The sequence below is a fragment of the Haliotis rufescens genome, unplaced genomic scaffold (genome assembly GCF_023055435.1).
Source record: "Haliotis rufescens isolate VD_foot unplaced genomic scaffold, xgHalRufe1.0.p SCAF_4, whole genome shotgun sequence".
Taxonomy (NCBI): Eukaryota; Metazoa; Mollusca; class Gastropoda; order Lepetellida; family Haliotidae; genus Haliotis; species Haliotis rufescens.
Window position 1 is genome coordinate 32,287,297 of NW_025964112.1, and position 58,956 is coordinate 32,346,252.

Sequence of the window (58,956 nt, forward strand, 5' to 3'; positions counted from 1 at the left end):
TTGAGTGTCGTATATAAATACTATAACAATTGTGATCCGGAAGCCCTTCGGTGCATGATGTAAGTTTTTTGTTAAGTAGTATTGGGGACTAAGAGGTAAGCAATGAGATGTAGGGTACAAAATATGTCATTCGGTTATCAGGGGAGGGGTAGTTGGCAGCCTCATCTATACGATTTTTCGAGTTTGTGTACATATGCTAGTGCAGGGGTACGCATTTGAGTGGTAGTTTATGACAGAACTATTAAATTGTACTTCAGAAATTGAAGAAACGCCCATTTCCTTTTATCCTGCATTTACCCTCAAAGTTAGTGTTTGCTGGGATATGAGCTTGGCCGTTTCGCAAAGACTTTAGTGATATAACTGACATACTCTACCACAGACCCACAATAGTTATTGAAACAATGAATTCAAAACGTTGCCACAGGACAACCTGATTATCTGCAGAGTGGAAGGTCATACGTCAACTACTGAGAAGGCCAGGATGCCCCAGCGCAATTTGTTTGTTAGCCCCCCAAATAGATTTGTGCAAATGCATAGATGTGAATAAGGGTTGCCTTGAAAGTTAATTTACTACTCTTTGCATGCGTTTTCATCAACATAAGGTTTGCAATCATTTATATAAAATTATTTTGTCTTAAATCCTTTTAGTATATAGGATACACTGCTACTGAAAAGTGGAACTTGAATTTGTAATCGCATTCATAATAAAGTTATTGCTTTACCTAACCTGCGTTTGCAAAAATGTTTTTGTAGATTTATATTGTAGACTACACTTCTACATCATTTATAGCTCCCATACTTTATGTACCACAATACACCTAACAGGGCAGAGGAAGGCATGGCACTTGAAGCCCCCAGCTAGCAAACAAGTGGTAATTATTGCCCTATAAACTAAAATGTCCTCACAGCTTTTAGGTATACACAACACAACACACTTGCATTCACATACACAGGGCCTTTATGTGGCATCTTTACCAATCAACATAAATGACCTGACTTTGCCTTTTGAACACCAGATTGGTTTTTTATGCATTAATCAATATAATGCCTCTAGATTCACTAGTTATAGATATATACAAATGGAATGTGAAACTAAAAATTCTTTATTCATGTGACATCATGAGAAGATTAACAAATATAAACATGTAGCAACTACTATCACAGTGACACACAGTGTAGGAAGTGATAATCAATCAACTATATAAGGGATAAACACTGCTAATATGAACCAGCTATGCAATGTGGACAATGTTGGACACCATGTTATCAATTTCATTTTGAAAGCAACATTGAAGGAAAATGCCCTGGTAAAAGCACTCCTGCACATGTTCACATCTGGGACACCATGTGAGACAGTGTTGTTTTAGTAAGTGGCCTCAGCTGGGAGGGATGAAACTTGGTCTTTATTGTTTACATAAAGTTTCAGCTCACTGGGCCTTGTGGCCTGGTCGCTTCAAGGGAGTGTTTAAATATTTCTAAGAAACGTACTCTAAACTATTGATATTTCAGTTCAAGAAAATAATATATTTAGCTGTCTGGCTGTTTCTAAAAGAAGGGACAAATGCCAGACAACAACCGAAGGATAGACAAAATGCCATGCCACAGGCTTTCACAGACTTTTGGTACTGGCAAGCTACAAAATGTCTGGTGTCTTTTATTTACTTTCCAAACAATCTCCATTTCTTCATTTCTTCAAAAATCTTCCTATGAAACCAACAAACAGTGACAATGTTAATAATATACAGAATGTAGGTTGAAATCAGTAGCATACCCTTGTGTAAACAGTTCAGTACAGAAAGTATCAAACACAAATTCAAATATGACCATTCATTGTATTGCATCTGTAGCCCTATATATTTCTACATCAACATCACATAGCACTCAACAACTGCAACTGCAAAGATAAAATAATACTTACAAATTATTACACAAACATTTACATAAATCATCCATACAGTTACAAGTAGTGCTCACATCATTATCAGGCCTTGGCCATATCTTGCTGTTCTCTGATTATCAACAAAATGAACTTTTCACATGCCCTACTGTGGACCCAGCCTCAATGACATTGAAATCCTGAAGGTAAATAAGGGATATCCACAGGCAGGACCTCTTGTGTTGTTGTCATTGTAATTTTATCTATGTGAGGAAATCATCACATGGATTCATGATTGTTGAATCACATGTCCTCCCGTTAACATAATCTCTGCTTTACATGCTGTCTACTTGTTGGCAAACTGGGAGGAGACCCAGGCCAGCCCCCACTTGAGGTTGGTCAACATGAACTTGAGGGCCTTCGTCCACTGCTCCTCAGAGTTGAACTGTATCCTGAAAAACAGACATCATGCATATACAACTTATACTTGTAAACTGTACTAGAACTCATTTAGGATTGGTTCTCAACCCAGGATATGTATCGGCCATCATCATCACTTGTTGACAAAACATGCACCTCTGAATCACACATATACATAAGTACAAAGGGTACCAACTCTTTATTTGCAATGTTTGTTGCAGCAAACCAGTGGCTAATAGCATGATCCACAAACGACACTATCCGGGTTAATAATTGATTCACAAGTATCAAAATGTTTTGAGCCAAGCATACGCAGGAATGAAATATTGTGAACTTTAGTTATGTCAGCATAGCCTTCTCCAGTCCAGTTGTCCAAGTATTGTAGAAGGTCAAATCCTGGTCTGTCAAACAGCCCTTCACAGCAGCAACCATTTCCTGGTCCTAATTAAATTGTCTCTAGGTACCACATATGGTTGATAAGGAGGATGGGACAGAACCTGGTATCCCCATTCCTGTACAGCAGCCATTACAACATGACTGGTGTGAACTGAAGCATTGTCCTGATGGAGGACAACACCATGCTGAAGTTTAAGCAACACTTCTCTTTGACAAACTCTTGCAACCTTTTCAATAAGTAGGCATAATATTCACCATTCACACAGTTGGTTCCCTTGGTAACTACTCAATCTGTATTATGGCTTTACTTTCTTGTCCCCAAAGAAGGTGGCTATAAGTTGTTACCCCTCAGAATCGCAGTGATGGATCCAGGTATCATCATCTGTGGCTAGCTTCAATCAAAATCTTCTGTGTTGCGATTATATGGTTAACAGATCATAAAAGGTTGTGACATTCATTTCATCGAATAGCATTCTAGGAAGTCATCAGGCACCAACCCTGAACACATGTAGATGTTTCTGATGGATGGATTGCTTCTGTTGACCCAAGAGAAGCCTGTGGTCTCCTTTACCTGACAGTTTGTAATGTGCCTATTGCTCAGGACCAGGTTCTGGATGGTGTTTTCGTTTGTGGTGCTGGTGTTGGGTCAACCAATGTTTGATTGTGGCATATGATGCAGCAGCCTCCCCATAACCAGCAAGCAACCATACATGACTATGTTTGCGTGACTGACCCTCTAGGGTAAACATGGTAAAAGATTTGAAGACCACTGTATACTCTGTCTTCAATGCTACATAGTAAGGTACAATTATGAGCAACTAAACAAGACTGAAGCATGCCAAATTGTGAAAGATCTCTCCACAAACACATGTCATCACCAATAGATGTCACATGTAAGCAGGGATATGCCAAAAATTTCTTATATCCACTTGTTCATTCGAGGTACCTCATGTTAAAGAACGTGTGGCTGATACCAACTTGACTTTTCTGTGGCCAATTAGGAAAAAACATCTCAGAAAAAAGAGTCTAAGAAACACTACCCAGTAGCTTGAAGATGATCAACATTACTTTACCGGTATATGTCCTCATTAACCCTGTGCAACTGACAATGAACTCACTTGATGGAGTAAGAGTTGCCTGTGCTGGAGTCTTCAATCTTGCCGTTCTCCATCCTGTACGGTAGACAGAAGCCTGTGTCACCTCGCTCCACCTCCTCCTTGAACTACACCACACACAAAACATCATCACTAACCTAGGAAGATCCACGTATTGTCACATATGTGTCCCCACCCTCAAAACCTTCAGGAATAACAATTCCTCCTGGGAAAACATGACAGGATGAGTGGCTGTCATCATCAACATCCCAATGTATGGCTCTTAGAATTCTGAGCTGGAGTACTTGTGAGCATATTCACATACTTGATAACTAAATTTTATTTTTCTAAAATAAGCACACAAACCGGAGAACCACATTTATTGTCCTATGTGCTTCCCAGAGTGTTAATAAACGAAATGGAATATAGGTAGTTTCTAGGCATCTGTTACATACCATAAGCCCAGCCTTGAACACTTGTAATGCACCCTAGGCACTAAGCATGTCTGTAATACCACCTACCTGCTGTAAACAGTCTAGGAAGGCCACCATTGCTTGATCAAATCTGAAAATAGGGGACATATATACGTTAACAATTCTTGAACTATTGAGAAGTGTGCATGCTGCAACCCCTGCCAACAAATTAAACTTTGAAAGCCACGAATACATGGATTACCCAATGCTTTGTTACTAACCATGATCCCCAAGTGGCACAGAAACACTGAATACTGATCAGATAACCTACAAGCTACAAGGATTTACACATAATCTGTCCTGAGTGAATACATTTTGTAAGTTCCAAGGAATTTTCAAGTCATGAGTGAAAAATATCATTGTTTAGTTTGTTTGTTTGTTTGTTTAATGCCGCACTCAGTAATATTCCAGCTGTATTTGAGTCTGGGCCAAAGAATCCAGGGACTGATGTCATTAGCATCGATCTACACAATTGGGATACAAATGAGATGCAGCAACAAAATCATTGAATCTGACCAACCGATCCTTTTAGTTGCCTCTAAAGAAAAGGATGGGTTGCTGAAGACCAATTCTAACCCAGACCCCAGGATTTAATAAGATATTCCAGGCATATTTGCTATGTAATGTGTTATAATATAATATCTCAGGTTCATTAATCATTAATGCAGCTTCCGTTCAGATTGTAACATGTAATGAAATGTAAAATCAAATGACAAATGTTTTCTTTGTATTCCCGAGGAACACACAACCTTCGTATCTGTAGCCCAGTGAGTGTACCACAAGGCAACAGAGGAACTGATGCTTTTTATAATGTCTTTTTCAAGAATTGTACGCCAGCAACAGATATTTTACGCCCATTTCCTACAGTTCATGTAAAGTATGTTTGAAACATAAAATGTTGATAAATGTTGCTTTAAGTTTCTTTTATCAGTTTCTAAGTTATATAGAGGACACATGACACTTATGTCTCATGTATTGTGTATGTATACCACTGAAAAATGTGAAATATGGGTCAATAAGGATTTGTTTAAATGCATATAATCTATACATAATCATGTCCTGACAACAACTTTGAATGGCAAAGCTAAATGTATTATTAATATCTATTCATTATCCCAAACTATTTATTTACTGACAGTCAAAGTTCAGTTTCCACCCTTGCCAAAGTAGGCTGGAATTTCTGGGCTCAATCGTATCGCCACCAGTAGCTATTACAATTTATGTCCTTTCTAATGACCAATCAGATTCTATGTCTCATATTACTTGCATTTGCTTCAAACAAAATGGTCACACCCAGTCAAGATGATATGACCGATAATCAAAATCTTAATTGTGATAAAACGGGTCTTACTTCGTGAAGTGCATCAAATCACGTGTGCACCTTGATTAAATACATAAAAAGACTTGGAAAATATCTGTTGACACCAAGATGGCAGTACACATGCTTTGCAATTCCTGTAATAGACTGAAATCTGCATGGCAGTTTACGAACAGGATGTCAATTTCATTACATGATTTTGATTGGACTATGCATAGACTCGTTAGTCCAGCCAAAATAAAACTCCATACTTCCAGCCTAGTTCGGCAAGGATGGAAACTGGACTTTCATAGTCAGTTAACTCCCTTGCCTCGGGAAGATGTTTTACTATCAACACTGATCACGTTGATATGAATGAAGTTGAAGCAGAGTATTCATCTAACTTATTCATCTATTTCTGTTGTAGGGCAATCCAAAGTTGGAGGCATGTAGGGATCTTCATATGTCAATCCAGCAACCCATGCTTGCAACTATGCTTGTCGTGAGAGGCGACTAACGGGATCGGTTGGTCAGGCTTGGTTTGATGCATGTCATCGATCCCAATTGCATGGAACGATGCTCATAATATCAATCACTGGATTGTCTGGTCCAGACTCGATTATTTACAGATCGCCGTCATATAAATGGAATATTGCTGAGAGCGGCATAAAACAACAAACAAACAAATAAACAAAATCATATGTCAATCGACTGGTACAGCGTACGCTGTCATCCATCACCTGGTGGATATGTGTGTACATGGACTCTCCTCATGTGATCAGAGACACTGGAGTATGTACATAGACTGTTGATACTGGACTCCACTATATATGTACAGCCATATTTCCTATTTCTCATCCTGGTTAGGTACTATAACTGTTAAAATAGACACCTGTATTTACTCCATGTAGCTGTGCCACTTTGTGACTAGATGTTATTGCAGCAGTATGGTGCTGTGCTGTGCTGCGCAGCCTGTTTCACATAGTTAGCATCATGGAGCCTTAGTGATGCAAAGTTTAGTTACTTTAGTTAGTTTCAGTCAAGTCTACATGGTATAATTAAGTTTGTCTAGTCTAGTGAGTGAGTGAGTATGGTTTTACGCTGCTTTAAGAAACAGTATTATTTAAGTATGGATTAAGTTGTCAAGCAAAGACATTGGCAACTAACCCACCATACACATTAAAGTTTAACAAAAAGACCTTATTTAAACCCAGACCATAATTCAAGTAAACTGATGACTTCAATAAGTACATAAACACTAAATTCTGAGACCTTTAGTAATCATGGTAATCATAATTTCCATTTATGTGTCTTGTTTCTTCATGTGGGCCACGTAAATTACACACCTGTCACTTAGCTACATTAGCTTTCACCTTCATTTGTCATACATGTTGTGAAGGGCCATATTAGTTGTGGCATTACTCCCACTTATTACTCATTAATGTTTTCATTGTCTCAATTATGACTGAATGAGTTATCCTATTTCTTAAAGAAAGTTGGTGGTGGAACAATACACCAATGCATGCGTGGATTGCGATGTTTTCTTCTCGATACAGTGAGTGAGTGAGTATGGTTTTACGCCGCTTTTAGCAATATTCCAGCAATATCACGGCGGGGGACACCAGAAATAGGCTTCACACATTGTACCCATGTCGGAATTGAACCCGGGTCTTCGGCGTGACGAGCGAACACTTAAACCACCAGGCTACCCGACCGCCCCTCTTCTCGATACAAGTATCCATTACAGTCGCACAGTAAGTAAAGAACATCGATTCTTCCCTTCAGTGTTTGCTTCATAACTATTACACCAAACACTAATTAGTAGTGAAAACGTAAGTATTTTCATTCATTGTGCCATACTTGACACTACCAACAGTAAAAAGTCAGTGTGCCAGGTATTTGGTCATCCAGTCTATGAAAAACATGGCTTAGGGATCACAGATAAGAGCACATGCAACTATCATGATACATATTGGATCGTGAGCAACGTATCATGCTACGTATCGATTGGCACAGTTGGTGAATCATCCTAGCCCTACTGGAAGTCCAGTCTCAAGTCAAGGAATCAGGGCATTACACTGCTCCACCAACCCAGGGTTACCCAGTAGTCTCAGTTTCAATCAAGCACCTTGTTTTTCTTGACATTTCATATGACGTGTGGTACTATGAGGTTGAGAGGTTTGTTCACTATAAGATTCATCCAAAGGAAGAGACGTTGCAGGTGCTCAGGAGAACCCTAAGGGGTGAAGGCGCTCATGTCTAGATGAGGTTAGGCCACACTGCCTCACATCAGTTCTAAAGTGTATTGAGTCATGAGGCAAGAAGTCCTTACAACTCAGTTCTATGGTGAACACAACAGTGACAGGGCGGATGCTCCATACTGCATGAGTAGGGCTGGATGACATGTGAGACAGGCTTGTTTTAGGTAAGTCAACACCTGTGCTCCAGACAGTCATCTGGACCAGACTCAACAGGTTCATTTCGTTACAGATTAGACTCTTAATGGAAACGGCCAATCAAACTGAAAGGAGCTAACACCATTGTATATTAGACTGTGTACAGATATAAACATTGTTTTCAAATAGTTTCTGAAAGATATATTTGTTTAAGAAAAGAAGGTCCATGTAAAAACACTGACAATACTTGACGACGTGGAAGAGAGTCCCAACAACCACCTACTTTGTGTCCCAGAAGAAGCGGAATCCCCCCGAGCCATACAGAGGCAGCTCCTTGGACTTGTCCGACAGGGACTCCAGGTACGAGTGGTTTCCATACGGCACTAGTCGGAATCTGTCGGGGAAACATACCTTAGTATCACATACTTTTATGTGAGTTGATTAATTTATCATTAACATGCAAAAAGACTTTGTTGTAAGTAGGACATGGCCATAATGAATGTGGATATAGTGTTCCAATAGCAATACATATAGAAGCCATGACTGCTTTAGTATTCATTGTGTTGGTAATTGCTTATTTTACTATACAAACCTCAAGTGATGTCATACTATTGTTGCTAGAGTTTTTCTTTCCTTAATATAACTTAATCTCCAGGCTGACAAAGTAGATTCTAAAGAATAATCCAGGGTCTTTCTGAAGATCGTCCCTCCTCCCAGGGTCCTTCTATAGAAAGTTCCTCTATCCCAGTGATATCCTACAGAATGCCCCTCTGTCCCAGTGATGTTCAAACAGAAAGTCCCGCATTCCCTGTGATGATCAAACAGAAAGTCCCTCTGTCCCAGTGATATTCTATGGAAAGTCCCTCTGTCCAAGTGATATTCTACAGAATTTCCCTCTGTCCCAGTGATATTCTATGGAAAGTCCCTCTGTCCTAGTGATATTCTATGGAAAGTCCCTCTGTCCCAGTGATATTCTACAGAATGTCCCTCTGTCCCAGTGATATTCTATGGAAAGTCCCTCTGTCCAAGTGATATTCTACAGAATTTCCCTCTGTCCCAGTGATATTCTATGGAAAGTCCCTCTGTCCAAGTGATATTCTACAGAATTTCCCTCTGTCCCAGTGATATTCTATGGAAAGTCCCTCTGTCCCAGTGATATCCTACAGAAAGTCCCTCTGTCCTAGTGATATTCTATGGAAAGTCCCTCTGTCCCAGTGATGTTCAAACAGAAAGTCCCGCATTCCCTGTGATGATCAAACAGAAAGTCCCTCTGTCCCAGTGATATTCTATGGAAAGTCCCTCTGTCCCAGTGATATTCTACAGAATGTCCCTCTGTCCCAGTGATATTCTATGGAAAGTCCCTCTGTCCAAGTGATATTCTACAGAATTTCCCTCTGTCCCAGTGATATTCTATGGAAAATCCCTCTGTCCTAGTGATATTCTACAGAAAGTCCCTCTGTCCCAGTGATATCCTACAGAATGTCCCTGTCCCAGTGATATCCTACAGAAAGTCCCTCTGTCCCAGTGATATTCTACAGAATGTCCCTCTGTCCAAGTGATATTCTATGGAAAGTCCCTCTGTCCTAGTGATATTCTACAGAATGTCCCTGTCCCAGTGATATCCTACAGAAAGTCCCTCTGTCCCAGTGATATTCTACAGAATGTCCCTCTGTCCCAGTGATATTCTATGGAAAGTCCCTCTGTCCCAGTGATATCCTACAGAAAGTCCCTCTGGCCCAGTGATATTCTATGGAAAGTCCCTCTGTCCTAGTGATATTCTACAGAAAGTCCCTGTCCCAGTGATATCCTACAGAATTTCCCTCTGTCCCAGTGATATTCTATGGAAAGTCCCTCTGTCCAAGTGATATTCTACAGAATTTCCCTCTGTCCCAGTGATATTCTACAGAATGTCCCTCTGTCCCAGTGATATCCTACAGAATGTCCCTCTGTCCCAGTGATATCCTACAGAAAGTCCCTCTGTCCCAGTGATATTCTACAGAATGTCCCTCTGTCCCAGTGATATTCTATGGAAAGTCCCTCTGTCCTAGTGATATTCTACAGAATGTCCCTCTGTCCCAGTGATATCCTACAGAATGTCCCTCTGTCCCAGTGATATCCTACAGAAAGTCCCTCTGTCCCAGTGATATTCTACAGAAAGTCCCTCTGTCCCAGTGATATTCTACAGAAAGTCCCTCTGTCCTAGTGATATTCTACAGAAAGTCCCTCTGTCCCAGTGATATTCTACAGAATGTCCCTCTGTCCCAGTGATATTCTACAGAAAGTCCCTCTGTCCCAGTGATATTCTACAGAAAGTCCCTCTGTCCCAGTGATATTCTACAGAATGTCCCTCTGTCCCAGTGATATTCTACAGAAAGTCCCTCTGTCCCAGTGATATTCTATGGAAAGTCCCTCTGTCCCAGTGATATTCTATGGAAAGTCCCTCTGTCCCAGTGATATTCTACAGAAAGTCCCTCTGTCCCAGGGATATTCTATGGAAAGTCCCTCTGTCCCAGTGATATCCTACAGAAAGTCCCTCTGGCCCAGTGATATTCTATGGAAAGTCCCTCTGTCCTAGTGATATGCTACAGAAAGTCCCTGTCCCAGTGATATCCTACAGAAAGTCCCTGTCCCAGTGATATCCTACAGAATGTCCCTGTCCCAGTGATATCCTACAGAATTTCCCTCTGTCCCAGTGATATCCTACAGAAAGTCCCTCTGTCCCAGTGATATTCTATAGAATTTCCCTCTGGCCCAGGGATGTTCTATAGAAAGTCCCTCTGGCCCAGGGATATTCTACAGAAAGTCCCTCTGTCCCAGTGATATTCTATAGAAAGTCCCTGTCCCAGAGAAATATTTTGCATTTGAAGACAATCCATATAACACACATGTCAATGCAAACGTAAGGAAGTGTGCAGAATGATGTAAAATCAACCTGAAAAACAAATCTGTAGCCTGGTGAATGAACCACTAAACATAAACATAATATTGTTGATAAAATGTGTGTCACATACTGCTTTTGGCATATAAGACAGATAATACTTTAAACACTCATGGTCCTTCTCTGACTTATTGTCGTCAAATTTGTTTTATGTTGCTAGGCTATTGTTTCTCTACAAGGTATCCAAATGTTTTGGTTATTTTTACATATTTCATGGATTTAGACGGTTTATATGAGGGCTTTACATTTTCAACCAAACTCTCAGAGTCATGTTATATCCTTTACCAAGATACCCTATACCTCAAACAAGTGTAATTGCGTGGCAACCTACCCCAGTTAGGGCTCCCTCGACATTATTAAAATTATTCATATCTGCAGGCTTTCAGCTTGTAAATTCACAAAGCAGAATCAAGCAACTAGTCTGAAGCCAGCAATGTCTAGTAGTTTTCCAGTCTTGTAAGCTTTTTCTTGGTTCTCAGGCGCCGCCAGCATCATCATAAAGTCTGCCGCACATTTCATTTTTATGGTACATTTTAATTTTTTTTATAAAAATCCTAATACTTAAAAACTATGCAATCCAATATAGCACTCAGTTACTTCCCTTTACTGCGCATCTCGTGGTATGGTCATGGCGGCAATAGGAGTTTGTGTGCTTGTTTGTGTAGGGAAGCCCTTTCCAAGGTTCATGGCACACAACTGTTTTTTTTGGTTACATACTAGTTTGAACAAGCCCAAAAAAGAAAACCACCGCCGGCCCACACTATATTTTCAAAAGTCATTGCCTGAGAACCAATTCTTTTATTTTTTTAAGCCTAAGGAGTACACATTTGTGAAAAGATGCAGAGGGACAATTTTGAGATAGCGAATGAAACAAGTCCAGCACAGACTGCAGTCTGAAAATTGGATAAATAAACATTATATGTATGCATGTGATATGGCATCAATATGTCAAGTTTGCTGTACAAAGTGTGACGGACTAGGATTGATTGCTGGGATGACACTATTGTTGCAACTAGACTGGGGAACACTTAAGACATCAACTCAGGGGAGACAAGTACATGAAATGTAAATAAAGGCTATATGTAAAACTAAAGATTAGGTATATTACATCAACAAGTAACATCAAGTGTTCTGTTTGGGTTTCACTACTGCCATGATGCACATCCATAACCGTGAACCAGTCTCAATAACGACTTGGAGCTGATTATCATACATGTATTTGCATAAAACCTTTTGAACATTGAATATATTTTAGAAAATGTCATAGAAAAGAGATTACTCAAATATTCCTGAATTTGGATTATATATCTTGGTTTGATATGGATTGACTCAAGTATCTATGTAATGAGATGTTGAGTTACCTCTGGAATGTGAGGTTCATCTTCCTGGCCAGTGAGTGTAACAGTAGCACGGTCTGACCCCAGGCTGCATTGATCTCGTTCCAGTCAACCTGCATACGGCAAACACCAGCCAAATGTCACAAGATATGTACTGTCCACATATTTAGATCAACTATACTAGCTACATGAATTTGATATAACATTTATTTCAATAAATAAATTTGATCTATAGTTAGTATAATTTTGTTACAGTGAATCTTGAACAGTTTCCGATAAAGCCATTATGTATTAATGTTACAATTAGCAATAACAATTTTACATGTTCGATCACCAACCTGATTGTAAACAATAGCTACAATGACAGATTACTCCACAACATTGACATAACTGATACCAACACGTTCACCACGACATTGACATAACTGATACCAACATGTTCACCACGACATTGACATAACTGATACCAACACGTTCACCACAACATTGACGTGGCTGAAACCAACACATTCACCACGACATTGACATAACTGATACCAACACGTTCACCATGACATTGACATAACTGATCCCAACATTTTCACGATGACATTGACATAACTGATACCAACATGTTCACCACGACATTGACATAACTGATACCAACACATTCACCAAGACATTGACATAACTGATACCAACATTCACCATGACATTGACATAACTGATACCAACATTCACCATGACATTGACATAACTGATACCAACATTCACCACGACATTGACATAACTGATACCAACACATTCACCACGACATTGACATAACTGATACCAACACATTCACCACGACATTGACATAACTGATACCAACACATTCACCACGACACTGACATAACTGATACCAACACATTCACCATGACATTGACATAACTGATACCAACACATTCACCACGACATTGACATAACTGATTGCAACACATTCACCACGACATTGACATAACTGATACCAACATGTTCACCACGACATTGACATAACTGATACCAACACATTCACCAACACATTGACATAACTGATACCCACACATTCACCATGACATTGACATAACTGATAGCAACATGTACACAACTGAAAAACTGCATTCCAACTTACACCATATAAACCCACTTACTGGTACACTAGGAAGGCGGCCAAGACGAAAGTTGTTTATTGTGCCAAAATGTCCAGAGTGCCTGAAAAGGATGGATTCAGATCATTTTCTGTCAAACCATTAGCATTCACAACATGAATTGGGCAGACATTTGGATTATAAACCTGACTAAACAACATTCCCCAAAACTCAATACACTCACCAGATGTGAAATGTTGCATTGAACACATTGGTCTTCTTCAGTTTATCAAGTTGAGCTTGGGCATACCGAAGCTGGTTGTCGACACTGAAAGGTGAGGGAATCTGCTGATTCACGGTATAATATTGTCATTTGATCAACTTAACAGGATAGCAAGATTGTGGCTCACATTCTCTATGGCATATATTCCTAAACACTTAAGAGAAATCAGCAAAACATTCTTACATGCATTATTCCGCTTTGGCTTTAGACAAAAAATACAAATTCTGACACTTGGGTGGTATAGTTTCACAAACTCAAAACAAATGAAGCTTTAAGAATACTATCTAAAGCCATCTTAAAGTGTATACAGATGAAGTCAAAGCAATGAATGGCCTTAGTTTCCACTTTAGTGAACATGCATTCCTTTCCCTAAGAAACGGAACAAACTGTCACCTTCTTTGTTCATCTTCCAGCTCCAATGCCTGGCGCTTGTACTCATTGTAATCTTTCCGGTATCTGAGTGGGAAACATTTATTTACTCATTCAGTTTCTACAAAGAGATCCCCATAACATTATAACATAACTGAAAACTGGCATGTGTGCCAATCACAAGAAAAGACCAACAAATTATACAGATTTCAAGACTACTTTCCCATATGCTTAAACTGTTACTGTCTTCTATGACTTGTTTGCACCACACAATAACATGGACTTATCAATCCCTTACAATTCGCTTTACAGCTGTGGTTGTGTCGCCTAGTTCCCACACAGTTATCTCCCCATACTTTGCCTCCTGCTGCTCTAGTTCCTCAGTGTTCTTCCTCTCATTCTGCATCAGCTCCACAAGTTCCTCCCTCTCCTTCTCCACACTGGACAGCTGCTGCTTCAATGTTTCCTCCTCGGCCTGAAGCTGCCAACACCAGAAATACCATAGAGTAGCATAGAGAACATCAGAGGAAGGCCAATCCAATCTTTGTGAAACCTTTGTGTTTTAGAAACATGACAGTAATTTATATGTTAATTCGATTTAAGATTTATTGGTTCTTACAATTGTTCTGTTAAAACCTACTCCAGGTTAAGCTGAAGTTGCCATCCATATCACATGAGTTGTTAAGCAGTGTGACTACTGCACCAACCTGTTTGAGTTCATTGTCCAGGGCCTTTTCGTCCACCTCATCCCCAGATGTTCCCAGTTTCTCCAGGAAGTCTCTGTTCACACATCAAACATCAGTCTGGTCAGCAACACACAGCAGTTTAAATTGAAACTAAGCATGGCCTTGTGCATAATTTGTAACAATTTACATTGAGCCCGTTCCTACTGAAGACACTAATTAGGTTTCTATAGCTACAGTCACCTGTAATCTTTGCACTCGTCCTCCGTCACTTTCAACTGATGATCCAACTGATCCAGCAGATTGTCTGTGCATTCCTGTAACAAAGACAATACAAGGAAATTAACAAACTACAACAATAAGTACAAGTAAAGTGACAACACATCATCCAGTTTTGTTACTTGGATAACATTACTTTCAAATTGCTTGTAAAATACATAACTTATTATCAGTCTCATTAAAATCAGATATGTAAGTCTTAAAAAATAAAAGAATTGGTTCTCAGGCAATGACTTTTGAAAATATAGTGTGGGCCGGCGGTGGTTTTCTTTTTTGGGCTTGTTCAAACTAGTATGTAACCAAATAAACAGTTGTGTGCCATGAACCTTGGAAAGGGCTTCCCTACACAAACAAGCATACACCTGGAGCACGAGATGCGCAGCAAAGCAGTGCGCATGTAAAGGGAAGTAACTGAGTGCTGTATTGGATCGCATTGTTTTTAAGTATTAGGATTTTTTTTTTAAATCTAAAATGGAAATAAAAGCAAATTGTGCGGCAAACTCCATGATGATGGGGGCGGTGCCTGAGAACCAAGACTATTATTTTGTTTAGCCTAAGGATACCTCTTTGCATGAGATATGAAAACTTTCTGATCAGTCAATCAGCATCAAGGCTACTAAATTATCAGTACGATTAAGCTAAGCATCCAGACTTGCATACCTGATTTCAATATCACGAAAATAAAGTTAACCCCGCCATTATGTTGTGGACGCTTCTAATCCAAGAAGGGAGTACCTTCAAAGGAATATTCGTGTTCTCTGTGGGATTTCTATTGTTAAAAATAAATAATTCTGAATCAAGGTGTTGAAGAAATGAAGCCGAAACATTATATAAAGCTGCCATCTGATTGGCCCAAGAACCCTCTCTTCCTTCAGTTAGATTGTGCAGTCTAAGTTTGCCCAGGGTTCACCTAACACAACCTTCAATGGAGGTGTCCCCAAATTTTATGTCAAGAGGCATCGTATCAGAGTAAAAGTTCTGATTCTAATCAGATTGAATTTAGCATATGGAGTATAGAAGTAAAAAGCATCAGCCGGTGATACTGACCTCACAAAGTGGGTGGTCAACCTCAGACTGTCCGGACATGATGTCAAACAGGTAGCTCGTCACCTGCACATGGTAGGAAGTTTGCACATTAGGATTATTCAACACTGTGCAAAGAGTGGGAGTGTGTGTTGCAATCTGAGGGATTGAACTCACTGTTACATGGGACTGGATCCTTTATGAATATTAATCTTGATATGTATCTGTCTTTTCCTCAATTCCAAATTTCACAAAAACATACTATTCAGCTTGATAAAATGGTAACCACACTAATACAATATTAATTTTGATCAATATTTAACAACTTTGATGCAGTTGCTTTTGACAACATTGTGCTAAACAGGCAAGGGCAGTTGTCACAGAAACATGTGACGTCATCCATTGCATCAGGACGTAATCATGGTAATGGCATTTTAAACTGATGTCACATCACTCCAGAATGATATCCTGTCTGTTTCCTGTCTGTGAGGGTTCATGTAGGGAGAGAGTGCTACGGAAAATTACTGATAACTTTTATAACTTACAATGTCAATAAACATTCTGTGTTTTCTGATTTGCAGGTGTTACTGATTATTTGATGCAAAAAAATTGTAAATTATACAATAAATTGTATATTTATATACTTATCTTATTTCACACTATGTATTTCTCCTTTTTCTTTCAATTCTTAGTGGAAACCTGCCTAAACAAAGGTTTCCAGCTTCTAAACAAACAATCCACCTGGACACACCTAGCATCACCATGGTCACCTCCAAATAATCTGGGTCATGTCGGTTGACCTACACACGCTTATTTCCAAAGCCAACTTATTCTTTCTAGTGCTTAAAAGGCTAGAGGAATTGTGATGCGGGTATGGACGTTTGGGCATATAGCATGTGAGATAGGATAAGTATATAAATATACAATAAATTGTAAAATTTACAAATTTTTAAACTTATCCTATCTCACACTATGTATTTATCAGACAACAAGGCCGTAGTTAACTTTTTTTTACAGGGGGGTGGCAAATAAGATTATGCATTTCTAATTCAAGCTAACTTTCACAAGGAAAAATGTTTTCTATAAGAAATACAGGCTGGCTACAGCACTGGACAATATAATGTTTGACTTATAATCAATTCGGAAATGGAATCCAGCCAATCAACTCTACAATCGACTCCCATGGACAATAGGAGAACCACCTCTTTAACGCTTCGTCAAATCACACCTCAGGGATTGAATTGATAGGTTTAAGACAAGAAGAGGAATGATCGACCATATAGACAAAAGGATCGTCCACATGCCCAAAGCTGAGGTGAGTGGAACAGTGGATCAGGACACGGGGTCCGACTGCACCTGACAGCGACTTCCAGATGAAGACTGAAGTCTCTACAGACGAGTGAATGAATCCTCCAGTTGGATACTCAGTGTGGAAGAACACGAAAAATTACTATAAACTCAAAGAATCATGCAAAGGTTTAACTGTATATACAACAACAAACTGGATCAGGGATGTTAATGATTGCAGTTCAGCAACCATAGAGATCTTTGCACCCGTTGTAGTAGCGATGACAGAATTGATAACAGCAAGATACATAGCTAAGGTAAGAACCCTTAAGCCTACTTGACGACCGGAGATGATTAAGGTAATCAGCAATTTGTGGTGGATAAGCAGTAGTTGGTGTAGAAATATCACGATCATGACAATAGGCCTCAAATGCCTCCCACTTATGGTCCTATAAGGACTTGGTTAATGATCTCTGAGCCTCAGATATGGTCTTGGCTACCTTTCTGTAAATGCGAATAGATTGACGGTTTCAGGCGTGAGTGGAGCAGCTTGGAACGAGGCTGAAGAAGAAGGCTGTCCCTTGGAGTTGGCCAAAATGGCGCAACCAAAAGCATTGTAAGGTGACTGGTGGACGTCATCTTCTGCAGGACCTGAGGTAGGGGGAACATCGAGAATGCTAATGCGTTGTGGTCCCAAGCCTAAGGATTGGGGATGGGAGATACGAACCAGGATAGTTGAGTGTTGAAGTGAGTTGCGAAAGATCAACGTCTGGACACGGCAATAACTGGCCAATTCACTGGAAGATCACTGGATGTAGACGCCATTCCATTCGAGATGCCGGGGATGTGTCTCGCATGAACTTGAATGTTGAGTAAGTCGATCAGTTGAAAAAAGTCAACGCCAGAGACAGTAGTGACATCGACTTGGTTGAGCCTATCTTGTTTATGTACCAATCAACGTCTGTCCGTCTGGATCATCTGACTGGATTCACGAAGAATTGTCATCCAATGTGACACTGCCAAGATCACTACTATGAACACTAAGTTGTTGATGTGAGAGATGACTTCTTCAAGAGACCACAGAACTGCCACTTGTATTTCCTAAAATTGGGATTCCTGAACCCACGGTTGAGGCATCAACAAAGAGATAGTCAGGATAAACGCCCGCAAGGAGATTCCTTGGCAGACGTTTAATGGAACCAGTCACCATTGGAGATGTGGCTGTAGGTGATTTGGCAGGACAAAATAGAACCTGACAATTGTTGGTCTGGAAGTAGATCTTGAGAAAAACACTGAATTGGTGGCAGGTGAGGTTGTCCTCTCCAGTTGAGAGTCTGTGTTGACATGAGAAGACTGAGAAGTTGTTGCCATTGACATAGAGAGAGTGACTGTGAGTGACCATGGAACATAGTGTGAAATCTTCATCCATCGATCCTGGGAATGAACATCATGCCTAGGTGTGTATCAAACAGGGCCCGATAAACTGAAGACGATGAGTTGGAATCGCTTCAGATTTTGTTGGCGTTGACGAGCCAGCTGAGTTGAAAAAAACGTTGCATGAAGTTGAGATGTAGGAGAAGAATGCCTGGATCTTCGTTGTCCTGAATGCAGTCGTCGAATTTGAGGATGAATTTGGTGAGGTGGGTAAATAGCCACAGGGCCAAAGAAAAATTCCCAATGAGAGCACCTTCCAAGGACAATGAACCGGAGGAAACAGCGGTGCTCTCAAAAAAAAGGAGATGTGTATATACGCATCATGCTAATCTAGACAAATAATGAAGTCACTGGGACAAAGAAACGTACGTAGTAACGCAATTTCCGTCATCCAGAAGTGTGGAGGTATTTCTAGGTATAACTAGCTGAAAACTTTCACGTTGAAAAAGAGCTGGAGTTGGACCCAAAGGCAATCCGGAGAGGAGTCACGATCCTTGGTGGTATGGTGAGTCTAAGGAGATCGCCAACCCGTGATAGTGAACCCTAGACTGCTAATCCCAATCTTTTGGAGTTTGTTGATCATTACACGATCATCGATTAGAGTTGTGGAAGACTTATTTATTTGCCGAATGCTGAGACTTCACAAGCTGATCCTCATGAGAGTACTCTCGAGAATGAGACCATCACATTTCTTGATCGAGAGAAGAATCTGATGAGTCTGATCGGCAATACTGTGACAACTGCTCTACAGGAATATGACGATTAGGAGATCTGGAATGTCTAGGAGTAGACAGGGAGTGATGAGAAGTGACTGTAGAGGGTTCAATCAAAGCCGCAGTCTTAGGGATGCTCTCAGGCTGAAAAAGCTTGACATTATCAGCGACAGCAAAAGAGGCCGACAAAGAAACAATATAATCTCCAGTAGGCTTCATAGCAATAAGAGGGATTGCGGTTGACTGAAGAAAGCACAGGTTTGGTCAGAGAACTTTCCGTACAACCAGTTGGTTTGCCGAAGCTGATGAAAGTAGATTCTTCGGAATAGGCCGGATACATCATCATCGCTGACAGATAATACAGGAAGCACAGGGTTCAGAGAATCTCCATTCTTTAGATTTATACATGTTTAAATGCCTCAATTAAGTTGAACCTTTGAGCTGCAATATGTTCATCAGTAAGCTATTTTCAGGTATCCGCCTGTCTCTGACCAAACTTGCATCCCACTCTCTGTACAAACAGTTCAATTGATGGTCACAAACTTCCATCCACACAACCATGACAACCATAGGAACACTACATGTCATGGTGGCCCCGAAATATGCCAACCATGAAACTCCCTGTGCCGTGCCAGCAAGTATGTTCCCTTACACTCAGGACCTAGTGTATCAGTTTTATCACTGGTGAAAACTTATTTGTCAAGGTACCAGCCAGAAGGGGCACCCACCTTGAGTCTGTGACTGAGGTTCTCCATGCTACCAGGACCGGTCTCTCCAAGCAGCGTGAAGTCCTGGCTGCTTTCAACTTCACTGAAATCACACAAACAAACGTCTAGTGAAAGGTCTACATCTACAATGTCTTGTCCACTGCACTCACTATATCTATCACAGAGACAATAAGTTCTTATTTTCAACCAAAGGCTATGTCCAGCAGTCAGGGTGGCCTCTTTGGGATGTGGATTTTCAATTCCTACTGCAGGACCCGGTTTTTCGCATCCGTGGGCAAAGTCACTGAAGCGCGTGTAAAAGGACTTTGAATATCCTGTGTATTGGTGTCACTTCACCGTGAGCGCTTGGTTGATTCCCGGCCTTCATTACCACCAGGCTATGGTATTCAATGACATCAATAAGAATGATTGTTGCATCCGAATAAACACCAGAAAGGTTTCACAGACTTGACAAACATTCCAGATAACACAATTTGAGCAATACTGGTGCATGATACCTATCCCATCAGCCAACCAACAAAACTTACCCTAGGATATACATGTATGTCCACAAACCTCACATATAGACATAGTTTGTAATGTACTCTAGTTAGTATCGCGAGCAGGATAGTATAACAAACAAGTGTGTGCAATGGTAATGTCACTTAAACTGTTTCCAAAGCCACTGTGAGCAGTGAGTCCTGATACTGAACATGCTGTAGCTACATCACTTACAAACAAGAATCATCATCAGTAGTTGTCAATTACATTCCATAAAACACTAAATTGTTGAGAGAAAACCATCAAACATGGCAAATTGCATTTCTTCCCCAAGTCCCTACAACAATACACAGTGCTTATTAATTACTGTACATCTGGAAAGTTATTCACCATGAAATTATTGTGAGTGACTAAAAATAGCCTCAACTGTGCCTGGAAGGTTGTGCGATAGCGTTGATGAGATTACTGAAGATCAAAACTATACTTTTGTATGTGTTAAGCAATTTGACCAGACGTGTCAGGTAGTGAACTTTCCTTATTAGACTATTGACACTGAGTGACAACGTGTAATTAAGGAAACAGGATGTGAGGGATTATATATTTAATCATGCACTGGTTGGCTGACAATGTATGGAAGTGACTAAAAGAAATATGCTTTTTGTTTCACTTTTTGTTTCTTGTTAGACTGCAAAAATAATTGCGTCATGAAACTATTGCTAGTGTGTGTCACTCACAGTGTTTGCAGTACTTTCCTGCTGGCAAAACTTTCTAGAATTTAAAGCAGTTAAATAAGTGATAAAGATGTATTTCTCATACTCTGTGGGCCCAATGATCTTCCTGACAAGATTCCCGTCTTCTTCATACTCAAAGTCCTGCAAAAGACAAAAGTTGGGTGAAACAAGTCCGAGAGAATGTTGGTCAGCCGCTTGGTGAATAATTCCTCATGTTAGTAGCTGTCATGATACGACTATCTCCTGATATGATATGTATCACTGTACTTTGTTCAAAACACGATACATATCATGACACCAAATATGTCTTGTTCAATCAATACTTTATTTCAGATAAAACTGGAGTGTCTACATAAGTATTTTCTATTAATGAAAAAAATAAAAAATTTACTTCATGCAAAATACCTTGGATGTGCCCCAGGAAATAGATGAATTAAATATGAAAGGATGGGTCCAAGTGGGAAACAATACAGGTTAAAATATGAATGGATACAGGTATGTGTGTATCGCATATTGTATCTTCTGAGACATACATCATCAATGCATCGGTGTATTGGTGAATCGTCACATCCCTAGTAGCTCATATGATTGGAAACTCTGAACATAGTGAACATACAAACAGTCCCGAGCTGAACAATGTCATATTGTAAACATGTAGAAAAAGAAGAACCTGCAAAGTTACGGGTCATGAAGTTGTAGGTATCCATTCAGACGTTCAAACACTTACATATCTCAAAATCACTTAAAATGCTTAAGATTCATGATGCTATCATAATATTGAAACTTAGCTCTTACTATCATGACCATTAAGACTATGCTTAAAAATATAAACTGCCCATATTGTTCATGTTATTACTGAGTGAGTGAGTGAGTGAGTATGGTTTTACGCCGCTTTTAGCAATATTCCAGCAATATCATGACAGGGGACACCAGAAATGGGCTTCACACATTGTACCCATGTCGGGAACCGAACCCGGGTCTTAGGCGTGTCGGGCAAACGCTTTAACCACTAGGCTACCCGACCGCCCCCACGTTATTACTGATGCAGTATGTGCCTTATACCACGTTATACAGTAACCTACCACCACCTTCTCCCTGATAAGTCGATCTGCCTCTTCTGATTCCAGGGTACATGCTAGTGGGGCTACAACATAAACATATAAAGTGTGTCATGTTAACATTGAGGATTACACTCAGTTAAGTCAAGTCAGTGATTTTATTAGCAGCTTCATACCAGTGATCATACATGTCAGTATCATGTCAACAATCACATGTGGCATGTTCATGGTCTATGGTCTATGGACATTACTGACAAAAACAGATCTTGGTAATCACCATCAATTTCAGGCTCCAAATTGCAATTGTCTTTAGTCCCAAAGATATTAACAATACAAGCACATCCTGATTCATTGTTTCTACTGGGTGCAGGCTAAAACGGCACCTCGGCTGAAAACGGCACCTCTATTTCTAACAAGCATGAAATACTCACATCCCCCGCCAATATGACATGTCGGGTGTTTGCAATGCATTAGCTCCTGTGAAGTATTTTCACTGGGCCTTTTTGTAAAGAAATATAGTACGTTTTTCAAGATCTGCTCCGGAAACGAGGACTACCTCCATTATCAGTCTAAATCAAAGTCGTTGCCATAGAAACTCGTAAAAATAACTTTTAAAAAAAATCCAAAACTATCCAAAGGCACCAGTTCACCACTAGACCTATCAATGTGCAAAATATGGTGAAGAAAAATGGTACGTTCTTCAAGATCTGCTCCGGAAACGAGGACTACCGCCATTTTCAGTCTAAATCAAAGTCGTTGCCATGGAAACTCGAAAAATAACTTTTTTTAAAATCCCAAACTATCAAAAGGCACAGGTTCACCACTAGATCTATCTATGTGCCAAGTTTGGTGAAGAAATATGGTACGGTTTTCAAGATCTGCTCTGGAAACGAGGACTACCTCCATTATCAGTCTAAATCAAAGTTGTTGCCATGGAAACTCGAAAAATAACTTTTTTTAAAATCCCAAACTATCAAAAGGCACCAGTTCACAACTAGATCTATCTATGTGCCAAGTTTGGTGAAGAAATATGGTACGGTTTTCAAGATCTGCTCCGGAAACGAAATGTGACGGACGGACGGAAGGACGGACGGCACCCATTCCTATATGCCCCTTCCACTTCGTGACGGGGGATAATAACGATAATAACGATTTATGTAGTAGTATATCTGATTTATGTTATTTGTTACATATTATTTGATGTATTTACATGTTATTTCCTCTTTTCCAGTTGTTCACAGATAACTACATACAATCACATATATATACAGTTCTTCACAGTTTTCATCTTCATCACAGTTTACAATATCGGCCAATGTACCCCCGAGCATATTGATAGTAGCTGACTCAGGGGGCTTATTTCTAATGTAAACTTGTTTTAACTTTTCACACTTATTGGTGTTTGTAAGAGACGATGTGAGTTTAATTTCATTTATTTTACTGCAAAGCATATAATGTTTTCACAATAAGTTAGTTGCGCATCCCAATCAGAGTCGGCAAGTAAATTGGAGTAGGGGGCTTATTTCTAATGTAAACTTGTTTTAACATTTTACTATTATTAGTGTTTGTAAGAGACGATGTGAGTTTAATTTCATTTATTTTACTTCAAGGCATGTTATGTTTTAACAATAAGTTGAGTTGCGTATAGGCTAAGTTGGAACATAGTTGGAGTAGAGACAAATTTCTAATGGAAACTTGTTTTAACATTTCACTATTATTAGGGTTTGCAAGCGACCATGTAAGTTTAATTTCACCAAGGTAAAAAAAAATAGTAGCCGTTTTCGCTTGAGGCGAGGTGACATTTTTTGCCAGTCGGTGCCGTTTTTCGCCAGGTGCCGTTTTAGCTGTAACCCGTTTCTACCATGTTCTACTAGGCTACTTAAATTTAGTTTTATTTTAACATATGTAACAGTTTGTGGTACTGAATTCTAAAGGTAGGTTCATATGATGAATGCTATTCTACTATCAGAAGCATCAAACAAATATGGATGACACTTATTGACAGGTAACCTGCCTACTGTAAGTGTACATCTCACAGCTTTACAGGCCTCACACTAGCAACTGTCATCATCATCTACAATTACATGGATAGAAAAAAAGTTAGAATATACAACGTCTTTACAAAGACGAGCGGGAGCAAATGACTATGAGTTCGAACAGCCCTTTATCTGAGCTGTTATCCCACTTTGTGTTAGTTGAGACAGATATTCCACCTGTTAACTCCGTCAGGACTTTCTGATCCAATGACTGAAATGATGAATCTAATTTTAAGGGCTGGCGGCAACGCTGACAGACGAAACTGACGTGAGTCGTTCCAGCTTTTCCTGCCTCAGGTCGTGGCATCGCCATTTAAACACAGATCGTTCATGAGTCAACACGAATAGTAATATAATCCATATGAAGTATTAGTAACAGTAAATTGTCTGAATGATGAACAACCCTCTTCCTCTTGACCAGAAGTATGGCAAGTTTTGGTAGTCGTAAACATAAACACCCAACCCCAGACTTCCAAACAGGTATCTTATTAAATACACACTTATATTAATCACCATGGTATTATATTTGACTTTTAATTACTGTGAATGTCTTTGTATAAATATTTACATAGAATTTGAGATCCAACATTTTTGCGACAATCCGTAGTTAAGTTTACAGAGCAACCAGATCCATGCTTCCGCCTACGACAGTACTGTATCGACGTGTGTGCCCAGTCATCAGAGGTAAAATATATTGTGAGATAGATACCTACGTCTAGCATGTGTCTAGGTGAACGCTAGGACGTTTTATGTTCGCGTGATATATCTTAAACACTGCGTTGCCATTGTGTAAGATGTCTTTAAAAAAATGTTTCGTTTTACTTTTTAAAGCCAATCTTGATCACTGGGGAGTTTGCCATTGGAACATTTTGGCATACCTTTTACCAGGACACTTTTTTATTATCGCGAAAGTATTTTTTGTGTAGTAAAAATATTGATGTATTGCCATTTGAGGATGTCGTTGGCCTTTATTGGATAATGATCAGCTATCTGAACATTGTCTTTTTTATTTGTTAATGTGATGATAAGAAGCGAGAAATTTGTATTGTGTGCACAGTCAGTATGTGGTTAGCATGTTATCATATAGAAGTCGTCATGGTCAGTGTCACTCTGCATTGAGCATGTACAGGAGTAGTAGATCTAGGTTTTGAGTTTGTTTTCAAAGTTCTCATGTAAGGTGTATTGTAAGACTGATCATCACATTTGCCTAGATAGTTTCTCTTTCTCATCCATGCACTTGTAGACATTGTTGGCGCAGAAGTGTTTCATAACTATTTCACAACTAATTAGGCATGTTAAGGTATCGTGAATTCATAATTAAATTGGAACAGATATAATTCCTGACAATGCCTACATTATACTTAGTAGGTTGTTTTTTGCATTAGCTATAGAGAGAAATGCGAAACTATGAGCGGCTATTTCATACTAATATCTTTTATATTTGTTACTAAAGTGTTCCTTCTAGAGACCAATACTCATCAAATAATAGAGCAATTGTACCTGGGTAAGCTGATCACAGTAATCAACACATGTGTGATTATTTTGTCAGTTTACAGATGTGTGTATCTGTCAGTGTTCATGTCTGTCTGTGTCTGTGTCTGGTGTATCAGCAGCGATTTATCTAGAATTCAAAACTAAGTGCCCTGGGCAGGCAAATTGGGAAAATATAGTGATATGTTTCAAAAGTGGATTTTATTTTATCGTTCTTATTTTCATCAAATCTGAGGAATTAGGGAAACTGTAATTCAATTTGGGATTTTTACTGTCACTTGCTGCAGACTTGGAGCCGAATGTCAGCCTCTGAACAGGTCAAGATAAATTCCTTGATCTGTGTGTGTATCTGTCACTGTAAGGTTTGTGTGTGTGTATCTGGCACTGTACAGGTGTGTGTGTGTATCTGACACTGTACAGGTGTGTGTGTGTATCTGGCACTGTACAGGTGTGTGTGTGTATCTGGCACTGTACAGGTGTGTGTGTGTATCTGGCACTTTACAGGTGTGTGTGTGTATCTGGCACTGTACATGTGTGTGTGTGTATCTGGCAATGTACATGTGTGTGTGTATCTGACACTTTACAGGTGTGTGTGTGTGTATCTGACACTTTACAGGTGTGTGTGTGTATCTGACACTGTACATGTGTGTGTGTGTATCTGACACTTTACAGGTGTGTGTGTGTATCTGACACTTTACAGGTTTGTGTGTATCTGGCACTGTACATGTGTGTGTGTGTATCTGGCAATGTACATGTGTGTGTGTATCTGGCACTGTACAGGTGTGTGTGTGTATCTGACACTGTACATGTGTGTGTGTCTGACACTTTACAGGTGTGTGTGTGTATCTGGCACTGTACAGGTATGTGTGTGTGTATCTGACACTTTACAGGTGTGTGTGTGTGTATCTGGCACTGTACAGGTGTGTGTGTATCTGGCACTGTACAGGTGTGTGTGTGTATCTGGCACTGTACAGGTGTGTGTGTGTATCTGACACTTTACAGGTGTGTGTGTGTGTATCTGACACTGTACATGTGTGTGTGTATCTGGCACTGTACAGGTGTGTGTGTGTGTGTATCTGGCACTGTACAGGTGTGTGTGTGTATCTGACACATTACAGGTGTGTGTGTGTATCTGGCACTGTACAGGTGTGTGTGTGTATCTGGCACTGTACAGGTGTGTGTGTGTATCTGACACTGTACATGTGTGTGTGTGTATCTGGCACTGTACAGGTGTGTGTGTGTATCTGGCACTGTACAGGTGTGTGTGTGTATCTGGCACTGTACAGGTTTGTGTGTATCTGGCACTGTACATGTGTGTGTGTGTATCTGGCAATGTACATGTGTGTGTGTATCTGGCACTGTACAGGTGTGTGTGTGTATCTGACACTGTACATGTGTGTGTGTCTGACACTTTACAGGTGTGTGTGTGTATCTGGCACTGTACAGGTATGTGTGTGTGTATCTGACACTTTACAGGTGTGTGTGTGTGTATCTGGCACTGTACAGGTGTGTGTGTATCTGGCACTGTACATGTGTGTGTGTATCTGGCACTGTACAGGTTTGTGTGTATCTGGCACTGTACATGTGTGTGTGTGTATCTGGCAATGTACAGGTGTGTGTGTATCTGACACTTTACAGGTGTGTGTGTGTATCTGACACTTTACAGGTGTGTGTGTGTGTATCTGACACTGTACAGGTGTGTGTGTGTATCTGACACTTTACAGGTGTGTGTGTATCTGGCACTTTACAGGTTTGTGTGTATCTGGCACTGTAAATGTGTGTGTGTGTATCTGGCAATGTACATGTGTGTGTGTATCTGGCACTGTACAGGTGTGTGTGTATCTGACACTGTACATGTGTGTGTGTGTCTGACACTTTACAGGTGTGTGTGTGTATCTGGCACTGTACAGGTGTGTGTGTGTGTATCTGACACTTTACAGGTGTGTGTGTGTGTGTATCTGGCACTGTACAGGTGTGTGTGTATCTGGCACTATACATGTGTGTGTGTGTATCTGGCACTTTACAGGTGTGTGTGTGTATCTGGCACTGTACATGTGTGTGTGTGTGTATCTGGCAATGTACAGGTGTGTGTGTATCTGACACTTTACAGGTGTGTGTGTGTATCTGACACTTTACAGGTGTGTGTGTGTATCTGACACTTTACAGGTGTGTGTGTGTATCTGGCACTTTACAGGTGTGTGTGTGTATCTGGCACTGTACAGGTGTGTGTGTGTGTATCTGGCACTTTACAGGTGTGTGTGTCTGGCACTGTACAGGTGTGTGTGTGTATCTGGCACTGTACAGGTGTGTGTGTGTATCTGGCACTTTACAGGTGTGTGTGTGTATCTGGCACTGTACAGGTGTGTGTGTGTATCTGGCACTGTACAGGTGTGTGTGTATCTGGCACTTTACAGGTGTGTGTGTGTATCTGACACTTTACAGGTGTTCGTGTGTATCTGGCGCTTTACAGGTGTGTGTGTGTATCTGGCACTGTACAGGTGTGTGTGTGTATCTGGCACTTTACAGGTGTGTGTGTCTGGCACTGTACAGGTGTGTGTGTGTATCTGGCACTTTACAGGTGTGTGTGTGTATTTTGCACTTTACAGGTGTGTGTGTGTATCTGGCACTTTACAGGTGTGTGTGTGTATCTGGCACTTTACAGGTGTGTGTGTGTCTGGCAATGTACATGTGTGTGTGTATCTGGCACTTTACAGGTGTGTGTGTGTGTATCTGGCACTTTACAGGTGTGTGTGTGTCTGGCACTGTACAGGTGTGTGTGTGTATCTGGCACTGTACATGTGTGTGTGTATCTGGCACTTTACAGGTGTGTGTGTATCTGACACTTTACAGGTGTGTGTGTATCTGACACTTTACAGGTGTGTGTGTATCTGACACTGTACAGGTGTGTGTGTCTATCTGACACTTTACAGGTGTGTGTGTGTATCTGGCACTTTACAGGTGTGTGTGTATCTGACACTTTACAGGTGTGTGTGTGTATCTGACACTTTACAGGTATAGGTTGACTTGACTGTGTCACTTACTCATGGGTATCAGGGTATAATAATATAATATATAATTTGTTTATAATTTGATAATGATACAATAATTATAATACCCAATAAGTTTTTAATGTGAAGTTTACACAAAATATGTCTCTTCCATTGGTTGGTCACATGACCGCTAAACTGAAGTTCATAAGTGTATGAGCGACACATTTTAACATTCATACTTTTGTCACGAGACTGTATTATTTAAATGACGGACTACTTCCACATTCCTCTGGAAACACCTGGGAATTCCCTAGCATGAATAAATACAGAAGCCGTGTTTCTCATCATTTAGACACTTTAATCTTGAAGTTAGCTTTTTAGCCTACATTGGGATAAGTTAGAGAGTTTGACTGAATACCTGTTCAGGGATATCCTTGCTACGACCCATCCTAGAGAACAAAACAAAGAAAAGCACCTCCAACCTATTGTAGTATCCATTCGATCCGTGACAGTCTACACTAATATATGAATGTACCTTAGTATCTATTTGACGCATCTTTACAATCGCCTTTCATTGATGACTAAAACATGTAACCACTACTGGTTCATTAACAACTCGGAAATGTCCCTCGTCACGTTTATCTTGTCGTTCATTTTGATGTAAGTGTATTACGACGCGCTGTCATTGTGACTTACTGAGGTAGTTCTTAACAGACCTTTCTCATCTAATCAGGATATTATTTGAATACATTTGTTGTAAAGAAACTACAAAAGTTGTTCCTGTAGAGCATGTTGAGCAAGTCACATACGTTCATGTCGCCTCTCATTTTGAGGAACTATTTTATTCTGCGATGCAGCTAGTTGTTGAATGGCTGTCAGTGTAAACATGAAGTCACACATACTAAATATTATTGTGTTTAGATCTAGGTCTATATCATTTGAGGTAAAAAATAGTGAAAAATTATAAGAATTGACTTTCACTTTGTTGTGGTATATCTATGCTTCCAAACTAATTGTCCCATGTTCATAAAACAAAGTGCTCTGTGATCAATTTAACAAACCCTATCAATACTATTGATGGCATAAGATGTTTTATGTTATAGTATGTTTCCAATTTTTATGTGCTAAGAGAGTATGTCAGTGTAAATGAAATGTGTACATCCTTGTAGCTCCTCAGTGAGTCTCAAGTGTCAGAATGATTCTTTTCATATTATTTCAGTTTCCTTTTCATTGACACAAAATTCAGTGTTGTACTTTGGCAAATGCATATGTATGACGAAGAAAAATGTTTGCAATTACTATGTCCAGAAACCAACGCATCTCAGAGATATGGCTTAGGGAATATGAGAGTTGAGCTAAACGTTTGTATTTGAAGAATAACACCTCTTGTAGCACCAAGTTACCGACTGATAACTGTAATTCTCTTTTGAGGAATCAGCAGGAGAATTTGACAGGGGTGAGGGAAACTGCCAGAAAATTGTGCAACGAGCCGTGATTGAGAACCTGCATAGAGGGGGCAGATATTTCATTTTATCAATATTTCTTCGACTCTTAAAGCTAGCTATGATGAAGAACACATGAACGGGTTGTCAAATATTTCACAGAGTCCACAGTTGTTTAATATTTTCTTGACAAATGTTGTCCATGGAAGTTTTTCAGAGATGCCAGCATAGTTATGAGTGATAATTTCATAAATAATATTTGTTAATTTTTTTGAGTTTGATTATTGGTTGCCATTTTATGCCAGAATAGAAAAGCTTGTTTGTACATTTTGATACAGAGGGGTTCCCTCCCGAGTCCTGCGGTCACTGCAGTATTGTTTTTGTTGTTGCTTTAACTTAGTGTTTAAGAGGTCGCCTTCTGCCTTAGCAATTTCGGCCGAATCCTGTGTGTTTTAAGCCTGGTTCAGAGGGCTGTATATGTAACTGTGGCACCAATTTGGCCATTTTGCATGAATATATGTTTGTGTGGTGGTTTTGGTGGTGTTTGAGTCAGTTGCTTTATTATTCCCTGTCCCAATGAAGTTGGCGGGGGATATTGAAATGGGTTCCGTCCGTCCGTCCATGTGTGCGTGCGTCCCAAAATCGTTACTGGAGCATAACTCAGAAACTCTTAAATATTTCTCTACGAAACCTTGCATGTCTACCATGCACATACTGAACTGGTGCCTTTTGCTCTATAGGAATTTTATAAATTTATATTTTGTATGTTTCCATGGCAACAAGTTGGATTTAGGTTCTTTAAGGGTGGTTTTCGTTTCCGGAGTGTAACTCAAAAACAGTTAAATACTTTCTTACAAAACTTTGCATGTCTACCAGGCACATACTGAACTGGTGCCTTTTCATATTTAGCACTTTTAGAAATTTTTACTTTAGAATTTCCATTGCAGCTGTTTTGGCATGGGCTAAGAGAAATGTTGGGTCAGTTACCTGGATAATAACATGTTAAAATAGGCAGGGGATATAGATGACTTCATCGACTATACGCTTGTTTAATTTTGAAGAGAGTGTTGTGTCTAATTTTGGGATTTTGCCTACCTTTAGATTACAGTACCACAAACTTTTAAACATGTTTAACCTGGTTTCGATTCCCGACATGGGTACAGTGTGTGAAGCCCATTTCTGGTGTCGCCTGCCATGATATTGCTGGAATATTGCTAAAAGCGGTGTAAAACCATACTCACTAACTCACTCAAACGCGTGACAATACCCTATGACATAATTTGTAGTATTTTGTTGCCAGTCACACCGGGGAAACTATGGCCTGTGACGCCAGGGGTCATCGAGTGTGCATAAGCTCCTCCCAGTGATCCATCATCTCTACACGCAATGTCATTGAATACGCCCAGCGATGTTGTTTAGTTTAGTGGTGATATTAGATTACTCCAAACTCTATCCTTAGCCCTTGGGTCCCCTTTACGATCAATCACCTCTTTACGATCATTAGGGTTAGGTACCTGTTTGTGGCTAGTATTGATTCTATAGCTGCTCCTAATATTCTTCACACAAACACGTCGAGAGAAAAAAAAGGATGAAATGGTTTTGTGTCGAATATTTTGGCTATTGGAAACTGTCCTGGAACATTCACACAAGCCACACTTTCACCCGCTTCAATTATTCAGTACTGATTCAAACGCAAACGCACCCATGTGTCGTCACTAGCCATGCTTATGCATCCCTCGTTCCTTACTATTATCCACATTATCCTTACAGTGTTTCTTACCACACTTTTCTGTGACAAAAATCACCCGACGAATTAATAAAAAGCATGTCATTCATGCATATCAGCGAGTTCGACATCTGACATCTGATGCCTGGAGCCGTTTTCAGTTCTCACCATATAGAGTCATTCCTCAACACTTGGTATCTTGCAGATTACGGAATGGGAGGAGTGTGCCAAATGGCATCTTGATCACTTGGTAAGTGTCCATAGACTAAAGTCACGAGACACAATGCCTACCCCTAACTTCGTAAGTGTCCGTCACATACTCGACCCTTTTCTTTCAGTTATGTATCGGCATGGGCATGACCAGGTAAATTTACACTTAATTTCACAGTGTGAACATAGCTCAGTCAGTTTACTGTCGGGCTAACAATCCGAAGGTCGCAACTTCGTGTCCAATGGATTCTTACAAAAACTGGTTGCTTTGACACGTGACCTACGGCAGAGATCGTCCTCACGAGAAGTTGTGGTTCTGTATTCTAAAGGTGCTCCGGGGGTTTGAAGTTTGGGTGTGAAGATGTTGGTTGGTCTTGTGTTTTGTTTGAAGTCGTTCAATTTGTGTAAGTTTAAGTAATCTAGTATGCATTGTGATATTGGGGTTAACAGTGTTTTTTGACTTCTTAGACTTATGTTATTTTTAAGGATTTGTTGGATTTGGGTGTTTAACAGGGTTGAGTTTAAGAAATTTATAAATCCAGGGGGATTTCGCCTGTTAGGGCCAGTAGTGCCGTAAGTGGTGTACCATGCTGTGTGCGTGTGATTATTTTCAGGGCTTGACGTTGGATTGTATTTAGCTTATTGTTAAATGTTTTGTTTAAGTATTGTATATTGCGCATCCGTAGTCCAGTTCTGATCTAATGAGAGATGTAAAGAGGGATAGTAGGGTCTCCTTGGAGGCCCCCAATTGGAACCTACCAGGCAGAGGAGTGTTTAAATTCTTTGTACATCTTGTTTCCAAGTTTTTACCGTGAACACCCCATGTGAGATGTTCATCGAAGATTAATCCCAGGAATTTGGTTTGTTTTTTTGAATTGGATGGGATTATTTTTTAGATGTAGGGATTTTAGATATTTTAGGGATGTTTACGCACATTTTCGTATGTTTGAATACTATTCCTGTTGTTTTTTCGGCATATTATGAGAAGCCCCATTTATTTGCCCATTTTTACCTATGTTTAGTGCCTATTTCAGTAAGTTTTGGGCTGGTATTGTTCGCTGTCAGACATCTTATATACTTCCTTGAGGAGCTAGCTTGCTAGCCAACCATAATATATGAAAGACTTATGAAGAATTACTGACATAAATTAATTAAAGTGGTGTAACCACTGCTCACCAGGATATGGTATTCCAGTGGGCTTTTATTCTGTCAAATAGCTTTTAACGCTTCAAAGGGAATTAGTTTGGAGATGCTTGTATACATGTTGTATGTTTCCTTTGCATGGTTATGGCTGACCTACAATTTAGTCTATTGCTGTCCCTATTGGGATCAGTTTGTGGTCAGCACAGTCCACCTCAGCAGGCAAATTCCACAGAAGCAAACTGACCACAAGATGTGTACCCAGAATGTTGACACATACAGCAGAAGCCAACCCAAGGAAACATATAAAGGGACCTTCTAGCATGTTGAACCAGTTACCAGTAGAATCCTGATACTGCCTGAATTGTAAAGATCAGACATGAATCCATGATTTTGATCCAAACCTCAAGCAAGCTGCAGAAACAGCAGAAACATTGATCCTCACCTCTATCAAAGTACAAGCAGGTGACTTCAGTTGGCAAAATCATGGATTCATTGTTCTTGGACATGACCTGCTGTGAGGTCAGACTCTCAGTTACAATAATATGCCACAACTATCATGGCATCAAGGGAAAATGATAAAGAAAGTTCTGTTGACGCGTGCTACTGCTTCAGGATAGTGTGCCTCTGCACAAGTGGCAGTGGCTGCAGCTGCAGACCGTAGCTTGGAATTACTTCCCAGGTCTTTTACTCTCCTGACCTAGCATCCTCTCACTTTATTTCTGCCCTGAACTCAATGATATCTGTGTGATACGTTTATACATGTAACGACAATGTGATTGCCACTGTCAAGGCTTTTTAAGGTGTCTCAAGAATAAGAATTTTGATTCTAAATGATGTTCAGTATGAGGCCGTGACATTTTCAATTTACCATCATAAAACTATACATAGTTGTCCAATCATCAGAAAATTCAACATTTTATCCCAACTGACTTGTTCATTGAGCTTTGCATGTGAATGGAAATATGAAACAAATGGAAATTTTAAAATAGTTCAAAGCTATTCCAAAGAAAACACAAGGCTTTGAAATCTGAAATGATGTAATAATTATGTTATGTTGACTACTTTAGTTTTTGTCAGCAGTTGTCCTGGTTATGGACCAGATATTGTCATCTGGAATCTTCAAATTTGAAAATTGGTTATTGATTATATATGTACATTGTTTAGATACAAAGCCTAGAAACTTGAAACTTCTATGATTCAAGATACTGTCATTATGTTCCAAGTTTGTGCATTATGATTGTTGATCAGTTTCGGCTGTTGAAGACAGTGGTTGGAAAACAGTATATTTTCTCTTGAAACATAATCAACACTGCCAGCTTCACACTTTGTAGAAACTGCAGCAAAGTCTACATACTTGATTATGTATTGGAAACAACTTGAATCAAACTTGGCCTTTGGGTATGTTGGGTGAATGAGTTTATGTGAATACTGAATATTTGCATACTCATGTCAAGTGAAAGCACAGAGTTTCTCAGGTTGTTATAGTTAGTTATGGATTGTGTAGAAAGAATTTTATGATGTTTATACCATATGGTACCAAGAGAGTAACGAATGATGTGAATGTAAGTGTGTGCACTGTGGAAAATAATAGCCCTCCTGTGCCAGAATCAACATCCTTAATCACTTCTTTCTCCATAGGTATTTCACATTGATTTTCCTTATCTTAATTCCCTTCAAAGACTTTCCATGGATTTGTGTTTTCCACAGTTAATGTGTTGTGAATGTTTATGTTCAGTTTCCATGGTAACTGATTGATATTGTCACATTATCCTGCATTGCGTATTGATCTGGATTTGGCCTCAAGGTCTCCTAAGACAATTACAAATTGAACAATCTCATAACAAGCCCACAGAGCCTGGAAGAAAAGTATAATGGAATTTAGCCCAGATAGCCCAGTAAATATGCTATTCTTTGAGTCATAGGAAATTGAGTGCTAAAGTCTGATTCATTGGAAACCTCAGTCACATGTTTTTGTACTTATGTTCATTTAACAGGTGTGTTTGTATTAATTCCTGATCTGCAATGGTGCTACTCCGAATGTATCCATACAGCGTCACTGAGGACATGCACAAGTTCTGTCTAGTGCTACTTAGCAGTGAAAATAGCTGCCTGTCCGCTAGCCAAATACCAGAGACTTATTAATTGGGCTACTAACATTTTTGTAAAGTTGGCGTGACTGTTTAGTTGAAAATTCTAGTCAATACATATTTATATCAACAAATCACGAAGTCAGTTTAACTGTCATTTAGTGTCATGTCCTTTTGTAGTTCATCAGAACCCAGGCAAAGATGTAAACTGGCTTTTTGTTGTACACTGATTATGACGTATATCCCTATACATGCATTATTAGCGATGCCAGTGAAAGATGATGAACCACCACAACATAAAGATGTACCAAGCAGCCAAGCAACATCGCCATTGTTTAGCATAGTAGTCTCAAGACGCACAAAACACATTTAGGTTAACACAAAATATGTAGGCTGTAGATTGGCTCGATGCAGAGATGAACATAGTGTTATGTTGTGTGAACCAATGCTCATGCACACATCACGTGACGTCATAGAGCCACGACTGAAGATGCACCATTTGTCACATGCAGGATTAGCGTGTAAAGTTTGAAAATCACTTGCAGCATATCGTGATAAGAATAAAGACACTCCGTGGTAACACTTGACTGATTGTTAGTTTTGTCATTAAGTGGTACACATTGAAAACAGTACATGCTCTATATATGTTTCAACGGTTCCTGTTTCTTTTGGCAGTGAGTATAGATTACTAAACAAGTTCCCTTTAGATACTGTTTTTCCTTTTACAGTGAGTATATTTCAAAACGTATCTATGCTTGTAATTACCAGTAAGATTTAAACTCAGGATTGTATCGGTTGACCCAGGGCCAACATTTCTAACGACTGTCCACAGTGTCCAAGGGACACTACTCTCATTTACAACACAAAGTTCAAGGTCGTAAGCCCCTCTTGGTATTTTATGAAATATAGAAGTGACAGTGGAGAGTTGATTATCTGTCTTGGAGTAGAGTAGAGGTTGCAGAGTACAGTTTCACAGTGCTACCAACACCTAGTATGAAATACCAGCTGATGTAAAAAATAATTCTGTCTGCATGTGATATTAATAAATCAGCATTTAATGAAGATGTATTGTTATTAATCAGGTAATATCTTAAGTTAAGTAATAAAAATAGATATACAGACAGGATTAGAGACATGTTACCAGACGATTACCTATCCCAGGGACACAGCATAACTTGCTCGGAGTTAGACGCCCCACAAAATGAGACTTTAAGGTTTTGTTGGAATCTGTAGTTTTTCTCAGGCAATAATTACACATTGATTGTTGTCAATAGATATTTTTCTTCCATTCATTTCTTCGAAATAGCCCTATTTTAGCAGATCATGAAATGGACTAAGGTGAAGATCTCACCACATCACCAGTCAATTGCATTTTTGTCAATTATTACACTTTCTCTTGAATATTAAGCAGAGGTTATTGACATTAGAGGATATCCTACTCTGCCTGCACTCACATGGACCTAGGCAATTCTCTGAGCACATACTTAAAGGTCAAGGTCACAAGATAGAAGACTCTCATGAAAAAACATTTGTGGTTACCCTTTCTGAATAAGCATTGATGCATTTATGATTAAACCTAGTATATGCTTTCTTCAGAATGGGGCCCCGCTTTGGAAAGGTTTGGGTAAAACGTGTCAAAGGTCATTGAAATATTTGTAAAACATGGTTATATCGTTGTTTGTTTCTGAGGCATTGTTACCTCTACCACGTCTACAGGCATGAAACTTTCCTACCACATGGAGGCTGGTGACATGCCCAACAAAAGTCAAGGTCAACTTTGAGATTATTGTGAAATATGGTTGCATCTTTTGTTGCCAGTTACTGTTGAGTTATGATCTGTGAATACATCTCTAGTTAGAGAGTAAATAACTGGTGTTGCAAGAGTGCATTGTCACAAGCCTCTTGTCCAGCATTGCATGTAGGGCCCCAGCTGCCTGCTTGTCCTGGCAGCTGACTTAATGGACCGACTTGGTGACTTGGTTGATTGCATATCATTAATATCCCAATTGCATTGATCAATGCTCATGATGTCAATCACTTGATTGTCTGGTCAAAACTATATTTGTTACAGTCTGTCGTCATACAGCCAGAATATTGCTGAGGTCAGCATTACGCAACAAATGAGCAAAACTAAACATCATGTAAGTGACTATACCTTGTGTTGCCCGTGTTTATCACAAACCATGGAGGGTGACTGAATCATCTGAATAAACAGGTGTTCATGTTGTTGTTTTTATGTGCCATAGTTTCTTGTGTATAGTGCACACTTTCTTCCCAACATGTGAAGAAGGGTGGAGCATATAATACCTTCATACCAAGAGTGATTACTGTGAGCATGTAGGACCGGGAATACCATGTCAGTAAGTTAATCCTGTTATTACATTACCAGTACTTTGTTATCTCATGTTTGTTCACCAGGAATAATACAATGTAGTTTTTGACTGAACACAATACACAAAATAGTAATTTTCCAAAAACATTTACTCAAGTATTTAGTATATACATATGCTATATACATATTACAATGGGTTGGGTTGTTTTTCAAACTAGTTCCAGGACATGGTAATAATTAACTATATTATTTTGTTAAAATTGGTGAATATTGTATTAATGAAGGTTAGATGATTGATATTTTAGTAGAATTACTGTAGCCAGCACAGGTGTAGACATAGACCTTAATTACTTGTCTATGAGATCAATATCTATTAGCTGGTGTACATTGACAGTAGAAAGTCCCATACACCACAGAGTAGTGCTCACTACCACTCCGGTCTGTTGACAGAGCTATCTTCAGGCATCTCAGGTGGGTTTATTTTGTCCTGCGTGGTATTTAATTGTATGCATACCTATAGTCAGGACTTAAGCTATTCAGTATGTTTAATGTTCTGTTCAAATGGTCATTTTAGGACTGGTTTTAATTGATTCCGGGTCAGGAAGTCAGCAGTCAAACGTATACATGTATATGCATTCATGATCCTGGTTGTGCTTCAGAGTCCTATTGTTCACCACTGTTGCCTCTAGTTGTCAGTGGCAGTGGGGTGGACCCAGAATGTGTGCTAGTCAGTAATCCTGCTTGTGCCCCCATGGTGTGTAAGTCCAGAGCAGTCATCACAGCAAGTTCTGTAATACATGCAGCTGGCTAGACTGACTGACTGACATTGAATAATGGTGAATGAGTTACAATAGTTTTACAGGCTTTGACAAATACATTGGCCCACGAAACAGCTGTTGGTTAGTTAAGACCATTGATTCTCATATTGAGGTGGTCCAACTGACTTGTGGAAACATATGAACTGTCTCCTTACCTTCAGCAGGACAGGACAGATAATGGTGAAATATTTGCAATGTAAGAAATTAGTAAAATTCTTTATAAACTGGTGTATAGCCATATAATAGTCGGACTAGTTATATTTTATTTGTTTATTTTGTAATAGACAAGAATTACAAGAATTTGATGTAATCCAAGTCAACAATCAGTTGTCATGGTTGCTGCCACCATATATTTTGTGGGGAGATTCCAGGTTAGAAAAGGTCCCATATCAACCAATCCTGGTCGTAAGAGGCAACCAAATAAACACACTCCGGCGCAGTGGTGACTCAGCATAACACCCCTGCCACAGGCTAATTTGCATATCACGTGACCGGACTTTTCTCTTGTTTGTAAACAAACACGCTTTTTCAGAAAGCTGTATAGAACGGACTAATGCAAGTAGTTGGGGGCGCTACACATTTTGTTTTGCATAATAATATAGATATGCTACTACAACTGCGACAGTGAGTTGCATGACAATATATATTTATACATCAAAGTGACCGTATCTCTAGCTCTCCGTTCGGCTTCGATGACAGCACGTGGAGCCTTACAACCAATGTAAACAAAGGATAACTACGCAAAAACAAGTAGATGTTCACGTATTAGGATACTTTCATAATGAACCGTAACCATTCTTTGACATTTGTTTATGAAAATGTGTAGACTTGTCAAACATGAAACGGATGAAAAGCATATGCAATATCTTGAATGGACTGTGAAAGATGTGACGAATAGTCACATGGCGCTGGCCTGTGGCAGAGGTACTATGCTGGCTGGTTCCCGGCCGCATGGAACTCTGGGTAGGAGAGTGCCAAATAGATAGGGTGGTCACACTTGGTGACTTGGTTGATTATGTCTTGTCTTACCCTGACAGGGTGGGTCATTGCTCACAGTATCAATCACAGGATTGTCTGGTCTAGACTTGATTATTTACAGGTTTCCATCATACTGCCAAGTGAGTCTTTAAACAACCAACAAACTTACATGATGAAACTGAAGATAAGATGGTTATCTTTCCCTAAGAGATGTGTTGATCTGCTAGATGAGTTGCAATGGTTGCAGTGTTACTATGTTAACCTTTATTTTAGGTGTTTGAAGCTTTAAAGGGAGACCCAGTTGATGCATCTTTGTTACTTTGTCGTTTCCTTGAATAATAGGGATATCAATGGATATCAATGGTAATCTGTGTTCCATTAAGTAATCCTGCGCAAAGTTCTTTTCTTCATTCAGAGGCCAGCATGTGATTCAAAGACGAGACATGAGTATGTGACTGACTATTTAACCCGATTAAGGTTATTGCCATGCTTTGTCTGTGACTAGATGGTATTTCCATGAGCATGTATCACAGTTTAGGCATCTGTGTAGCACTTAGCTGTAGGCCAGAAGGCAGCTATAAGCCAACTGTAATCGTTTCCTCACGGACAAGTACATGGTTATTTAGGCCCATCAACTAATAATAGTTTTTGCATGTAACTCTTTATCATAACTTTTTTTTCTGCTGAGTTATTAACCTTGTGTATACCCTTCAAATGAGGAGTAAAGATGATTGTTTCTTTGGAAGAGGGAACAGCTGATCACAGCTTCTTCAGTAGAGGCATTTAGACATGGCAATAAGTGGGGTGTGAGAGACAGCCATTTAGGATGGTCACTGTCCAGGTGATAGTTCAGGAGTAATTACCATCAGAATGTAAGTGTAGTAGGTCAATCAAACATCATTTAAATAACCTGATTCAAAACTGATATGACTGTGTATCAGTTCTGAGCCTTGCAGACCGCCTCCATGGTCTAGTGGTAGAGCGGAAGGTCCAGGGTTCGTTGTCCAGCCGTGTCATACCAAAAGATGTTAGAAGATGGTGCTTGTTGTTGCCCTGCCTGGCGCTCGTCATTAAGGGGCTTAAACAAGGACTGGTCGGGTCAGAGTCAGTATACTGTGTCTGAGTGGGGTATCCATCTTAAACTCCTTGGTATCTGGGCTTGGTATCTGTGCTGGAACTATAAAATCCGCATTAGTCTGGATTAGTTCAAGCAGAGAGAGAGAGATATAGAGAGTATTAGAGACACACATGCATGCGCGCACACGCACACGCACACGCACACACGCACACACACACATACACACACACAGCTGATGCTTATTTAATTTTGCTGAAAAACGCATGTCTGTATATATCCTCGTGTCATGGCAGTTCGATCACTTACAAAAAATCGCTGAATATTCATATAATCTTTTTTTCAAATGTCTTACCTCTAAGCTTGTTTATTTATGACAAACATTTCTGAAATCCAGGTATTTCCACTGAAATTGACACTCGAGGCATGGCCGCCCTCTCACTGTCAACAGAAGTGACCCAGAAAGCTACGTCACACAAGTTTGATCATTTGAATGCATGGCTTGTTGCATAACCGGGATGACATGTATGGAAGCTCTCTTGTGTCAAAATCCAAATTAGAACAGTCTACAGTCGTTTTATATCTTTGTCCATCAAAAGTCACAAATATCCAGCTTATTTTACAAGGTTGATGCAGGGAGTTATTCTCCAGGCTCATCGTGACAGGGGCACCAAAACTCAGAATATCGATGCACAACACGAACTGGCGTGCAGAAACGTAAATGTGTCCAGTGCTGACTTGTAGGGTGGGTACATTGTGCCCAGGTTGTAATGATCAGTGAGACATTAGCTCGAACCTCATCAGATACAAATTGGTTACATTTGCAGCACAGTTCGTCATCACTTGTCACATCACTATCGTACGAATCAAAACTGTCGTCCTGATGCTCGTTGGTCCGTGAAGTACCAGAAGTACTTACATTCGGTGCAGTGACAGTAGTTGGTTTTTTTTGAAGATTTACTTGGTTTTAGGTGCATGCTTTCTTTTTTTGGGTGCCAACTTCACAGTCTGGTGGGAAATAGTTTTATTCAGAATGACGTCTTTGGTGATGGCCTTGCCCCCGACAGCAGCGCTCTAAATGTTTCTCTTTTTAGTAGGCACAGCTTTCTTGAAAAGTACAGTCGTCTTGTCTTTAAAGAATCCTGCTACATCATGGCCCTCAGTAGGTGAAGTGACATCTTTGTCTCCAACTGGCACACTTGAATCAATAACACCAGTATCAGGATGCAGCAAACGTTCAGTCGACTTAAAAACTGTTGATGGCACAAAGTTGATATTGGCGGTGGCTGACTCCACATTTCCTGAAAGAGGATTGCAAATTTGTTGGTGTCAGCGACAGGTTATAAGCTCTACAGTCAAGTTCACAAACAGAATGTTTATTTACTGAACATATACATGTGACTGAGGTTGTTGGAAATTTTAGCAAAAGCAACCAACATCCATTGGCTGTAAAACATTGGACGTGTGTGCAGGCAGTACAAACAAAATAATTTGATGCTGACGTGCCCATTCGATCAGTGGAAGAGAAATGTGGGATCTATGACCATTGTACACAATAAGAAGTGGACTATCTGCAGACGCGGCGACAGCATGCTTCAGGAGATGATCTGTCAGATACCTTCTGTGTAGAAGGGGGTGCGCATTATACACGCAATAATGAGTTTTGATGTTTTTTCCCAAAACGGAAAGACATTACCGTGAGCGCGTAACACCAGAAATACCATGTCAACAAATCCATACTGAAGTACGCAAATTAATCATGTAATTACACAGTCTAGCTATAAAAAGTGTTCTTTGTATATCTGGACTTATGTTTGTAACTTATTTCATAAATTTTATTCAAAATTCCTTTTAATATTGTTTTAATTAATTTTGGCGAAATCATGTGTGAAGCAATTGGAAGATCGCACAACTCACTGTTATTAACAGCAACCACGGTCAAATTACCACTATTGATGCCTTGAAATGAACTTTAGTTGACAGAGAATGGCTACATATATCATAAATGCCATACTTTGACTCATTAAAAGTCATATTTGTTATAGTTTGACGATTCTATACTCAACAACAAAAGTTCCTGTGACACAAATATTTTAGTGTATTTTTCAAACAAGTAAAGTTTGGTTTTCAATATTGTAGTACATGTATGGAATCAAGTCACAAAAACACAACTGCTACAGAAAAGCATGCATTCCATGCAAAAGATCAAGTATCGGTATAAAAACATGTGTGTTAACGGGATTCCATATGCATTGTTTAGCATCGTGCTGACAACAACCACTCAGAAAAACAATAAAATTACGCAATTATTCAACATTATGAAATGCCACGCCTGTCCGAAAATGAGCGTCTGCGAGCCATTGGTATGCTTGAAGCAGGATCAAGTCAATGTGATGTTGCAAGACAATTTAACATCCACAGAAACACCATTTGGTGTTTATGGCAACGTTGGCACGAGTGCAGTCACAGACCATCCTCGGAGTGGAAGGCCACGCGTAACCAGTCATCGACAAGACAACTGGATTCGAGCAACACACCTACGAAATCGATTCCAGCCAGCAAGAGTGACTGAAAGAAGCATCCCTGGCCTTTGACGAATATCTTCACAAACCGTACGTCGTCGCCTCAGGTGTGCAGGGATTGTCGCCAGAAGACCCGCCAGACGTCCCATTTTGACAGGAAACCACCTTCAAGCACATCTACAGTGGTGCAGACAGTGTCTACGCTGGAAGGCCATGCAGTTGGGACAAGTTCTATTCACTGACGAGCTTCGTTTTCACCTCAGCCACAGCGATGGACGGATTTGAGTGTACCGACGTCGAGGTGAACGTTACATCAATCATTGTGTCATGGAAGAAGATCGTGGCATGGCATTGTTATAGTATGGGGTGGGATTACAGCAAGACAGAGGACCCGTTTGATAGTGGTAGAGGGAAATCTCAATGGACAGCGCTACCGCGACGAGATCATCGGCCCTGTTGTTCTACCGTTTTTGTGTTGTCACGGCCCAGGCATTACGCCTGGCCTCATATTGCTCGACTTGTTCAGGATTCTCTTCAACAAAAAACGTGAATGTCATTCCCTGGCCGGCTCGCTCTCCTGATCTCTCACCAATCGAGCACATGTGGGATGAGATGGATCGGCGCCTTCGACGTCAACCACGTGTTCCACAGACACTCCAGGAACCTCGAAACATGCTCCAGCAGATATGGACAGATATCCCACAGGACTTTGTGCGACGCCTGGTCCATTCCATGAGACAAAGATGTGTTGCTTGCATCGCAACGAGAGGTGGACACACACGCTATTGATTTGTAAATTGACATTTTGGCATTTTCATGTTTGTTATGAAATCACACATTTTCTGAAGTCAGTATCGCAAATCAAAATATTTAAACCATTTGATTGCTCTCTCAATGTGTCTCTTACAGGAGTCTTTTATCTGTTGCAAACCAAAATTGTTTCAGATTTGGTAAAAAACATAACGTTGCATTAAATCTTATTTAATGTCAAGGGAACTTTTGTTGTTCAGTATATGTCAACACGTACTTCTCGCAATCATGTGCGTGGGAGCCTCAACGCTGACTGGTCAAACTGGCTCCACGTGAAAAATATATATAGATACTGCAGAAAATCTTGACATATTATGTCCCTACTTGTCAGAAGACTATAAACCTGAGCAGTCAGGCTCCTGCTGAGAAGGAAATCTCCATGGTCACAGCTGGAATGCTTATCACAGATATAGTCACACATTTCCCATGTGACATCTGCTCCATGACACCCTTTCTGCCTCATTGTACTGGCCCTCACTATAACAACAGACTGCTCTATAACAACATACTGGGCCTGACTATTATAACAGACTGACTCTATATCCCCTGACTAGGACGTCTCTCATAACATCCAACTGACGGGGACATCACTATAACATCCGACTGCCACTCAGCACTGACAGGGGCTTTACTATAACATCTGACTGCCACACATCCGACTGCCACATAGCACAGACGGGGACATCACTTTTACATCCAACTGCCACCCAGCACTGACAGGGGCTTTACTATAACATCTGACTGCCACACATCCCACTGCCACATAGCACAGACGGGGACATCACTATTACATCCAACTGCCACCAAGCACTGACAGGGGCTTTACTATAACATCTGACTGCCACACATTCGACTGCCACATAGCACAGACAGGGACATCACTATAACATTCGACTTCCACACAGCACTGAGGGGGGCTTCACTATAACATCTGACTGCCACACACCACCGACTAGGACATCGATATAACATCCAACTGCCACCCAGCACTGACTGGGACATCACTTTAACATCCGACTGCCACCCAGCACTGACAAGGACATCACTATAACATCCGACTGCCACACATCCGACTGCCACACAGCACTGACAAGGACATCACTATAACATCCGACTGCCACACATCCGACTGCCACTCAGCACTGACTGGGACATCACTATAACATCCAACTGCCACACATCCGACTGCCACTCAGCACTGACTGGGACATCACCATAACATCCGACTGCCACACATCCGACTGCCACTCAGCACTGACTGGGACATCACCATAACATCCGACTGCCACTCAGCACTGACTTGGACATCACTATAACATCCGACTGCCACACATCACTGACAAGGACATCACTATAACATCCGACTGCCACTCAGCACTGACTGGGACATCACCATAACATCCGACTGCCACTCAGCACTGACTGGGACATCACCATAACATCCGACTGCCACTCAGCACTGACTGGGACATCACTATAACATCATATACTTGACACGCTTGAAGCAATGTCATTCAAGGCCATCATAAGAATGTATGGCAGTCTACATTGACATATTCATTGTACACGGAGTATGGCTGTGCTTAGTTAATTCATATTCATATATTTACTTAATAACCAACAAATTTTCCAGCTGTCATGTTCTGAAATATGTCCTAATAATAGAATTGGAATTTAAATTGTGTCCTGATACTTGCAATAACTGAATCAGCAACAAATGATGACTAAAATGTTTAGATAATTCTGTTGCTTAGCAAATACCACTATCATATTAGCTTTTATTCACACCATTATTCATTTTATAGACTCTGGAGACAAATGGTATCACAAGAAGCTAGTACAAGATTGACTTCTAGGGTATGTTTCTGAAGTGTGATCCTTAGGCCGTAACTTGCTCAGTGTCCACTGTGTAGATTATCAGTAGTAATAATTTCACTGCACATGAGTATCAGGGTAGTATCTAGCCTTTGTCTGGATGCACCCTGAGTGCTGGTGATAGTCAACACATTACGTCATCACCACTGTATCAGCCGGATAAAATACTGGATGACAAATGAAATGAGATGATGATAATTGTGATTGCTATAGGCAGTTGTGATAGGGGGGAAATGTTCCTATCACATTAGCATTGCATAATATGTGTGGAGGGATAATTGCTTCACTGCTTGCTGTATTGACTCCTGGTGATCACAGTGGTGAACACGGCCTGCAGCTGTGTTGTTGATGACGACGACCTGTAAGGGACCTTAGTCCTAGCGCACACTGCTGCAGTCACTGAGTCACACAGGGGGAATAGGTATCAGCCAGTCAGTGTCGTTACTTCATTTTCAAGGACTTTCTACCTGGTAAACTATACACTTTGTGGGCTTGTCTTGGTAATATATTTGCAGAATTGTTCTCCAAGAGAATGATGAACTAGGTATTTCACTATGTTTGCTACTGTATTTTACCAGTATTCTTCAGTGTTATTGCAATGCTTGTGTTTTCATGCAGGTTCATATTTGTGCTGTGTAGGCTGCCAGTATTGACACCATGACACACTCAGTGCTATGTCTCCCATTCACAATGTATTATCCTGACTGTTTGTGTTCTAGCTGTGTCCCACACCCTCACCACCATGTCATCACTTCCCTCCATCCGCCCCATCGTCATCAGCGGCCCATCCGGCAGCGGGAAGAGCACGCTGCTGAACATGCTGTTTGAGGAATTCCCCAACAGCTTCGCCTTCAGCGTCTCACGTAAGTCACTCCTCCTTATCCCCCTCATTCTAGCACAGTGATGAGGACAACAACGTCATGTAACATGTTGGAGATGATGCCAATGAGAACTGGCCCGCCCCTGGATGCACCACCCAGAGTGACTGTTCCCTATGTTTGATGTACGGGTACAGTGCACCACCCAGAGTGACTGTTCCCTATGTTTGATGTATGGGTACAGTGCACCACCCAGAGTGACTGTTCCCTATGTTTGATGTATGGGTACAGTGCACCACCCAGAGTGTCTGTTCCCTATGTTTGATGTACGGGTACAGTGCACCACCCAGAGTGACTGTTCCCTATGTTTGATGTACGGGTACAGTGCACCACCCAGAGTGTCTGTTCCCTATGTTTGATGTATGGGTACAGTGCACCACCTAGAGTGACTGTTCTCTATGTTTGATGTATGGGTACAGTGCACCACCCAGAGTGACTGTTCTCTATGTTTGATGAATAGGTACAGTGCACCACCCAGAGTGACTGTTCCCTATGTTTGATGTATGGGTACAGTGCACCACCTAGAGTGTCTGTTCCCTATGTTTGATGTACGGGTACAGTGCACCACCCAGAGTGACTGTTCCCTATGTTTGATGTACGGGTACAGTGCACCACCCAGAGTGTCTGTTCCCTATGTTTGATGTATGGGTACAGTGCACCACCTAGAGTGACTGTTCCCTATGTTTGATGTATGGGTACAGTGCACCACCCAGAGTGACTGTTCCCTATGTTTGATGTACGGGTACAGTGCACCACCCAGAGTGTCTGTTCCCTATGTTTGATGTATGGGTACAGTGCACCACCTAGAGTGACTGTTCCCTATGTTTGATGTATGGGTACAGTGCACCACCCAGAGTGACTGTTCTCTATGTTTGATGAATGGGTACAGTGCACCACCCAGAGTGACTGTTCCCTATGTTTGATGTATGGGTACAGTGCCCCACCCAGAGTGTCTGTTCCCTATGTTTGATGTATGGGTACAGTGCAGCACCTAGAGTGACTGTTCCCTATGTTTGATGTACAGGTACAGTGCACCACCCAGAGTGACTGTTCCCATGTTTGATGTATGGGTACAGTGCACCACCCAGAGTGACTGTTCCCTATGTTTGATGTACGGGTACAGTGCACCACCCAGAGTGACCGTTCCCTATGTTTGATGTATGGGTACAGTGCACCACCCAGAGTGACTGTTCCCTATGTTTGATGTACGGGTACAGTGCACCACCCAGAGTGTCTGTTCCCTATGTTTGATGTATGGGTACAGTGCACCACCTAGAGTGACTGTTCCCTATGTTTGATGTACGGGTACAGTGCACCACCCAGAGTGACTGTTCTCTATGTTTGATGAATGGGTACAGTGCACCACCCAGAGTGACTGTTCTCTATGTTTGATGTATGGGTACAGTGCACCACCCAGAGTGACTGTTCCCTATGTTTGATGTACGGGTACAGTGCACCACCCAGAGTGTCTGTTCCCTATGTTTGATGTATGGGTACAGTGCACCACCCAGAGTGACTGTTCCCTATGTTTGATGTATGGGTACAGTGCACCACCTAGAGTGACTGTTCCCTATGTTTGATGTACAGGTACAGTGCACCACCCAGAGTGACTGTTCTCTATGTTTGATGAATGGGTACAGTGCACCACCCAGAGTGAATGTTCCCTATGTTTGATGTATGGGTACAGTGCACCACCCAGAGTGTCCGTTCCCTATGTTTGATGTATGGGTACAGTGCAGCACCCAGAGTGACTGTTCCCTATGTTTGATGTACGGGTACAGTGCACCACCCAGAGTGTCCGTTCCCTATGTTTGATGTACAGGTACAGTGCACCACCCAGAGTGACCGTTTCCTATGTTTGATGTATGGGTACAGTGCACCACCCAGAGTGACTGTTCCCTATGTTTGATGTACGGGTACAGTGCACCACCCAGAGTGACCGTTCCCTATGTTTGATGTATGGGTACAGTGCACCACCCAGAGTGACTGTTCCCTATGTTTGATGTATGGGTACAGTGCACCACCCAGAGTGACTGTTCCCTATGTTTGATGTACGGGTACAGTGCACCACCCAGAGTGACTGTTCCCTATGTTTGATGTATGGGTACAGTGCACCACCCAGAGTGACTGTTCCCTATGTTTGATGTACGGGTACAGTGCACCACCCAGAGTGACTGTTCCCTATGTTTGATGTATGGGTACAGTGCACCACCCAGAGTGACCGTTCCCTATGTTTGATGTACGGGTACAGTGCACCACCCAGAGTGACCGTTCCCTATGTTTGATGTATGGGTACAGTGCACCACCCAGAGTGACTGTTCCCTATGTTTGATGTATGGGTACAGTGCACCACCCAGAGTGACTGTTCCCTATGTTTGATGTACGGGTACAGTGCACCACCCAGAGTGACTGTTCCCTATGTTTGATGTATGGGTACAGTGCACCACCCAGAGTGACTGTTCCCTATGTTTGATGTACGGGTACAGTGCACCACCCAGAGTGACTGTTCCCTATGTTTGATGTATGGGTACAGTGCAGCACCCAGAGTGACTGTTCCCTATGTTTGATGTACGGGTACAGTGCACCACCCAGAGTTCCCTTAGATATCTGTTTGAGATACATGGAGTTAGCATAGTTAGTTTTCTTACACAAGTTGCAAATACAGATATGGTTAATTATTTGTATTTATTTTATTCCAAGGAATATCTTTGTTTTAGATACCACTCGAAAACCTCGGCCAGGTGAAGTTGAAGGCAAAGGTGAGACTGTTTTTAGAATAGATCTAACATTGTTCATCTTGGTATAACAACATGTCAACTGGTATAGTTATTATACACACTAAAACATTTTCCACTTGTTAATATGATCTTTAAAAAAATGTTTATCAAATAAGAATTTAGCGAACTACAGTAACATATGTTCTCAAGATGATGTTCCTCTTGCAGACTACCATTATGTGATGAGGGAAGAGTTTGACAAGCTGGTGGCTGCCGATGGCTTTCTGGAGTGGGCTCAGTTCTCAGGCAACTGCTATGGGACAAGGTAAGGGAGTACTAGGATAATGTATCAGACTGGGACAAATGTTGTCAATCAAGTGTCAGTGGTGGCTCCTACGTACTGTTTAGTTAAAGGTATATCAAAACACATGTTTACATAAACACGAGATTCTTGTTTGATTATGAATCACAATGCATGGCATTTAGATTGACATAAACATGACATCTGTGTTTACACATGTATCACATTCCATGGTGGTGTCTCAGTTGAAGGAACCCAATATTGTGTTTTTTCAGCAAGAAGTCTGTGGATGACATCAGCAAGTCTGGGAAGATCTGCATTCTAGATGTTGAAATCAATGGTGTTAAGAACATAAAGAAAACTGACCTTGTTGCCAGATACATCTTCATCAAGCCACCCAGTCTGGAAATCCTGGTACGTGGGATGAGTCAGCAGTAGTCAGTGGTCACTGACATCCCGTGGGGATTCCGGGGCAGAATACTCGCATCCCATGCTTGTTGTAAGACTAGGAGCCAAATACTGATGGGAGATGAGATGAAATGGGGGTTAAAGTTGCATTCAAGATCATTGCATATAGCGGCATGCATGTACGTGTGTGGCACTAGTCAAGACTTATCCTGGTTTTATAGTGCTAGCCCACAGAGTTATCCATGCCCAGTTTACAGATACCCCACTCAGACCAATCCTCATTTTATCCCCATAATGCCGAGTGCCAGGCAGGGTAACAACAAGTCTTTTAGTATGACATAGCCAGGGATTACACTACCAAATTGATGCTCTCCGGGCAGATGCTCTGTCTACTAGCACATGGAGGCGGTCCCCTATACTGGGGATGGGAGCTGTAGGGTTGTATCACTGCACCACTATGCATGCATTTAACAAGTTGCCCTGACTGTGTTATGGGCAGCTTGATCCTAGGGGCATTCCAAGTTAGAACCAGCAGTGAGGTGTACGGGAGTCGGGACAGTGAGGTGTACAGGAGTCGGGACAGTCAGGTGTACGAGAGTCGGGACAGTCAGGTGTACGAGAGTCGGGACAGCGAGGTGTACAAGAGTCGGGGCAGTGAGGTGTACGAGAGTAGGGACAGTGAGGTGTACAAGAGTCGGGACAGTGAGGTGTACAAGAGTCGGGACAGTGAGGTGTACAAGACTCGGGACAGTGAGGTGTACGGGAGTCGGGACAGTGAGGTGTACGAGAGTCGGGACAGTGAGGTGTACGAGAGTCGGGACAGTCAGGTGGACGAGAGTTGGGACGGTCAGAGTTGGGACAGTCAGGTGTACGAGTCAGGTGGACGAGAGTTGGGACGGTCAGAGTTGGGACAGTCAGGTGGACGAGAGTTGGGACAGTCAGGTGTACAAGAGTCGGGACAGTGAGGTGTACAAGAGTCAGGACAGTGAGGTGTACGAGAGTCGGGACAGTGAGGTGTACGAGAGTTGGGACAGTCAGGTGGACGAGAGTTGGGACGGTCAGGTGGACGAGAGTCGGGACAGTCAGGTGTACGAGAGTCAGGACAGTCAGGTGTATGAGAGTCGGGACAGTCAGGTGGACGAGTCAGGTGGACGAGAGTTGGGACGGTCAGAGTTGGGACAGTCAGGTGGACGAGAGTCAGGACAGTCAGGTGTACGAGAGTCGGGACAGTCAGGTGGACGATAGTTGGGACGGTCAGGTGGACGAGAGTTGGGACAGTCAGGTGAACAAGAGTCGGGACAGTGAGGTGTATAAGAGTCAGGACAGTGAGGTGTACGAGAGTCGGGACAGTGAGGTGTACGAGAGTTGGGACAGTCAGGTGGACGAGAGTTGGGACGGTCAGGTGGACGAGAGTCAGGACAGTGAGGTGTATGAGAGTCAGGACAGTGAGGTGTATGAGAGTCGGGACAGTCAGGTGTACGAGAGTCGGGAAAGTGAGGTGTACGAGAGTGGGTACAGCTACTCATTACAGAGGGTGCTGTTCACAGATCATAAGTATTGACAGTGAGGTGTATGAGAGTCAGGACAGTCAGGTGTACGAGAGTCAGGACAGTCAGGTGTATGAGAGTCGGGACAGTCAGGTGTACGAGAGTCGGGACAGTGAGGTGTACGAGAGTCGGGACAGTCAGGTGGACGAGAGTTGGGACGGTCAGAGTTGGGACAGTCAGGTGTACGAGTCAGGTGGACGAGAGTTGGGACGGTCAGAGTTGGGACAGTCAGGTGGACGAGAGTTGGGACAGTCAGGTGTACAAGAGTCGGGACAGTGAGGTGTACAAGAGTCAGGACAGTGAGGTGTACGAGAGTCGGGACAGTCAGGTGGACGAGAGTTGGGACAGTCAGGTGGACGAGAGTTGGGACAGTCAGGTGTACAAGAGTTGGGACAGTCAGGTGTACAAGAGTCAGGACAGTGAGGTGTACGAGAGTCGGGACAGTCAGGTGGACGAGAGTTGGGACAGTCAGGTGGACGAGAGTTGGGACGGTCAGGTGGACGAGAGTCGGGACAGTCAGGTGTACGAGAGTCAGGACAGTCAGGTGTACGAGAGTCAGGACAGTCAGGTGGACGAGTCAGGAGGACGAGAGTTGGGACGGTCAGAGTTGGGACAGTCAGGTGTACGAGTCAGGTGGACGAGAGTCAGGACAGTCAGGTGGACGAGAGTCGGGACAGTCAGGTGGACGAGAGTTGGGACGGTCAGGTGGACGAGAGATGGGACAGTCAGGTGTACAAGAGTCGGGACAGTGAGGTGTATAAGAGTCAGGACAGTGAGGTGTACGAGAGTCGGGACAGTGAGGTGTACGAGAGTTGGGACAGTCAGGTGGACGAGAGTTGGGACAGTCAGGTGTACAAGAGTCAGGACAGTGAGGTGTACGAGAGTCGGGACAGTCAGGTGGACGAGAGTTGGGACAGTCAGGTGGACGAGAGTTGGGACGGTCAGGTGGACGAGAGTCGGGACAGTCAGGTGTACGAGAGTCAGGACAGTCAGGTGTACGAGAGTCAGGACAGTCAGGTGGACGAGTCAGGAGGACGAGAGTTGGGACGGTCAGAGTTGGGACAGTCAGGTGGACGAGTCAGGTGGACGAGAGTCAGGACAGTCAGGTGGACGAGAGTCGGGACAGTCAGGTGGACGAGAGTTGGGACGGTCAGGTGGACGAGAGATGGGACAGTCAGGTGTACAAGAGTCGGGACAGTGAGGTGTATAAGAGTCAGGACAGTGAGGTGTACGAGAGTCGGGACAGTGAGGTGTACGAGAGTTGGGACAGTCAGGTGGACGAGAGTTGGGACGGTCAGGTGGACGAGAGTCAGGACAGTGAGGTGTATGAGAGTCAGGACAGTGAGGTGTATGAGAGTCGGGACAGTCAGGTGTACGAGAGTCGGGACAGTGAGGTGTACGAGAGTGGTTACAGCTACTCATTACAGAGGGTGCTGTTCACAGATCATAAGTATTGACAGTGAGGTGTATGAGAGTCAGGACAGTCAGGTGTACGAGAGTCAGGACAGTCAGGTGTATGAGAGTCGGACAGTCAGGTGCACGAGAGTCGGGACAGTCAGGTGTACGAGAGTGGGTACAGCTACTCATTACAGAGGGTGCTGTTCACAGATCATAAGTATTGACAGTGAGGTGTATGAGAGTCAGGACAGTGACGAGTACGAGAGTCGGTTGCTCCAGTAATGAAAAACATGGTGTGTACCGGTAATCTTCCTCTCTCTATGTGTCTCTAATTGATCCAACATGGACAAAACTTAACAGTGCCCAATGTTCACAGGAACGAAGACTACAGGAGCGAGGGACAGAGACTCACGAGAGCCTCAAGAAGCGGATGGACACTGTGAAGGAAGCTTTAGATTATGGTAATTGACCCCTTACAAATAAAAACTGTTTCCAAACGATGCAAGTTGCTTAACGAGGACCATGCTCCCCAAAATGGTGTCCAATTCCAGTCCACAAAACATGAATAAACGAACACAAATAAGTGAAAAAATATTAAGTTGTCTTGATCAAACATCCTTGCTCCAATCTTAACAAAAATACACTGGTTAATCCCTTTGCTTCCTGGATATTTTATCAAAATATTGTTGAAGAAACATACAATAATGTCGGTTGATTTTATTCCTTTTCTCTGTGAAGTGGATGTTTCTCCATTTCAGCTGATGGCAACAATTATGATTCTGTGATTGTCAATGACGTTAAAGAGGAGGCATACTCCCAGTTGAGGGAAACTTTGATAGAGGTGAGCAGTAACACCTTCACTTTTTACGAATGTGTGTTTTCCTGTTTTAAAATGCAGAACAAAATCTGGAGTTATGAATCTTTTCATCTTATACCCTGCCCATATACGTTAGGGGCAATAATATTGAAACAGGCTCTGCCCCTTTGTCATGTTGTGTTCCTGGAGCATAACTCATAAGCTCCTCTACACTTTTGTGTAGACCTTTGTTTACACATCTTGCATGACTGGCACCTTGTTTGCTATTCAGGATGTTTTAAATATTTATTTATTTTTAAGGAAACATGTGGGACTTGTGGGTAGGCAAGGTTTCCAGAGCATAACTCATAAACCATTCATTCTTCTTCATGAAACTTTGTATATACATCAATTGAGTGCTGAACTGGTGCTTTTGGCCATTTGGGTGTTTGACAAAGATTTACTTTTTTTTGTTAATTTCGAAGGATACAGGTAAAACTTCCGTTCATTGAAACTTTGTATTCACATCAGACATAATACAACCATGTGGAGACTCCCAGTACCTATGGTTGTTGTAAGAGGTGACTGGATGGATTTGGTGGTCAGGCTCTGTGACTTGGTTGATTGTGTGACCCCATACTTTCACAGTGTAGGACTGATGCTCATAAAGTCACTGGAATTTCATGTCACGACTTGACAAGTTTCAGCCTGCTGTGATATAGCCACCTTATTGCTTAGTGCAGTGTTAATTAACAAACTTTTAAAGGGTGGGGGTTATGGATGACTTTGTCTTCTTGTCATATATAACTGTGTTTGTATAACAAGTGATTTTCTTTTTCAGGACATCAAAAGCCTCAAACCCAGCAACTAGTTAATCTCAGTCACACTCCGTGCATGTATTGCTCAGTCTATCCAGAGGACCATGACAATATACAGGTTGTTTAGAGGTCATTATCAACTGTCAGGTATTTTTATTACGATATTTTAGTACTAGTTTATACAGATCTGTCATGCAAACACATGGATTATTTTCCATTGTTTGTGAATGCAATGTATTTGTTACATTGAACTAAAAAGGTTGGGTCTCAGGCAATAGCTTATGAGAACTTGTGTGTGTTAGGTGACTACATTACTACTAAGCCTTGGCTATATTTCTGAAGAAAAAGTGTTGAAATATTTTGATTGTTATTTTTATTACAAAATAATTAGTTTTATGACAATTAGGGGTGTATCACATGTTAATGCATTGCACTGCTTGTCAGTGGTCCTGTTTGAAATGTAATGGGGTTTTTTCACAAAAACATGTTTCTCTTACACTCAGATTAGCAATATTAGCTATGCAAGCCCAACAATTTAGTCATGTAGAAATGTACTTAATAGGTTAAGGAGTTACTAGATAAATATATTTCATAAACTATGTGTATATTTTGTCAGCACTTTAGTGTAGATTTCACTGCCAGTACTTAACTTGAACACCATGATCACTATGCAGTTTCTAGGTGGTATGTTTTCTGATATCCTCGTATTATGGATTTTCGGACGCTCAAGAAACATTAATTGTTTTTTCGCTAATCACATGAACAACTGTAAAACATCTCACTCACTTATAGAAGACAACTTGATCTTAAAAACTAGCCATCATCCGAGTATGCAGCGGGAGTAGTCATGATAAACATGGCCGCCCAGAAAATATATCATTCCGACAATACTATGAATTAAGTACATTTGTTTTGCAGCATGTGGAACATACTGTCTATATCCTGTTTACATACTTTAACTGAAGGAGTTCTCCCAGTGAGCCATGTGTGGAAGCTGCTGTAGATTGCTCTTTGTGCTGTTCCTGAAATGGTTCCTGAACTGTGGTCTGCTTTATGAAGTGGCCATCAGTTGAACTGACATTGCAAAATCTTACTGATACAATATGTTGACCAGGCCACAATGAATTAATTGTTCAACTTTCATCCAAGTTTGTTTTAAAATGTTTTATTTTTTTCATGTCTTATTTGTTTGAAAAGCTGTTGAAGGCATCAGAAATATGGTTCACATGAAGCATGAATGGTTGGTAGATGTATGTATGTATGTATGTATGTTGTGGAGTGCATCAAGTAAATAAGGATGGAAACTCACACAGGGCATTGTCAGTACTTTGGGATAATAAAATGATGAGATGTGTTTGGTAATGAGCGGGCAAGGATGAAAATCTAGTAATTAGTTTATTATGGCCTAAAGTGAAGCGTTTTAGAAGCGCTCCAAGAGCCCTTTATCAATTAGCATCAAATAATGTTAAATATCTATACAAACAGGAAGAGTCATGTCAGTTCAATGGTCATTTGTGGATGCAGATGTCTTTTCATTATCCATCTGAATGTCAGTGTTCAAGTGGATAGAAGCAGATCTACAGAGACATCACTCAGAAGTTGGCACCAAGTCATCCATCAGGCCATCTGCACAGGATTAGCTCCGGATGTTCTCTGAAGGCACATCCATACGAGTGCTTACTGATCTGCATTTTCGCAAATCATACAGTTAGTTCCTTGGGGCACAGACTGAAATGTCTTATGTACGTAAAACATGTCCTCAGGTGCGGTTGTTTTCTGACTAAGACAAACCGGTCTAGCACTTTATTTTTAAAGTTGCTATTTACAATTGTTCATGACACTGTTTACAGGGTTTATGTGGGAATTAGCAATATCATTGTTGATTAGGCTAAAAAACATAATAGTCTTGGTTCTCAGGCACTGCCTGCATCATCGTAAAGTCTGCTGCTGTTTCGTTTTTATTTCCATTTAATTTTTTTTTAAGAAATCCTGATACTTAATAACAATGCAAGCCAGTTAGCATGCAGTTACTTCCCTTTACATGCACACTGTTTTACTGCACATCTTGTGTTATGGTCATGGCAGCAATAGGAGTTTGTGTGCTTGTTTATGTAGGGAGGCCCTGTCCCAGGTTTATGGTACACAACTTTTTTGGGGGGGTTACATACTAGTTTGAACAAGCCCCCAAAAAGAAAACCACCACCCACCTGCGCTATATTTTCGAAAGTAATTGCCTGAGAACCAAATATTTTATTTTTTTAAGCCTTATGTATGCATAGTCTTGAATCTGACATTGATTTGTACATAGTAACTTGTTGTAGATACTTTTTAACTAATTGAATGTCATGGTATGTTTGTGGATAGGTGTCATTCGTCAAGAAATGAGGTACTTGCAGATGAATGTGGACCTGCATCAACATGTCTGTGAAATACAATAAACACGGATGAGAATGGGGTTGGTTTTTTTAAAAACACTGAAAGTTAGTCAGGGGTCTGGGAGACTAAATGATTATACGTACATTGTAATGGCATGAATAACAAAAGTGACCCTCGACATAACGAGGTCCATGGTAAATTCTCATCCCTGAGTACATCCACAGAGGTTTCAGATGAACTAGTGCTAATGTAATAAAATCTTTGCATCTTCATTTCCACATTTGAGATATCTTTATTGAAACTATTAGACCAATGTATAAGAACTTTGCATGATGACCCCTCAATATTGTATCTTCAAGTGTGCCAAAATCATTGAAACAAATCTATGAAACGGCTTGAACCATCTTCCCGAGGCAAGGGCATTAACTGACCATAAAAGTTCAGTTTCCACCCTTGCCGAACTAGGATGGAATTTCTAGGCTCGATTGTAGCGCCACCAGCTATTTCAAGTCATGTCCCTCCTATTGAACAATAAGGTTCCATCTTGCATATCACTTGCATTTGTATAAAATGGCGACACCTTTTCAAGACAATCTGATCGATAATAAATCTCTATTTTGTATTAAAATGAGTCTTACCCTGCGAAGTGCATCAAATCACTTGAGCACCTTGATTAAAAACATGAAAAGATTTGCAAATATCTGTTGATGCCAGGTTGGCGGTACACTTGCTTTGCAAATCCTGCAGTCGTCTGAAATCTGCATGAAGAAATCCATGTTGTTTACAAACCGGTTGTCTAGTTCGTTTCACAATTTTTTGTCTCATTAGTCCAGCCAAAGTGTAACTCACGAAACTAGACTTGTTCGGCAACGCCCTTTCCTCGGGAAGATGGGTTTGAACGTAATGACATTTTTGGCTTAACTGTTTGCAAACATGTAACCAAATCTGTCAATATCATGCAATGGATTCCCCGAGTTCACCAGAGTTCTAGCATTGGTGAAAGTTGATGGCTATCTTTAGTGGAGCACACACAAAAGGATGTCTGTCAGGGCTTTGCATACACATTTTCTATTGTAACAGTTTCAGTAAAAGAATTTAATATTGTGTTTAAATGGAAATTTGTACACAACAGTGAACTTAATAGCTGGACTTTGTGACATTCAAATTGATTATTTCCATCACAGCTATTTCGGACCTCATCTTTTCTCAGGACTTCTGTGACTTTCATCAGCCTATCAGTGACTTCTTCTCACAATAGCTCTGACAGAAACTGTTGAGTAATGGTACACGCTAACCTTGTTGCTTTTGCAGAAACATACAGTATGCATGAACAGTCAAGCATGAATACTCTTTCCATGAAAAAATACTGAATTATTTTTAAAGGCAAGCAGGTGTCAGTTTTAGTTTTGTTACATTATATTTTATTGTTGTTTGTGAGGGAACTGAAATGTTACTGGTAAGTCACATCGGCACTATTTTAGCCATACTGTGATGTTGTTTGTGTATGTATTGTGGGTTACATGTATTATTTTATTTGTGTCTTGTCTGTGGCTTTAATTAAAGTCGAGTCTGACAGTAAAACCCTTGTGTTGCTTAATATGGTTTATGTTATGAAAGATGAGTAAACCTGACCCATATGGAGTGTAATGCAGAAAAGGCCCCCTCTTGTCCAGAATCATGAAATGTATGAGCGGCCATTCGGTCAAAAAATACAAAGTTGAAAAAAGGACAAAAGTACGCAATTAAGGTCAAATATTACGAATAAAGAACTAAATGTTACTACTAAATTTCTTTATTGAAAA

General features: G+C 41.0%; 3 protein-coding genes across 11 annotated transcripts; 2 read left to right on the top strand and 1 right to left on the bottom strand.

Moving 5' to 3' along the window:
• Window positions 1-1,087: 1,087 nt before the first annotated feature.
• On the bottom strand, window positions 1,088-24,848 carry LOC124149522 (beclin-1-like). Its single transcript, XM_046521171.2, has 16 exons — window positions 24,594-24,848; window positions 22,405-22,466; window positions 21,408-21,463; window positions 20,112-20,193; window positions 15,974-16,036; window positions 14,891-14,964; window positions 14,672-14,744; window positions 14,321-14,445; window positions 13,989-14,051; window positions 13,557-13,640; window positions 13,376-13,436; window positions 12,252-12,340; window positions 8,236-8,346; window positions 4,308-4,350; window positions 3,811-3,914; window positions 1,088-2,328 (listed from the first exon to the last, which is right to left on the bottom strand). Exons 1-16 carry the CDS (start codon window positions 24,727-24,729, stop codon window positions 2,223-2,225), a joined length of 1,332 nt encoding a protein of 443 aa, XP_046377127.1. The 5' UTR covers window positions 24,730-24,848; the 3' UTR covers window positions 1,088-2,222.
• A 170-nt stretch (window positions 24,849-25,018) lies between these two features.
• Window positions 25,019-58,735, top strand: LOC124149519 (guanylate kinase-like). Of its 4 annotated transcripts, XM_046521161.2 has the most exons (9): window positions 25,031-25,100; window positions 45,846-45,897; window positions 46,635-46,778; window positions 49,511-49,552; window positions 49,739-49,835; window positions 50,087-50,225; window positions 53,541-53,625; window positions 53,923-54,005; window positions 54,802-58,735. In XM_046521161.2, exons 3-9 carry the CDS (start codon window positions 46,658-46,660, stop codon window positions 54,829-54,831), a joined length of 597 nt encoding a protein of 198 aa, XP_046377117.1. In that variant the 5' UTR covers window positions 25,031-25,100; window positions 45,846-45,897; window positions 46,635-46,657; the 3' UTR covers window positions 54,832-58,735. The 4 variants fall into 4 exon arrangements, with proteins under 4 accessions (XP_046377116.1, XP_046377117.1, XP_046377119.1 ...); XM_046521160.2 differs by lacking the exon at window positions 45,846-45,897 and having other exon boundaries at window positions 25,019-25,100; XM_046521163.2 differs by lacking the exons at window positions 25,031-25,100; window positions 45,846-45,897 and adding an exon at window positions 37,584-37,646.
• Window positions 50,237-53,218, top strand: LOC124149521 (probable ATP-dependent helicase PF08_0048). Of its 6 annotated transcripts, XM_048381812.1 has the most exons (7): window positions 50,237-51,085; window positions 51,138-51,353; window positions 51,430-51,477; window positions 51,999-52,399; window positions 52,448-52,471; window positions 52,577-52,920; window positions 53,026-53,218. In XM_048381812.1, exons 1-7 carry the CDS (start codon window positions 50,681-50,683, stop codon window positions 53,085-53,087), a joined length of 1,500 nt encoding a protein of 499 aa, XP_048237769.1. In that variant the 5' UTR covers window positions 50,237-50,680; the 3' UTR covers window positions 53,088-53,218. The 6 variants fall into 6 exon arrangements, with proteins under 6 accessions (XP_048237769.1, XP_048237768.1, XP_048237767.1 ...); XM_048381811.1 differs by having other exon boundaries at window positions 51,999-52,471; XM_048381810.1 differs by having other exon boundaries at window positions 52,448-52,920.
• Window positions 58,736-58,956: the final 221 nt, after the last annotated feature.

Excerpts from the sequence above, each read along its gene's own strand:
- LOC124149519 (XM_046521160.2), top strand. The coding sequence starts at position 25,049 with ATGCTTCCGCCTACGACAGTACTGTATCGACGTGTGTGCCCAGTCATC. Across the intron at positions 49,553-49,738 it reads AGGTGAAGTTGAAGGCAAAG|ACTACCATTATGTGATGAGG; the intron begins GTGAGACTGTTT and ends TTCCTCTTGCAG. Across the intron at positions 50,226-53,540 it reads CACCCAGTCTGGAAATCCTG|GAACGAAGACTACAGGAGCG; the intron begins GTACGTGGGATG and ends CAATGTTCACAG.
- LOC124149521 (XM_048381808.1), top strand. The coding sequence starts at position 50,681 with ATGCATTTAACAAGTTGCCCTGACTGTGTTATGGGCAGCTTGATCCTA. Across the intron at positions 51,354-51,429 it reads ATGAGAGTCGGGACAGTCAG|GTGTACGAGAGTCGGGACAG; the intron begins GTGGACGAGTCA and ends CAGGACAGTCAG. Across the intron at positions 51,478-51,998 it reads ACGATAGTTGGGACGGTCAG|GTGGACGAGAGTTGGGACAG; the intron begins GTGGACGAGAGT and ends TGGGACAGTCAG.
- LOC124149522 (XM_046521171.2), bottom strand. The coding sequence starts at position 24,729 with ATGGCGATGCCACGACCTGAGGCAGGAAAAGCTGGAACGACTCACGTC. Across the intron at positions 22,467-24,593 it reads AGTCCTGACGGAGTTAACAG|CCCCACTAGCATGTACCCTG; the intron begins GTGGAATATCTG and ends TTTATGTTGTAG. Across the intron at positions 8,347-12,251 it reads ATGAACCTCACATTCCAGAG|ATTCCGACTAGTGCCGTATG; the intron begins GTAACTCAACAT and ends TTTCCCCGACAG.